General features: G+C 47.5%; 2 protein-coding genes and 1 long non-coding RNA gene across 4 annotated transcripts; 2 read left to right on the forward strand and 1 right to left on the reverse strand.

Moving 5' to 3' along the window:
- The first annotated feature begins 14,288 nt into the window (after positions 1–14,288).
- Positions 14,289–18,788, forward strand: LOC125539601. Of its 2 annotated transcripts, none has more exons than XM_048703094.1 (3): positions 14,289–14,426; positions 14,574–14,992; positions 18,409–18,788. In XM_048703094.1, exons 1-3 carry the CDS (start codon positions 14,382–14,384, stop codon positions 18,443–18,445), a joined length of 501 nt encoding a protein of 166 aa, XP_048559051.1. In that variant the 5' UTR covers positions 14,289–14,381; the 3' UTR covers positions 18,446–18,788. The 2 variants fall into 2 exon arrangements, with proteins under 2 accessions (XP_048559051.1, XP_048559050.1); XM_048703093.1 differs by lacking the exon at positions 18,409–18,788 and adding an exon at positions 18,219–18,273.
- A 3,368-nt stretch (positions 18,789–22,156) lies between these two features.
- LOC125533989 lies at positions 22,157–37,055 on the forward strand. Its single transcript, XR_007294392.1, has 3 exons — positions 22,157–22,820; positions 36,524–36,526; positions 36,849–37,055. It is a non-coding gene; the product is annotated as an uncharacterized LOC125533989 (long non-coding RNA).
- A 1,178-nt stretch (positions 37,056–38,233) lies between these two features.
- On the reverse strand, positions 38,234–48,760 carry LOC125537771 (TPR and ankyrin repeat-containing protein 1-like). The gene is made up of 3 exons (XM_048701087.1): positions 48,403–48,760; positions 38,793–39,091; positions 38,234–38,689 (listed from the first exon to the last, which is right to left on the reverse strand). Exons 1-3 carry the CDS (start codon positions 48,758–48,760, stop codon positions 38,234–38,236), a joined length of 1,113 nt encoding a protein of 370 aa, XP_048557044.1.
- Between the last annotated feature and the right edge of the window lie 23,329 nt (positions 48,761–72,089).

A 72,089-nucleotide genomic window follows, 5' to 3' on the forward strand; every position in this document is an offset into this window, starting at 1 on the left:
CAATATGGCTCCTGCCAGTTGCCGATAACTTGGTTACAAAACATGATCATCTCATACAATAAAATTTAGCATCATGTCTTGACCATATCACATCACAACATGCCCTGCAAAAACGAGTTAGACGTCCTCTACTTTGTTGTTGCAAGTTTTACGTGGCTGCTACGGGCTTAAGCAAGAACCAATCTTACCTACGCATCAAAACCACAATGATAGTTTGTCAAGTTGGTGCTGTTTTAACCTTCGCAAGGACCGGCGTAGCCACACTCGGTTCAACTAAAGTTGGAGAAACTGTCACCCGCAAACCACCTATGTGCAAAGCACGTCGGGAGAACCGGTCTCGCGTAAGCGTACGCGTAATGTCGGTCCGGGCCGCTACGTCCAACAATACCGCCGAACCAAAGTATGACATGCTGGTAAGAAGTATGACTTATATCGCCCACAACTCACTTGTGTTCTACTCGTGCATATAACATCAACATATAAAACCTAGGCTCGGATGCCACTGTTGGGGAACGTAGTAATTTCAAAAAAATTCCTACGCAAACGCAAGATCATGGTGATGCATAGCAACGAGAGGGGAGAGTGTGATCTACGTACCCTTGTAGATCGACAACGGAAGCGTTAGGTTGATGTAGTCGTACGTCTTCACGGCCCGACCGATCAAGCACCGAAACTACGGCACCTCTGAGTTCTAGCACACGTTCAGCTCGATGACGATCCCCGGACTCCGATCCAGCAAAGTGTCGGGGAAGAGTTCCGTCAGCATGACGGCGTGGTGATGATCTTGATGTACTAATGTCGCAGGGCTTCGCCTAAGCACCGCTACAATATTATCGAGGACTATGGTGGAAGGGGGCACCGCACACGGCTAAGAATATGATCACGTGGATCAACTTGTCTCTCAAGGGGTGCCCCTTGCCTCCGTATATAAAGGCTCAAAGGAGGGGGGTGCGGCCGGCCATGATAGGGCGCGCCAGGAGGAGTCCTACTCCCTCCGGGAGTAGGATTCCCCCCTTTCCTAGTTGGAATAGGATTCGTTAAGTGGGAAAGAGGAGAGAGAGAAGGAAGGGGGGCGCCGACCCCCTCTCTCCTTGTCCTATTCAGACTAGGGGGGGAGGGGCGCGCGGCCTAGCCCTGGCCACCTCTCCTCTCTTCCACTAAGGCCCTTTAAGGCCCATATACCTCCCGGGGGTTCCGGTAACCTCCCGGTAATCAGGTAAAATCTCGATTTCACCCGGAACACTTCCGATATCCAAATATAGGCTTCCAGTATATCAATCTTTATGCCTCGACCATTTCGAGACTCCTCGTCATGTCCGTGATCACATCCGGGACTCCGAACAAACTTCGGTACATCAAAATTCATAAACTCATAATATAACTGTCATCAAAACTTTAAGCGTGCGGACCCTACGGGTTCGAGAACAATGTAGACATGACCGAGACACTCCGGTTAATAACCAATAGCGGAACCTGGATGCTCATATTGGCTCCTACATATTCTACGAAGATCTTTTATCGGTCAGACCGCATAACAACATACGTTGTTCCCTTTGTCATCGGTATGTTACTTGCCCGAGATTCGATCGTCGGTATCCAATACCTAGTTCAATCTCGTTACCGGCAAGTCTCTTTACTCGTCCCGTAATACATCATCTCACAACTAACTCATTAGCTGCAATGCTTGCAAGGCTTATGTGATGTGCATTACCGAGAGGGCCCAGATATACCTCTCCGACATCGGAGTGACAAATCCTAATCTCGAAATACGCCAACCCAACATGTACCTTTGGAGACACCTGTAGAGCTCCTTTATAATCACCCAGTTATGTTGTGACGTTTGGTAGCACACAAAGTGTTCCTCCGGCAAACGGGAGTTGCATAATCTCATAGTCATAGGAACATGTATAAGTCATGAAGAAAGCAATAGCAACATACTAAACGATCGGGTGCTAAGCTAATGGAATGGGTCATGTCAATCAGATCATTCACCTAATGATGTGATCCCGTTAATCAAATAACGACTCGTTGTCCATGGTTAGGAAACATAACCATCTTTGATTAACGAGCTAGTCTAGTAGAGGCATACTAGTGACAATCTGTTTGTCTATGTATTCACACATGTATTATGTTTCCGGTTAATACAATTCTAGCATGAATAATAAACATTTATCATGATATAAGGAAATAAATAATAACTTTATTATTGCCTCTAGGGCATATTTCCTTCAACTAGAATAACCAACTGTAAGAAATTGGGTGAAGATATTTTGGTGGAGATTTATCATATTAGGTAAGAAAAACAAAACTAGGCTACAAAAATGTGGGTGGGGGTGGACTCCAAATCGTGGCAACCAAGCTATTGATACCAAATTATGTAGGGCTAATCCTAATTGTTGCCCCTTCGCAATTTGCAGGTGGGTTGAGAGAAACCTCAAATAACACAAGAAACACAAGAGGAAACTCAAAATAACAAGGTTCACACCACAAGTTTTACTCAAATCACAAGCAAGAAGAGATACACATCCAACAAGCAATACAAGTAAAAGTAAATATGTAGGGTTCTCCCCAAATATCTAAGAGAGATGGGGTCTTGAGAGGTATTTCTTCCTCAATCCAAAGGATATGAAGGACTTAATAATCCACAAGGGGATTCTTCTCCTAGAAGGAGGTCTTGATCCTCTAGGAGGAGACAGATGAGCAAAGCCCTCTCAAGATATGTTCTAAATGCTTTTCTAACCCTAAAAAAGAGACGATGTACTAATTATATAGGTGTTGAAGGTAGGTGAGGAAGTCAAGGGTACAAGGGACATTTCCCCATCACTGCTCACATGCATGAACGTGTGCATGGGATCAGGGCGTGTGCATGAGTGGCCATAGAACAGACGAGGGGCCACATGTGCACAAGGGTTGAGGGCCCCGTGTGCACGGGTGTGCAGGGAGTTTTCTAGGTACCCTGTACCCATGGAGGGTCTAGGATACTGTGTGCACGGTGTGTCCAAAGAGCTTTTGTCGATCTTCATTCATGTTGGGGAACGTTGCAGAAAACAAAAAAATTTCCTACGTTTTCACCAAGATCCATCTATGAGTTCATCTAGCAACGAGTGATCGGATGCATCTACATACCTTTGTAGATCGCGAGTGGAAGCGTTCAAGAGAACGGGGATGAGGGAGTCGTACTCGACGTGATCCAAATCACCGGAGATCCTAGCGCTGAACGGACGGCACCTCCGCGTTCAACACACGTACGGTCAGCGTGACGTCTCCTCCTTCTTGATCTAGCAAGGGGGAAGGAGAGGTTGATGAAGATCCAGCAGCACGATGGCGTGGTGGTGGAGGCAGCAGTCACCGCAGGAGGGCTTCGCCGTTCTACTGCGAGAGGGAGAGGTGTAGCAGGGGAGAGGGAGGCGCCAAGACTTCAGGGGTGCGGCTGCTCTCCCTCCCCCCTTTATATAGGCCCCTAGGGGGTGCGCCGGCCCTAGGAGATGGGATCTCATAGGGGGCGGCTGTTGGAAATATGCCCTAGAGGCAATAATAAAAGGATTATTATTGTATTTCCTTGTTCATGATAATTGTCTTTTATTCATGCTATAATTGTGTTATCCAGAAATCGTAATACATGTGTGAATACATAGACACCAACATGTCCCTAGTAAGCCTCTAGTTAACTAGCTCGTTGATCAACAGATAGTCATGGTTTCCTGACTATGGACATTGGATGTCATTGATAACGAGATCACATCATTAGGAGAATGATGTGATGAACAAGACCCAATCCTAAACATAGCACAAGATCATATAGTTCGTTTGCTAGAGTTTTCCAATGTCAATTATCTTTTCCTTAGACCATGAGATCGTGTAACTCCCGGATACTGTAGGAGTGCTTTGGGTGTACCAAATGTCACAACGTCACTGGGTGACTATAAAGGTATACTACGGGTATCTCCGAAAGTATCTGTTGGGTTGACACGGATTAAGACTGGGATTTGTCACTCCGTATGACGGAGAGGTATCTCTGGGCCCACTCGGTAATGCATCATCATAATGAGCTCAAAGTGACCAAGTGTCTGGTCACGGGATCATGCATTACGGTACGAGTAAAGTGACTTGCCGGTAACGAGATTAAACGAGGTATTGGGATACCGACAATCGAATCTCAGGCAAGTAACGTACCGATTGACAAAGGGAATTGCATACGGGTTTGCTTGAATCCTCGACATCGTGGTTCATCCGATGAGATCATCGAGGAGCATGTGGGAGCCAACATGGGTATCCAGATCCCGCTGTTGGTTATTGACCGGAGAGCCATCTCGGTCATGTCTACATGTCTCCCGAACCCGTAGGGTCTACACACTTAAGGTTCGGTGACACTAGGGTTGTAGAGATATGAATATGCAGTAACCCGAAAGTTTTTCGGAGTCCCGGATGAGATCCCGGAAGTCACGAAGAGTTCCAAAATGGTCCGGAGGTAAAGAATTATATATAAGAAGTGAAGTTTCGGCCATCGGGAAAGATTCAGGGGTCACCGGTATTGTACCGGGACCACCGGGTGGGGCCACCCATCCCGGAGGGCCCCATGGGCTGAAGTGGGGAGGGGAACCAGCCCATAGTGGGCTGGTGCGCCCCCCAAGGCCCACCTCTTGCGCCTAGGGTTGAAACCCTAGGGGGGGCTCCCGACTTGCCTTGGGGGGCACTCTACCCCCTTGGCCGCCGCCCCCCTAGGCCCCTATATATAGTGGGGGGAGGAAGGGCTTCACACCCACGCCTTTGGTGCCTCCCTCTCCCTCTCCAACACCTCCTCCTCCTCTATAGAGCTTGGCGAAGCCCTGCCGGAGTACTGCTGCTCCATCACCACCATGCCGCCGTGCTGCTGCTGGAGCCATCTTCCTCAACCTCTCCTTCCCCCTTGCTGGATCAAGGAGGAGACGTCACGCTGACCGTACGTGTTTTGAACGCGGAGGTGCCGTCCGTTCGGCGCTAGGATCTCCGGTGATTTGGATCACGTCGAGTACGACTTCCTCATCCCCGTTCTTTGAACGCTTCCGCGCGTGATCTACAAAGGTATGTAGATGGAATTCGATTACTCGTTGCTAGATGAACTCATAGATGGATCTTGGTGAAACCGTAGGAATTTTTTTGTTTTCTGCAACGTTCTCCAACAGTGGCATCATGAGCTAGGTCTATGCGTAGTTCTCTTTGCACGAGTAGAACACAATTTGTTGTGGGCGTAGATGTTGTCAACTTTCTTGCCGCTACTAGTCTTACCTTGCTTCAATGGTATTGTGGGATGAAGCGGCCCGGACCAACCTTACATGTACGCTTACGTGAGACCGGTTCCACCGACTGACATGCACTAGTTGCATAAGGTGGATGGCGGGTGTCTGTCTCTCCCACTTTAGTTGGAGCGGATTCGATGAAAAGGGTCCTTATGAAGGGTAAATAGAAGTTGACAAATCACGTTGTGGCTTTCACGTAGGTAAGAAAACGTTCTTGCTAGAACCCTATTGCAGCCACGTAAAACTTGCAACAACAATTAGAGGACGTCTAACTTGTTTTTGCAGCAAGTGTTTTGTGATGTGATATGGCCAAAGTTGTGATGAATGATGAATGATATATATGTGATGTATGAGATGTTCATGCTATTGTAATAGGAATCACGACTTGCATGTCGATGAGTATGACAACCGGCAGGAGCCATAGGAGTTGTCTTTATTTTTTGTATGACCTGCGTGTCATTGAGAAACGCCATGTAAATTACTTTACTTTATTGCTAAACGTGTTAGCCATAGTAGTAGAAGTAATAGTTGGCGAGCAACTTCATGGAGACACGATGATGGAGATCATGATGATGGAGATCATGGTGTCATGCCGGTGACAAGATGATCATGGAGCCCCAAGATGGAGATCAAAGGAGCTATGTGATATTGGCCATATCATGTCACTATTATTATTTGATTGCATGTGATGTTTATCATGTTTTTGCATCTTGTTTACTTAGAACGACGGTAGTAAATAAGATGATCCCTCATTATAATTTCAAGAAAGTGTTCCCCCTAACTGTGCACCGTTGCGACCGTTCGTTGTTTCGAAGCACCACGTGATGATCGGGTGTTTGATTCCAACGTTCACATACAACGGGTGTAAGACAGATTTACACATGCAAACACTTAGGTTGACTTGACGAGCCTAGCATGTACAAACATGGCCTCGGAACACAGAAGACCAAAAGGTCGAGCATGAGTCGTATAGAAGATACGATCAACATGAAAATGTTCACCGATGTTGGCTAGTCCGTCTCACGTGATGATCGGACACGGCCTAGTTAACTCAGATCATGTTATACTTAGATGACTGGAGGGATGTCTATCTGAGTGGGAGTTCATTGAATAATTTGATTTAGATGAACTTAATTATCATGAACTTAGTCTAAAATCTTTACAACATGTCTTGTAGATCAAATGGCCAACGTTGTCCTCAACTTCAACGCGTTCCTAGAGAAAACCAAGCTGAAAGGCGATGGCAGCAACTGTACGGACTGGGTCCAGAACCTGAGGATCATCCTCATAGCTGCCAAGAAAGATTATGTCCTACAAGCACCGCTAGGTGACGCACCTCTTCTCCCTGCAGAACAAGACGTTATGAATGCTTGGCAGACACGTACCGATGATTACTCCCTCGTTCAGTGCGGCATGCTTTACAGCTTAGAACCGGGGCTCCAAAAGCGTTTTGAGAGACACGGAGCATATGAGATGTTAGAAGAGCTGAAAATGGTTTTTCAAGCTCATGCCCGGGTCGAGAGATATGAAGTCTCCGACAAATTCTTCAGCTGTAAGATGGAGGAAAACAGTTCTGTCAGTGAGCACATACTCACTATGTCTGGGTCACATAACCGCTTGACTCAGCTGGGAGTTAATCTCCCGGATGACGCGCTCATTGATAGAATCCTTTAGTCGCTTCCACCGAGCTACAAGAGCTTTGTGATGAACTTCAATATGCAGGGGATGGAAAAGACCATTCCTGAAGTATTTGCAATGCTGAAATCAGCAGAGGTAGAAGTCAAAAAGGAACATCAAGTGTTGATGGTGAATAAAACCACTAAGTTCAAGAAAGGCAAGGGTAAGAAGAACTTCAAGAAGGACGGCAAGGGAGTTGCCGCACCCGGCAAGCAAGCTGTTGGGAAGAAGCCAAAGAATGGACCCAAGCCCGAGACTGAGTGCTTTTATTGCAAGGAAAGTGGTCACTGGAAGCGGAACTGCCCCAAATACTTAGCGGACAAGAAGGCTGGCAAAACGAAAGGTATATGTGATATACATGTAATTGATGTGTACCTTACCAGTACTCGCAGTAGCTCCTGGGTATTTGATACCAGTGCGGTTGCTCACATTTGTAACTCAAAACAGGAGCTGCGGAATAAGCGGAGACTGGCAAAGGACGAGGTGACGATGCGCGTCGGGAATGGTTCCATGGTCAATGTGATCGCCGTCGGCACGCTACCTCTACATTTACCTACGGGATTAGTTTTAAACCTCAATAATTGTTATTTAGTGCCAGCTTTGAGCATGAACATTGTATCAGGATCTCGTTTAATTCGAGATGGCTACTCATTTAAATCCGAGAATAATGGTTGTTCTATTTATATGAGAGATATGTTTTATGGTCATGCTCCGATGGTGAATGGTTTATTCTCAATGAATCTCGAGCGTAATGCTACACATATTCATAGTGTGAGTACCAAAAGATGTAAGGTTAATAATGATAGTCCCACATACTTGGGGCACTGCCGCCTTGGTCACATAGGTGTCAAACTCATGAAGAAGCTCCATGCAGATGGACTTTTAGAGTTTCTTGATTACGAATCATTTGACACGTGCGAACCATGCCTCATGGGTAAAATGACCAAGACTCCGTTCTCAGGAACAATGGAGCGAGCAACCAACTTATTGGAAATCATACATACTGATGTGTGCGGTCCAATGAGTGTTCAGGCTCGCGGTGGTTATCGTTATGTTCTCACCCTCACTGATGACTTGAGTAGATATGGGTATGTCTACTTAATGAAACACAATTCTGAGACCTTTGAAAGGTTCAAGGAATTTCAGAGTGAGGTTGAGAATCAACGTGACAGAAAAATCAAGTTCCTGCGATCAGATCGTGGAGGAGAATACTTGAGTCACGAATTTGGCACACACTTAAGAAAATGTGGAATAGTTTCACAACTGACGCCGCCTGGAACACCTCAGCGTAATGGTGTGTCCGAACGTCGTAATCGCACTCTATTAGATATGGTGCGATCTATGATGTCTCTTACTGATTTACCGCTATCATTTTGGGGCTATGCTTTAGAGACTGCCGCATTCACTTTAAATAGGGCTCTGTTAAAATCTGTTGAGACGACACCGTATGAGTTATGGTTTGGGAAGAAACCTAAGCTGTCATTTCTAAAAGTTTGGGGATGCGATGCTTATGTCAAGAAACTTCAACCTGAAAAGCTCGAACCCAAGTCAGAAAAATGCGTCTTCATAGGATACCCTAAAGAAACTATTGGGTATACCTTCTACCTCAGATCCGAAGGCAAGATCTTTGTTGCCAAGAATGGATCCTTTCTAGAGAAGGAGTTTCTCTCGAAAGAAGTAAGTGGGAGGAAAGTACAAATTGATGAAGTATTACCTCTTGAACCAGAAAACGGCGCAACTCAAGAAAATGTTCCTGAGGTGCCTGCACCGACTAGAGAGGAAGTTAATGATGATGATCATGAAACTTCAGATCAAGTTGCTACTGAAATTCGAAGGTCCACAAGGACACGTTCCGCACCAGAATGGTACGGCAACCCTGTCTTGGAAATCATGTTGTTAGACAACGGTGCACCTTCGAACTATGAAGAAGCGATGGCGGGCCCGGATTTCGACAAATGGCTGGAAGCCATGAAATCCGAGATAGGATCCATGTTTGAAAACAAAGTATGGACTTTGACTGACTTGCCCGTTGAGCGGCGAGCCATAGAAAATAAATGGATCTTTAAGAAGAAGACAGACGCGGATGGTAATGTGACCATCTATAAAGCTCGGCTTGTCGCTAAGGGTTATCGACAAGTTCAAGGGGTTGACTACGATGAGACTTTCTCACCAGTAGCGAAGCTGAAGTCCGTCCGAATCAGGTTAGCAATTGCCGCATTCTATGATTATGAGATATGGGAAATGGACGTCAAAACGGCATTCCTTAATGGTTTCCTTAAGGAAGAATTGTATATGATGCAGCCGGAAGGTTTTGTCGATCGAAAAAATGCTGACAAGGTGTGCAAGCTCCAACGCTCGATTTATGGGCTGGTGCAAGCATCTCGGAGTTGGAACATTCGCTTTGATGAGATGATCAAAGCGTGTGGGTTTATGCAGACTTATGGAGAAGCCTGCATTTACAAGAAAGTGAGTGGGAGCTCTGTAGCATTTCTCATATTATATGTAGATGACATATTTTTGATGGGAAATGATATAGAGATTTTGGACAGCGTTAGGGCCTACTTGAATAAAGGTTTTTCAATGAAGGACCTTGGAGAAGCTGCTTATATATTAGGCATCAAGATCTATAGAGATAGATCAAGACGCCTCATAGGTCTTTCACAAAGCACATACCTTGATAAGATATTGAAGAAGTTCAATATGGATCAGTCTAAGAAGGGGTTTTGCCTGTGTTGCAAGGTGTGAAATTGAGCTCAGCTCAATGTCCGACCACGGCAGAAGATATAGAAGAGATGAGTGTCATCCCCTATGCCTCAGCCATAGGTTCTATTATGTATGCCATGCTGTGTACCAGACCTGATGTAAACCTTGCCGTAAGTTTGGTAGGTAGGTACCAAAGTAATCCCGGCAAGGAACACTGGACAGCGGTCAAGAATATCCTGAAGTACCTGAAAAGGACTAAGGAAATGTTTCTCGTTTATGGAGGTGACGAAGAGCTCGTCGTAAAGGGTTACGTCGACGCTAGCTTCGACACAGATCTGGATGACTCTAAGTCACAAACCGGATACGTGTATAATTTGAATGGTGGGGCAGTAAGCTGGTGCAGTTGCAAGCAGAGCGTCGTGGCGGGATCTACATGTGAAGCGGAGTACATGGCAGCCTCGGAGGCAACACATGAAGCAATTTGAGTGAAGCAGTTCATCACCGACCTAGGAGTCATACCCAATGCGTCGGGGCCGATCAAACTCTTCTGTGACAACACTGGAGCTATTGCACTTGCCAAGGAGCCCAGGTTTCACAAGAAGACCAGGCACATCAAGTGTCGCTTCAACTCCATTCGTGAAAATGTTCAAGATGGAGACATAGATATTTGTAAAGTACATACGGACCTGAATGTAGCAGATCCGTTGACTAAACCTCTCCCTAGAGCAAAACATAATCAACACCAGAATTCCATGGGTGTTCGATTCATCACAATGTAAATAGATTATTGACTCTAGTGCAAATGGGAGACTGTTGGAAATATGCCCTAGAGGCAATAATAAAAGGATTATTAATGTATTTCCTTGTTCATGATAATTGTCTTTTATTCATGCTATAATTGTGTTATCCGGAAATCGTAATACATGTGTGAATACATAGACACCAACATGTCCCTAGTAAGCCTCTAGTTAACTAGCTCGTTGATCAACAGATAGTCATGGTTTCCTGACTATGGACATTGGATGTCATCGATAACGAGATCACATCATTGGGAGAATGATGTGATGGACAAGACCCAATCCTAAACATAGCACAAGATCGTATAGTTCATTTGCTAGAGTTTTCCAATGTCAAGTATCTTTTCCTTAGACCATGAGATCGTGTAACTCCCGGATACCGTAGGAGTGCTTTGAGTGTACCAAACGTCACAACGTAACTAGGTGACTATAAAGGTATACTGCGGGTATCTCCGAAAGTATCTGTTGGGTTGACACGGATTAAGACTGGGATTTGTCACTCCGTATGACGGAGAGGTATCTCTGGGCCCACTCGGTAATGCATCATCATAATGAGCTCAAAGTGACCAAGTGTCTGGTCATGGGATCATGCATTACGGTACGAGTAAAGTGACTTGCCGGTAACGAGATTGAACGAGGTATTGGGATACCGATGATCGAATCTCGGGCAAGTAACGTACCGATTGACAAAGGGAATTGCATATGGGGTTGCTTGAATCCTCGACATCGTGGTTCATCCGATGAGACCATCGAGGAGCATGTGGGAGCCAACATGGGTATCTAGATCCCGCTGTTGTTTATTGACCGGAGATCCATCTCGGTCATGTCTACATGTCTCCCGAACCCGTAGGGTCTACACACTTAAGGTTCGGTGACGCTAGGGTTGTAGAGATATGAATATGCAGTAACCCGAAAGTTGTTCGGAGTCCCGGATGAGATCCCGGACGTCACAAAGAGTTTCGGAATGATCCGGAGGTAAATAATTATATATAGGAAGTGAAGTTTCGGCCATCGGGAAAGATTCGGGGGTCACCGGTATTGTACCGAGACCACCGGATGGGTCCCGGGGGTCCACCGGGTGTGGCCACCCATCCCGGAGGGCCCCATGGGCTGAAGTGGGGAGGGGAACCAGCCCATAGTGGGCTGGTGCGCCCCCCAAGGCCCACCCCTTGCGCCTAGGGTTTGAAACCCTAGGGTGGGGGGGGGGGCTCCCCACTTGCCTTGGGGGGCACTCTACCCCCCTTGGCCGCCGCCCCCCCTAGGCCCCCTATATATAGTGGGGGGGGAGGAAGGGCTTCACACCCACACCTTTGGTGCCTCCCTCTCCCTCTGCAACACCTCCTCCTCCTCCATAGAGCTTGGCGAAGCCCTGCCGGAGTACTGCTGCTCCACCACCACCATGCTGTCGTGCTGCTGCTGGAGCCATCTTCCTCAACCTCTCCTTCCCCCTTGCTGGATCAAGAAGGGGGAGACGTCACGCTGACCGTACGTGTGTTGAACGTGGAGGTGCTGTCCGTTCGGCGCTAGGATCTCCGGTGATTTGGATCACGTCGAGTACGACTTCCTCATCCCCGTTCTTTGAACGCTTCCGCGCGTGATCTACAAAGGTATGTAGATGGAATCTGATTACTCGTTGCTAGATGAACTCATAGATGGATCTTGGTGAAACCATAGGAATTTTTTTGTTTTCTGCAACGTTCTCCAACAGCGGCGGCCAAGGGGGAGGAGTGCCCCCCAAGGCAAGTGGAGGCGCCCCCTCCCCTAGGGTTCCCAACCCTAGCCGCATGGGGGGCCCAAAGTGGGGCGCACCAGCCCACTGTGGGCTGGTTCCCTCCCCACTTCAGCCCAAGGGGCCCTCCGGGATGGGTGGCCCCACCCGGTGGACCCCCGGGACCCTTCCGGTGGTCCCGGTACAATACCGGTGACCCCAAAACTTTCCCGATGGCCGAAATAACACTTCCTATATATAATTCTTCACCTCTGGACCATTCCGGAACTTCTCGTGACGTCCAGGATCTCATCCGGGACTCCGAACAACTTTCGGATTACTGCATACTCATATCTATACAACCCTAGTGTCACCGAACCTTAAGTGTGTAGACCCTACGGGTTCAGGAGACATGTAGACATGACCGAGACGACTCTCTGGTCAATAACCAACAGCAGGATCTGGATACTCATGTTGGCTCCCACATGCTCCTCGATGATCTCATCGGATGAACCACGATGTCGAGGATTCAAGCAACCTCGTATACAATTCCCTTTGTCAATCGGTATTTTACTTGCCCGAGATTCGATCGTCGGTATCCCAATACCTCATTCAATCTCGTTACCGGCAAGTCACTTTACTCGTACCGTAATGCATGATCCCGTGACCAGACACTTGGTCACTTTGAGCTCATTATGATGATGCATTACCGAGTGGGCCCAGAGATACCTCTCCGTCATACGGAGTGACAAACCCCAGTCTTGATCCGTGTCAACCCAACAGACACTTTCGGAGATACCCATAGTATACCTTTATAGTCACCCAGTTACGTTGTGACGTTTGGTACACCCAAAGCACTTCTACGGTATCCGGGAGTTACACGATCTCATGGTCTAAGGAAACGATACTTGACATTGGAAAAACTCTAGTAAACGAACTATACGATCTTGTGCTATGTTCAGGATTGGGTCTTGTCCATCACATCGTTCTCCTAATGATGTGATCTCGTTATCAATGACATCCAATGTCCATAGTCAGGAAACCATGACTATCTGTTGATCAACGAGCTAGTCAACTAGAGGCTTACTAGGGACATGTTGGTGTCTATGTATTCACACATGTATTACGATTTCCGGATAACACAATTATAGCATGAATAAAAGACAATTATCATGAACAAGGAAATATAATAATAATCCTTTTATTATTGCCTCTAGGGCATATTTCCAATAATTCATTGGGCACCATCTTCCATGCTCCTGTTCTAATACTTGGAGTTTCTTTCTCGCTTCGTCGTGGTGATCATCATTGTACCTAATCATGCATAGGGTAGTTAAATCTCATCCAAATGTATATGGATCTCAAGCAGGAAAGAATTCACCTCAGTTTTCTATGGCACGTGCACAAGCTCTTGTCAACGGTCCACTTAAAGCTTGTGGGGTTATTGGTGGATCTATGGACTGGTCCGCACCAAGCTGAGGTACTACTAATCTTCCAGTCGTCCAATCCTTGTTCCTTGATCAGTTGTGAAGCAACATTTCGTCTGTTCAAATGAGAACGAGAAGAACATCTATGACTCTACCTATAGTCTCATGTTGTCATTGTCGCCAACACTAGTTACGGTCGTTCTTAAACAAACATCCACGACACAAAACATCGGTACATCCAAGCCAAAGACATCCAGTTCAGCTAGAAGTAACTTGCCTAAAAACCGAATTTGGGTTAGGCGATTTCGTTGGGAAGGAAGGAGGTGCAGCATAACACCAAGGCCGCCGATGGCGACACTTGGGCGAGCGAAGCAAGATCCGGGCACACTGACAAGGCTTTGGCCCAGGAACAAGCCGCAGTCGGCAGCGAGCCGGTGGAGGCGAGTTAGAAGGTTTACCGGTGTCAGTGTGATGGTTCATCGATGCTCGAACTGGAGGTCGGCGGGGCTTAGAGGGAAGGCCTTGGGCGACAAGCACGACAATAGGTGGAGGTTGAGGGGGAGGGCGGGGCAGCGGAGACAGGTGGTTCGCCTGGCTGGATCATCGGTGGTCAAAGAAGAAGGGGAGCAATACGTACAATTCGACCTGGAAGACGATGCGCAGTCCGTCGGATCCTGACCCAACGGTTCAGATAGAACAAGGTAAATCGACCGGCCACATAAACATTTTCGGTCGACCGACGACTAGCCCGCTCGCAAAGAAATTCCCCTTCTCTCGCTCCCCCCGTCCCGTGATGGCGACATCGACGTTCAGCACCGGCGACGGCAAGGTTTCCATGGTATCCCTCTCTCGCTCTCCCTCTCCCTCTCTCAGACCTCGTGGATCGTCAAGTGCTGATCGGCCGGCCTAAGCTTCCGCGATTGCTGATCTATCGGGGTGGTCGAAATCAACTAGGGTTTCACGAATCGGCGTTCGTGTCATGCAGGACGCCAAGGCCAAGGCGCTGGTGGCCGCGAAGATCCAGGAAGGGGAGTACAAGGTGCGGATGATAGGAGAGTACGCGGTGCGGACGGACCGCGCGATCGATGCGCTGGAGAAAAAGGTGCAGGACATCGAGGCGGTGATGGATCTCGAGCTGATGCTCGGCGAGTACTGCGCCGACCTCTCGGACATGCACAAGGCGCGCCACTACTACCGCGCCACCTCGCTCTCGGAGGAGGAGAAGCTGTACCTCCACCAAATCGACGACTTCGCCGCCGCCACCATCGCCGAGTACGAGGCCAGCGTCGGCCCCGTCCCGGCCTTCGACAAGCACCTCAGCCTGTTCAGCCAAGAAATCCCACTGGAGTTCCCCGAACCCTTGGCTCCCCCTCCCCCTTCTTCGGCTTCGGCTTCTCACCACGAGTGAGTTCTCGCTCCTTGCACCAGCATTCATGGTCACTATGCCTTCTGCCGGTTCCTTGTGATTGCAAACTAATTAGTCTACAACCATTTCAGAAATTCAGAGTAGTATGCCTAGAACAAGCCTGTATGTTTGCCCAGTTTCAACTCAAAAGATGGAGTAGTGGTGTAGGCATAATGGGAGATCTTAGAGCATCTCCAGCCGTTTGCCCCCCCAGGAGGCATTTTTTTCGCCCCTTGGGGGGCTGCCGGCGAAAAATTTGACTTGGGGGGCGAAAATGTTCCACTCGTTGCATCCCCACAAGCAGTGTTGGACTCCCACGAACAGAGCGGCATTTCGTCGAGCATCTTGCCTGCGGCGGCGTCCGACTACCTCCTCGTCGCGCAGCTAGAGCAGGTTGCGCCGGTCTTGGCCTTGACATTGACCTTGAGCCCCTTGGCCACGAGCAGGTCGAGGCGCGCGTCGTGGGCGCCGGTCGTCTTCGCCGCTGCCGGAGACGCGCTGCTTGAGCTCGGCGCGCCCGTGCTCCTCGCGTGCGGCCTCGACAGTGCCCCCATGCTCCCGTTCTGCGTGGCCCGCGCCCTCCCTGCCCCGCCGTCGTGTTCGACGCCGCCGAGAAGACCTGGGCGCGGTGCTGTGGCACCCTGGACCATGGTGCCGAGCACGCCCGTCCGGCTGCTGCTGCCTGTGCATGCCCGGCCACGCAGAGGCGGGCGCGGGCCGTCCCGGCCACACCCCGGCGAGCGCGGGCGAGCTCCGCCTCGGCCACGCCCCGGCGGGCGCGGGCGAGTTCCGCCCCGGCCACGCAGAGGCGGGCGCGGGCCGCCCCGGCCACGCCCCGTCGGGCGCGGGCGAGCTCTGCCCCGGCCACACAGAGGCGGGCGCGGGCGCGGGCCGCCCCGGCCACACCCAGGCTGGCGCTGGCGAGCTCCGCCCCGGCCACGCGCAGCCGCGCGCTCCTCCTCCGTGAAGGCAAGAAGACACGATGGGCAGCTTGGCCGGTGCGCGACGAGCAGGGCGGCGACGGCGGCGCGCTGTCAGTAGGGCGGCGTGGCGGAGCTATGTGAGCAGAGGGCGGCGGAGGAGGCAGAGGCCGGCGTGCGGCAAGGAGGCGGCCGGCCGGCCGCGACCAGCAAGGGGGGGGGGGAGGGGGGGGCGAGTATGTGGGCACGTGGGTGGGGACCGGGAGGAAAAGTATGAAGAGGCGAGTGAGAGGCTGACAGTGGGCCATTGACATGCAAAATCTTCTCTCTCCGCCCCCAACAGCCCCCCGGTGGCCTGGGATCGCCGTGGTACCGCCGGCTCTGTTTTTTGTCAAATCCGGCGTTTTTTAAGGTCGTGGGGGTGTGAGTGGAGCGTTTTTCGCCCGCCGGCAATGAAAAAGTGCCTCTGGGGGGCTTCTTGGGGAGCCTAGTGGAGATGCTCTTATCTCCTTGGAACTCTTCTATGTATCCGATTGTAGTAACCAATTAATGGTTGAGATTTTGTATAGTTCATAGATAGATTAATCACAGGCCAGTAGAAATGTGCTAGTACGGTAGTACCTTGATTTATTCCACAAACAGCAGAGCTGTAGAGGTGTGGTTATAGCTCTATTACCATGGCTAATAGTAAACTGGTCATCGTCAGGGGAATAAAAGTAGCAGCTAGGTAAATTATTCAGGGTCAAACCAATCTATAATTCGTTCCTGGCTGCCCTCAAGATCTGCAAAGGGTCTTCACCAATACACCCCCTCTCTGGTTTTGTCTTAGCAGCGAAACGATGTGACTGTCTAGATTGAGTAAGTTAGTACTTGTTTCTTAATCTGGTTGAGTTAATATCAGGTTCGCCATTGATTTGTTTCCTGAATGGCCTTTCATCCCAAACTAAAGTACCAGACTGTAGATTAAAGTGTTAGGTATGGCGTGGCTTGGGCTGTGGACAATGCCTTCAGACTTGCCCGTCCCAGCTCCAATTATGTCTTGTTCTATCTGCCTCGGAGCCTGGCATTAACTATTTCACTGCACACTTGATTAGTCAAACTAGAAATGAATTGCTTTAGGGTTATAGAATAGATATCTTAACGTGTTCCGTTTGGTTGGAGACACTAAGAACTGGAGAACTTTGTGAAAACAGTAAGACCAATCACAACCGGTGAGTAGGATAACAGGATGCAGCTACTGATTTAGCAGCCCTACTAAATAGATGTAGGTGGTATTCCATAGTATAACCCCAGTAACTTGTGCTGAGAAAACAAATATGCCTTTGTGAACAGACATTTGATCGCTTTTGTTCTATTTATATATTAGCTACATAATGTTTGTGCATATATATAGGTGGGAGCCCAGCTCTGGCTTCTGTCTGACCCCCCATGGAAGCAAGTTTAGCCACTTTCAACTCAAAAGATGAAGTAGCATGTAGGCAGAATGGGAGATTCTATCTCCTTGGGACTCTTCTACGTGTCCGATTGTAGTAGTCAATTAACAGTTGAGATTTGGTATAGTACCTACATAGTGGTTGTAGCTCTATTAGCGTGGCTAGTAGTAAATTGTTCAGGGGCACAAAAGTAGCCGCTCAGTAAAGTATTCAGGGTCAAACCAGTTAATCTATAATTTGTTCCTTGCCGCCCTCAAGATCAGCAAAGGTCCTTCACCAATTATTATTCTCTTTCGCCAAACGTTTAGCATTGCATTGCTACACACTGTTTAGAGCCCCTCCAGTTTTGTCTTAGCAGCGAAACAATGTGACCGTCTAGATGAAGTAAGTTAGCACCTGAATTTTGATCTGCTTCAGTTAATGTCAGGTTCACCATCGATTTGTTTCGTGAATGGTCTTTCACCCCAAACCCATGTACCAAACTCTAGATTAAAGTGTTAGATGCGGCGCGGCTAGTGCTTGTGGACAATGTCTTCAGACTTCTCCATCCTAGCTGCAGCTATGTCTCGTTTAAACTATTTCTATACACGCTTGATTTTTCAAACTATAAATGAATTGCTTTGGGGTCATAGATATCTACACGCGTTCCATTTGTTTGGGGACACAAAGAAGTGGAGAACATCGCAAAAATGGTGAGATCAATCACAAACAGTGAGTAGGATAACAGGATAAGTACACTTGGAAAAAAGAGAGGCAGTTACTGATTTAGCAGCCCTACTAAATAGATGTAGGTGGTATACCATAGTATAATGCCATTATATGATAATTCTATTTATACATTATCTACATATAATGTTTGTGCATATATGTAGGTGGGAGCCCAGATGTGGTTTCTGGTTTGACCCCCTGTGAGTTTAGCCACTTCGGTTAAAATTTGTCGGGTTCGGCTCGGGGTCTCCTGTAGCTCCTTAATATAATTCCGCGGGGTTCCTCCCCTATTGGATTATATTTAAAAAAAAATGTTTGTGCACATATTCAGTTGTGTTGTTGACTATCATGTAGGCCTGCTGTGGACAATGGAGGGGATGTTGCATGCTAAGAGATGATCACCTGGAGCACCCCATCCCTTTCATTTCTTCGCCCCGGTCATCCAAGTCGGCTATCATGGTTCTAGGGGCTTTGTACCTATTTTAAGCATGTCTGCAGTTTGACTGACGGTGATTAATTTAAACTTGGAGCTGTGAGAGTATCAGTACGGGTGTAGCTATGAACGTGTTGGTTCTGGAGTGTGATCCATGCTTGCATTACTCTGTGCCTAGGTGAATTACGAATGCTATCATCACATCGTTTCTATTACTGGATCATGGCTGTTGGCGTGTTGAGAATTGGTCGTATGTCTGTTCATATGGATGATTAATTTAAGCTGTCCACGGTTTCACCAATTTCAAGTCTGTTTTAGCAATGCAGTTTTGCTTGTCGACTCGTTTTTCTTTTGAAAAAAAAAGAAAAGGAAAAAAAATCATGCAATATGTGTGGGGATTGAAAAGTGATCACAAGGCAGAGAAAGGGCCTAATACTTTCCGTTAGCTCGTTCCACATAATTAGCTGGAACTTCACATCCGTGGGTGCCGGCAAAACAGGCTAGTGGCAGACGAAGGTAAATACTTAGGATATAATATAATAATACTAGTAAATAGGCAGAAGTACAAGCCCTCACAACCAGTCAAAGCTGAGAGATGCTATCAATCTTGCAGTCATCCGATCCCAAGTTCCCTCCCTGATCTGATGTGAAGCAACACATTTCCTTTTGTCCAAACCGTTGGTCTAGTTTCCGTTTGTCAAGTACTATATGTTTTAAGAACGAATGTAGTACTCCATTTGTTCTAGTAACTAGTTAAGCTTCACAGGGATGAACTGTAACTACTTTTTGGCTTAACTGGGTCTGCAATGAAAAGATGCGGCATAAACACGGCAACAAAAAGGGCACAAACAGGCTCAGCTAGTAGAAGCAGCAGCAGTAAGGATATGCAAGGCAACAACATAAGCCACCAGCACATCCAAGCAGAACACGGCACCTGCTATCCGTTAGGTTCTACAGTGATGGGATTATATAGCACTTGCTCTACTTTGGTTCTACCTTCTACGGTGATGGGATATACAAGTTTTTCTCCAATGTAGGCAAATGTTTCACAACAGGGAAACCGCAGCGCCTACGGGCCACAGCTACAGCAGCTCACTTCTTGCCCCGGCCCTTGGACTTCTTGGATTTCTTCTTGCTCTTCTGCTTCTGCACCGCCTTTCTGGAACTGGAAGTCGAGGCCGCAGCTTCTCCTGTGTCAGGTTCGTCGTCATCTGAGCATACGTCGGCATCAGCCTGAGGCTGGACAGCAGCAGCGCTGCTCCAGTCATTCATGCTTTTCTTTGTCGCTTCAATCCTCCTTAGGCTTGCTTCAGTCAGCACTCGGAAGATCAGCTGCAGTTTGTTCTCGCCTTGGCACAACTTCTCCACAGCAAGAAAAGCTCTTCCCCTCACCCTGTGATGACCAAAACAATTCACACGAAGTGGTAAATTTTCACAAGACATGGGGGTAACCTGGTCATGTCTCTTACACTAGTCTTGAGGGTGCATATCTGCGGCATTTGTACTGCATTTAAGAATTGAGTAAAATGCAAACGCGGTCCTAATTCTTTCCCAAAAGTGTTGATTGAGTCCTAATTCTTTCAAAATGCATAATTGGGTTCTAATTCTTTCTAAGTTGTTCATCCGAGATCCTAAATTCGCCTGACCGCCGCTGACCAGCTCGCGTGGCGCTTTGACCGCCGCCACGTCGACTCGAGGGCCCAGCAGTACAAGATAGCGTGGGCCCTCGAGTCAATGTGGCGGCGGTCAAAGCGCCACACGAGCTGGTTAGCGGAGGTCAGACGAAATTAGGACCTCGGATAAACAACTTAGAAAGAATTAAAACCCGGATGTGCATTTTGAAAGAATTAAAACCCAATCAACACTTTTAAAAAAAATTAGGACCGCGCTTATATTTTACTCTTAAGAATTTTATAGTTGACCCTGAATTAACATTCGCTTACCTGCCAGAACCATTTTCGAATTCACTGCAGATGCACCTGACATCGTCCAACAATCGTTTATCAATCCCTGCTGGAGTGTTAATTTCCAGCCATGGAAGGACACTTACAAGGAGTTTAATGAGAGCAATTTTAATGGGGCGACCCATTTCATTCGCGGCCGTCCGTTTGGATCGGCGCGGACAAGAAAGTCGGCCCAAGCGGACAAGAAAGTCGACCCAACGCGCTGACCCAAACGGACGCGCGTCCGCTTTCGTCCACCTGCCGACCCATTTTCGGTTCATTTTTGAGTCGGATTTGCGTCGGCGTGGACACAAGACGGACGTGCGCGCGCTCGCCCTCTTTCCTCACTGGGCCCGCTGGTCGGTGGCACATTGTATTGGCCTCTCTATATCAAACAGTACACCCTCGCCCGCCTGCTTCGTCGCCGATGCTGTCGGCCATTTTTTCCCCAATAAAATGGATACATAGATAGTTCTAGCGTACACAGATAAAAGAAAAGACCACTACTCGTCGCTTTCTGACTCCGATTCGGTAATGTCCTCCTTCGACGTCTGAATGTAGGCGTCAGCATGCTGCTCGTCATCAAAGTCCCAACCTGACGTTTCTCATAGCTTCAGTTTCAATTGAGCGGCCTGCTTCCGCAAACGCTTGTCCTCCTGATAGGCGGCTCGCTCCGTCCTCCTCGCGTCCCTCTCCAACCTCCTTTGCTTGTAGAACTGGCGCTCGTCGATGATGTCCTACGGGAAGCGTTCGTGCCACATCACCATGGCTTCCACGTCCATCTCGGCGATGGCGAGGCGACGCTGCCGCCTCCGGTGGACACGATGATCCTCGTCGATGAAAAGCCGTGGGAGAGGCGCCAGATCTTGCGCCAGCTGGCTCGACACGTCGGAAAAATTCATATCCCGACGAGGCCTCAGGAGGCGCCATGCCGCCGTATCGTGCGCGCGGGCCGCCTCCTCTGCGGTGTCGAAGGTGCCGAGGATGAGCCGTTTCTCGTGAAACCAGATCTCGGAGGAGAAGGCGCCGCAGCGGCGCTCGCGGACTCCGCGAAAATCCGAAGCGCCCAGGCGGCGGATCGACATGGTGGCGTAGAGGCGAGACGAGTGGGCGGCGGACAACGAGCCGGGCACAGTGTGGAGGGAGCGCCTTCTTATAGCGAGCGCCAGCCGCGGTGCGCGCACGCGAACCTTTCCCGTGCGCTGGAGTGCCAGCTGGCATGATTTAAAGCGCGCACGCGGTCATGAAATGGGTCGGCCCATTGGACGCACTACCGACCCAAAACTAAAAGAGGGTGGACGGCGGGCGGGCGGCCGACCCAAACGGATAAACAGCGGACAAAAACACCATCCGTTTAGGTCGGCCCGTTGAAGTTGCTTTGATGGCCCTTGGATTTTCCTGCACAAATTAACTTTTTTAGAATAACTTGGCAGCTGGGTACATTGGGACCAACTGGATGATAACAAAACAAGCATTATAACATTTGAAACTCACCAGGCCTTCGGCTCGAAGAGTCTCAAGCTTCTCAATGAGTATGTCATCAGCTAAAGCCATTTCACTACTACGCTCCATCTCATTATCTTGTGCAGCCTTAGGAATGTTTTCAGAAATAACATTGCCAGACTTATTACCATTAGATTTTTCACGCAACGGAGTCTCTTGCTTTACAAAACTTGCTTCTTCAGGACACAGAAGAGCCATTATCTTCGAAACAGAAGAGCCATATGGAGCTGGTGAGTCGAGTAGACGCAAGAGGCTCCTTGTTGTCCCATCTCTCCACACAAGAAAACTAACTCAAAGAAGCGACGCTGGCAGAGAACAAAAAAGCTTCTTAACTTCATGGAACTTTTTGGCATACTGAACTGTGGTTCTTCCAGAAACTTTGCTATCTCATTTATGATAAGGATGGTTCTCACCAGGGTATAATAAGATGACGACTTTGGAGAAATTTGAACAATGGACTCCAACTTCTTAAGTACACTGAAACCAACAGAAGACAGCTCATTCATCCAGAAACACTGAGCACATGAATAACACTGAGGGGCACCCAAGAAACATCTGTTGCCATCTTGCTGCAAAGAATTTCTGCCAGCGGTAGAAAGCCAACTTGCATTCACATTAAGCACCACATATTTGTCAGCTTCACCATCTCTTCTCAATCCAAAGTACTTGGCACAAAGATCTTCGTACATAACTGCATAATCATTTAATTCTGGACCATTGGCGTGGCAAAGTTGAGATAGTACTTTGATTATGATTGACTTCCAGTTATTCCAAACATAAAACAGAGTTTGGGGTGACATTTGGTTAGAGGCCAACATATCATTACAACTATTTTCATCCTCAGATCCTGGCCCTAATTCTATATTGTATCCAGAGGCTCGAGACTGGTGTTGAACGTGACATATTTGTATAGCTTATCCTATCTTCTCTAGCCTTGTATAGTTGATTTCTAGAGATATGGTAGGATTAGTTTCCTTGTCACGCAAGACATCCTATGTATATATTGTGACCGACTCCCTGGAATACAATTGAGTTGCACCAAATATTCTCTCTACATGGTATCAGTTTTACCGCGATCTTTTCTCGCTTCCGCAACCCGCAGCCGCCGCGCCTTCCTTTAGTCGCCGCCGCCGCGCCAACTCCAAACCCTACTGCCGCCGCCGTCGCTGCTTTTCCCGTAGCCACCGCCGCCGCCCACTCCTCCCCAAACCCCTCACGTTGCTGCCGCCGCTGCCACCTCTCCCGTAGCCGCCGCCGCCGCTTCCCTTCTTCTCCCTACCGCCGCCACACTCCTCCCCAAACCCTAACAGTCGCCGCTGCTCCCATCTATCTTCTGTAGCCGCCGCCGCACCCAAACCCAAACTACCCGACGCCACCATGGCCAAGGCTGACGCATCCAACGCCGGTTCCTTCTCCGGTGCCATGTTCACCTCCGACCGCCTCAACGAACTTCACATCAAAGACCACGTACCGGTCATCCTCGACCTCGACTCGCCGTCCTACAACCGCATGGCGCACCTACTTCGTGTTGTTGTTCCGCTCTTACCGTCTCATCGAGCATGTTGATGGGAGCGTCGACTTCCGCGACATGAAGGACGACGACGAGTGGCTTGCTGTGGACGCCTGCAACGTCAAGTGGCTCTTCCTCACCATCTCCGGCGGCCTCTTCAACATGAGCGCCCGCGATCCGTCCGCGCATGCTATGTGGACGCGCCTTTGTGATCTCTTCCTCGACAATCAACTCCAGCGCCGCGTCTTTCTTCAAGGGGAGTTCTTCACTATGCAGCAAAACGGTCTTTCGATCGATGAGTACTACACGCGGCTGAAGGTCCTCGCCGATGAACTACGCGACGTCGGCATGACCATCGACGACTCCTTCCTCCTCACCAACCTCCTCCGTGGCCTCCACCCCGACCTTGGCCAGTCCGCCGCCAACCTCTCCCTTGTCACGCCGACATACGCGAAGGTGGTCACTTATCTTCGCATGGAGGAAAAGCGTCTCCGTCACACCGCTCGGCAGGCGACCCACGCCGCCCTCCACGTCGGTCTCGCCGCTGGCCACGGCGCTCCGCCAACTCCACCAGCACCACGCGTGCCTCCTCCGACCCCGCCACCCGCGCCCGCGCCCGCCGGTGGACGCAAGCAGAAGGGCCGCGGGGGTCGCGACCGCAACACCAACTCGGCGCCGCGTCCTCCCGCTGCAACTGCGGCCGCCCCTCCTCCGCCATGGCTGTCGGGGTATAATCCCTGGACGGGGGTTGTGCATGCTTACTCCATGCCGATCCCCCGCCCTCCCGCTCCAAGCATCCTCGGGCCGCGGTCGTCTTCTCATCAGACGCTGCTGACCACGCCGGCTCCTGCGGCATACGGCACCGCCCGGCCTACAGTGGCCACTCGGCCTCCGGCGGTTACCCAAGCTACGGCGCATATGGCGGCGCCCCGCCGGTCTACGACCCGACGCTCCTCTCCGCCCTTCATGCTGCACCCTCGCCAAGCACCTACAACGGAGGCGGCGATTGGTGTTGGAAATATGCCCTAGAGGCAATAATAAAAGCATTATTATTATATTTCCTTGTTCATGATAATTGTCTTTATTCATGCTATAATTGTGTTATCCGGAAATCGTAATACATGTGTGAATAACAGACACCAATATGTCCCTAGTGAGCCTCTAGTTGACTAGCTCGTTGATCAACAGATAGTCATGGTTTCCTGACTATGGACATTGGATGTCATTGATAATGAGATCACATCATTAGGAGAATGATGTGATGGACAAGACCCAAACCTAAATATAGCACAAGATCGTATAGTTCGTTTGCTAGAGTTTTCCAATGTCAAAGTATCTTTTCCTTAGACCATGAGATCGTGTAACTCCCGGATACCGTAGGAGTGCTTTGGGTATACCAAACGTCACAACGTAACTGGGTGACTATAAAGGTAGACTACGGGTATCTCCGAAAGTGTCTGTTGGGTTGACATGGATCGAGACTGGGATTTGTCACTCCGTATGACGGAGAGGTATCGCTGGGCCCACTCGGTAATGCATCATCATAATGAGCTCAAAGTGACCAAGTGTTTGGTCACGGGATCATGCATTACGGTACGAGTGAAGTGACTTTCCGGTAACGAGATTGAACGAGGTATTGGGATACTGACGATCGAATCTCGGGCAAGTAACATATCGATTGACAAAGGGAATTGCATACGGGGTTGATTGAATCCTCGACATCGTGGTTCATCCAATGAGATCATCGTGGAGCATGTGGGAGCCAACATGGGTATCCAGATCCCGCTGTTGGTTATTGACTGGAGAGTCGTCTCGGTCATGTCTGCTTGTCTCCCGAACCCGTAGGGTCTACACACTTAAGGTTCGGTGACGCTAGGGTTGTGAAGATATGTATATGCAGTAACCCGAATGTTGTTCGGAGTCCCGGATGAGATCCCGGACGTCACGAGGAGTTCCGGAATGGTTCGGAGGTAAAGAATTATATATAGGAAGTGCTGTTTCAGGCATCGGGACAAGTTTCGGGGTTATCGGTATTGTACCGGGACCACCGGAAGGGTCCCGGGGGTCCACCGGGTGGGGCCACCTATCCCGGAGGGCCCCATGGGCTGAAATAGAAGGGAACCCAGCCCATAGTGGGCTGGGGCGCCAGCCCCTATAGGCCCATGCGCCTAGGGTTTCCACCATGGAAGAGTCCATGTGGTGGAAGGCACCCCTAGGTGCCTTGGGGGGGAGGGAAACCTCCCCTTGGCCGCCGCCCCCCTAGTAGATCTCATCTACTAGGGCCGGCGCCCCCTCCATGGAACCCCTATATATAGTGGGGGGGAGAGGAGGGATTTGAGATCAGCCCCTGGCGCCTCCCTCTCTCCCCGTTACGTCTCTCCCTCGCAGACTTGGCGAAGCCCTGCTTCTGTGACGCCCTGCATCCACCACCACGCCGTCGTGCTGCTGGATCTTCATCAACCTCTCCTTCCCCCTTGCTGGATCAAGAAGGAGGAGACGTCTCCCGTCCCGTATGTGTGTTGAATGCGGAGGTGCCGTCCGTTCGGCGCTGGTCATCGGTGATTTGGATCACGTCGAGTACGACTACATCATCACCGTTCTTTTGAACGCTTCCGTGCGCAATCTACAAAGGTATGTAGATGCATTAGATGACTCATTGCTAGATTAACTCCTAGATGATCTTGGTGAAACGAGTAGGAAAATTTTTGTTTTCTGCAACGTTCCCCGACAGTGGCATCATGAGCTAGGTCTATGCGTAGTTCTTCTTGCGCGAGTAGAACACAATTAGTTGTGGGCGTAGATTTGTCAACTTTCTTGCCGTTACTAGTCTTTTCTTGCTTCAGCGGTATTGTGGGATGAAGCGGCCCGGACCAACCTTACACGTACGCTTACGTGAGACCGGTTCCACCGACTAACATGCACTAGTTGCATAAGGTGGCTGGCGGGTGTCTGTCTCTCCCACTTTAGTTGGAGCGGATTCGATGAACAGGGTCCTTATGAAGGGTAAATAGAAGTTGACAAATCACGTTGTGGCTTTAACGTAGGTAAGAAGACGTTCTTTCTAGAACCCTAATTCAGCCACGTAAAACTTGCAACAACAATTAGAGGACGTCTAACTTGTTTTTGCAGCAAGTGGGTTGTGATATGATATGGCCAAAGTTGTGATGAATGATGAATGATCTATATGTGATGTATGAGATGTTCATGCTATTGTAATAGGAATCACGACTTGCATGTCGATGAGTATGACAACCGGCGGGAGCCATAGGAGTTGTCTTTATTCTTTTATATGACCTGCGTGTCATCGAGAATCGCCATGTAAATTACTTTACTTTATTGCTAAACGCGTTAGCCATAGTAGTAGAAGTAATAGTTGGCGAGCAACTTCATGGAGACACGATGATGGAGATCATGATGATGGAGATCATGGTGTCAAGCCGGTGACAAGATAATCATGGAGCCCCAAGATGGAGATCAAAGGAGCTATGTGATATTGGCCATATCATGTCACGTTTATTAATTGATTGCATGTGATGTTTATCATGTTTTGCATCTTGTTTACTTAGAACGACGGTAGTAAATAAGATGATCCCTCATAATAATTTCAAGAAGTGTTCCCCCTAACTGTGCACCGTTGCGACAGTTCGCTGTTTCAAAACACCACGTGATGATCGGGTGTTTTATTCAGACGTTCACATACAACGGGTGTAAGACAGATTTACACATGCAAACACTTAGGTTGACTTGACGAGCCTAGCATGTACAGACATGGCCTCGGAACACAGAAGACCGAAAGGTCGAGCATGAGTCGTATAGAAGATACGATCAACATGAAGATGTTCACCGATGTTGACTAGTCCGTCTCACGTGATGATCGGACACGGTCTAGTTAACTCGGATCATGTAATACTTAGATGACTAGAGGGATGTCTAATCTAAGTGGGAGTTCATTAATAATTTGATTAGATGAACTTAATTATCATGAACTTAGTCTAAAATCTTTGCAATATGTCTTGTAGATCAAATGGCCAACGTAGTCCTCAACTTCAACGCGTTCCTAGAGAAAACCAAGCTGAAAGATGATGGCAGCAACTATACGGACTGGGTCCGGAACCTGAGGATCATCCTCATAGCTGCCAAGAAAGATTATGTCCTACAAGCACCGCTAGGTGATCCACCCGTCCCACAGAACAAAGACGTTATGAACGCTTGGCAGACACGTGTTGACGACTACTCCCTCGTTCAGTGCGGCATGCTTTACAGCTTAGAGCCGGGGCTCCAAAAACGTTTTGAGAGACATGGAGCATACGAGATGTTCGAAGAGCTGAAAATGGTTTTTCAAGCTCATGCCCGGATCGAGAGATATGAAGTCTCCGATAAGTTCTTCAGCTGTAAGATGGAGGAAAATAGTTCTGTCAGTGAGCACATACTCACTATGTCTGGGTTGCATAACCGCTTGTCTCAGCTGGGAGTTAATCTCCCGGATGATGCGGTCATTGACAGAATCCTCCAGTCGCTTCCACCAAGCTACAAGAGCTTCGTGATGAACTTCAACATGCAGGGGATGCAAAAGACCATTCCTGAGTTGTTCTCAATGCTGAAATCAGTGGAGGTAGAAGTCAAGAAGGAACATCAAGTGTTGATGGTCAATAAAACCACTAAGTTCAAGAAAGGCAAGGGTAAAAAGAACTTCAAGAAGGACGGCAAGGAGGTTGCCGCGCCCGGCAAGCAAGCTGCCGGGAAGAAGCCAAAGAATGGACCCAAGCCCGAGACTGAGTGCTTTTATTGCAAGGGAAGCGGTCACTGGAAACGGAACTGCCCTAAGTACTTAGCGGATAAGAAGGCCGGCAAAACAAAAGGTATATGTGATATACATGTAATTGATGTGTACCTTACTAGTGCTCGTAGTAGCTCCTGGGTATTTGATACCGGTGCAGTTGCTCACATTTGTAACTCAAAGCAGGGGCTGCGGAATAAGTGGAAACTGGCAAAGGACGAGGTGACGATGCGCGTCGGGAATGGTTCCAAGGTCAATGTGATCGCCGTCGGCACGCTGCCTCTGCATCTCCCTTCGGGATTAGTTTTAAACCTTAATAATTGTTATTTAGTGCCAGCTTTGAGCATGAACATTGTATCGGGATCTCGTTTAATTCGAGATGGCTACTCTTTTAAATCTGAGAATAATGGTTGTTCCATTTTTATGAGAGATATGTTTTATGGTCATGCTCCTATGGTGAATGGTTTATTCTTTATGAATCTCGAACGTGATGCTACACATGTTCATAATGTGAGTACCAAAAGAAGTAAGGTTGATAATGATAGTCCCACATACTTGTGGCACTGCCGCCTTGGTCACATAGGTGTCAAACGCATGAAGAAGCTCCATGCTGATGGACTTTTAGAGTCTCTTGATTATGAATCATTTGACACGTGCGAAGCATGCCTTATGGGTAAAATGACCAAGACTCCGTTCTCAGGAACAATGGAGCGAGCAACCGACTTATTGGAAATCATACATACTGATGTGTGCGGTCCAATGAGTGTTGAGGCTCGCGGTGGCTATCGTTATGTTCTCACCCTCACTGATGATTTAAGTAGGTATGGGTATATCTACTTAATGAAACACAAGTCTGAAACCTTTGAAAAGTTCAAGGAATTTCAGAGTGAGGTTGAAAATCAACGTGACAGGAAAATCAAGTTTCTACGATCAGATCGTGGAGGAGAATACTTGAGTCACGAGTTTGGCACACACTTAAGAAAATGTGGAATAGTTTCGCAACTCACGCCGCCTGGAACACCTCAGCGTAACGGTGTGTCCGAACGTCGTAATCGCACTCTATTGGATATGGTGTGATCTATGATGTCTCTTACCGATTTACCGCTATCTTTTTGGGGCTATGCTTTAGAGACTGCCGCATTCACTTTAAATAGGGCTCCGTCGAAATCCGTTGAGACGACACCGTATGAATTATGATTTGGGAAGAAACCTAAGCTGTCGTTTCTAAAAGTTTGGGGATGCGATGCTTATGTCAAGAAACTTCAACCTGAAAAGCTCGAACCCAAGTCGGAAAAATGCGTCTTCATAGGATACCCAAAAGAAACTATTGGGTACACCTTCTACCTCAGATCCGAAGGCAAGATCTTTGTTGCCAAGAATGGGTCCTTTCTAGAGAAAGAGTTTCTTTCGAAAGAAGTAAGTGGGAGGAAAGTAGAGCTTGATGAAGTATTACCTCTTGAACCGGCAAATGGTGCAACTCAAGAAAATGTTCCTGAGGTGCCTGCACCGACTAGAGAGGAAGTTAATGATAATGATCAAGATACTTCTGATCAAGCTCCCACTGAGATTCGAAGGTCCACAAGGACACGTTCCGCACCAGAGTGGTACGGCAACCCTGTCTTGGAAATCATGTTGTTAGACAACGGTGAACCTTCGAACTATGAAGAAGCGATGGCGGGCCCGGATTCTGACAAATGGCTAGAAGCCATGAAATCCGAGATAGGATCCATGTATGAAAATGAAGTATGGACTTTGACTGACTTTCCCGTTGAACGGCGAGCCATAGAAAATAAATGGATCTTTAAGAAGAAGACAGACGCGGATGGTAATGTGACCATCAATAAAGCTCGGCTTGTCGCTAAGGGTTATCGACAAGTTCAAGGGGTTGACTACGATGAGACTTTCTCACCGGTAGCGAAGCTGAAGTCCGTCCGAATCATGTTAGCGATTGCCGCATTCTATGATTATGAGATATGGCAAATGGACGTCAAAACGGCATTCCTTAATGGTTTCCTTAAGGAAGAATTGTATATGATGCAGCCGGAAGGTTTTGTCGATCCTAAGAATGCTGACAAGGTGTGCAAGCTCTAACGCTCGATTTATGGGCTGGTGCAAGCATCTCGGAGTTGGAACATTCGCTTTGATGAGATGATCAAAGCGTTTGGGTTCACGCAGACTTATGGAGAAGCCTGCGTTTACAAGAATGTGAGTGGGAGCTCTGTAGCATTTCTCATATTATATGTGGATGACATACTTTTGATGGGAAATGATATAGAACACTTGGACAGCATCAAGGCTTACTTGAATAAAAGTTTTTCAATGAAGGACCTTGGAGAAGCTGCTTATATATTAGGCATCAAGATCTATAGAGATAGATCGAGACGCCTCATAGGTCTTTCACAAAGCACATACCTTGATAAGATATTGAAGAAGTTCAATATGGATCAGTCTAAGAAGGGGTTCTTGCCTGTGTTGCAAGGTATGAAATTGAGCTCAGCTCAATGTCCGACCACGGCAGAAGAAATAGAAGAGATGAGTGTCATCCCCTATGCCTCAGCCATAGGTTCTATTATGTATGCCATGCTGTGTACCAGACCTGATGTAAACCTTGCCGTAAGTTTGGTAGGAAGGTACCAAAGTAATCCCGGCAAGGAACACTGGACAGCGGTCAAGAATATCCTGAAGTACCTGAAAAGGACCAAGGAAATGTTTCTCGTTTATGGAGGTGACGAAGAGCTCGTCGTAAAGGGTTACGTCGACGCTAGCTTTGACACAGATCTGGATGACTCTAAGTCACAAACCGGATACGTGTATATGTTGAATGGTGGAGCAGTGAGCTGGTGCAGCTGCAAGCAGAGCGTCGTGGCGGGATCTACATGTGAAGCGGAGTACATGGCAGCCTCGGAGGCAGCACATGAAGCAATATGGGTGAAGGAGTTCATCACCGACCTAGGAGTCATACCCAATGCGTCGGGGCCAATCAAACTCTTTTGTGACAACACTGGAGCTATTGCACTTGCCAAGGAGCCCAGGTTTCACAAGAAGACAAGGCACATCAAGCGTCGCTTCAACTCCATTCGTGAAAATGTTCAAAATGGAGACATAGAGATTTGTAAAGTACATACGGACCTGAATGTAGCAGATCGGTTGACTAAACCTCTCCCTAGGGCAAAACATGATCAACACCAGAATTCCATGGGTGTTCGATTCATCACAATGTAACTAGATTATTGACTCTAGTGCAAGTGGGAGACTGTTGGAAATATGCCCTAGAGGCAATAATAAAAGCATTATTATTATATTTCCTTGTTCATGATAATTGTCTTTATTCATGCTATAATTGTGTTATCCGGAAATCGTAATACATGTGTGAATAACAGACACCAATATGTCCCTAGTGAGCCTCTAGTTGACTAGCTCGTTGATCAACAGATAGTCATGGTTTCCTGACTATGGATATTGGATGTCATTGATAACGAGATCACATCATTAGGAGAATGATGTGATGGACAAGACCCAAACCTAAACATAGCACAAGATCGTATAGTTCGTTTGCTAGAGTTTTCCAATGTCAAAGTATCTTTTCCTTAGACCATGAGATCGTGTAACTCCCGGATACCGTAGGAGTGCTTTGGGTATACCAAACGTCACAACGTAACTGGGTGACTATAAAGGTAGACTACGGGTATCTCCAAAAGTGTCTGTTGGGTTGACATGGATCGAGACTGGGATTTGTCACTCCGTATGACGGAGAGGTATCGCTGGGCCCACTCGGTAATGGCATCATCATAATGAGCTCAAAGTGACCAAGTGTTTGGTCACGGGATCATGCATTACGGTACGAGTGAAGTGACTTTCCGGTAACGAGATTGAACGAGGTATTGGGATACCGACGATCGAATCTCGGGCAAGTAACATATCGATTGACAAAGGGAATTGCATACGGGGTTGATTGAATCCTCGACATCGTGGTTCATCCGATGAGATCATCGTGGAGCATGTGGGAGCCAACATGGGTATCCAGATCCCGCTGTTGGTTATTGACTGGAGAGTCGTCTCGGTCATGTCTGCTTGTCTCCCGAACCCGTAGGGTCTACACACTTAAGGTTCGGTGACGCTAGGGTTGTGAAGATATGTATATGCAGTAACCCGAATGTTGTTCGGAGTCCCGGATGAGATCTCGGACGTCACGAGGAGTTCCGGAATGGTCCGGAGGTAAAGAATTATATATAGGAAGTGCTGTTTCGGGCATCGGGACAAGTTTCGGGGTTATCGGTATTGTACCGGGACCACCGGAAGGGTCCCGGCGGTCCACCGGGTGGGGCCACCTATCCCGGAGGGCCCCATGGGCTGAAATAGAAGGGAACCCAGCCCATAGTGGGCTGGGACGCCAGCCCCTATAGGCCCATGCGCCTAGGGTTTCCACCATGGAAGAGTCCATGTGGTGGAAGGCACCCCTAGGTGCCTTGGGGGGGAGGGAAACCTCCCCTTGGCCGCCGCCCCCCCTAGTAGATCTCATCTACTAGGGCCGGCGCCCCCTCCATGGCACCCCTATATATAGTGGGGGGAGAGGAGGGATTTGAGACCTGCCCCTGGCGCCTCCCTCTCTCCCCGTTACGTCTCTCCCTCGCAGACTTGGCGAAGCCCTGCTTCTGTGACGCCCTGCATCCACCACCACGCCGTCGTGCTGCTGGATCTTCATCAACCTCTCCTTCCCCCTTGCTGGATCAAGAAGGAGACGTCTCCCGTCCCGTACGTGTGTTGAATGCGGAGGTGCCGTCCGTTCGGCGCTGGTCATCGGTGATTTGGATCACGTCGAGTACGACTACATCATCACTGTTCTTTTGAACGCTTCCGTGCGCAATGTACAAAGGTATGTAGATGCATTAGATGACTCGTTGCTAGATGAACTCCTAGATGATCTTGGTGAAACGAGTAGGAAAATTTTTGTTTTCTGCAACGTTCCCCGACAATTGGTACATGGACACTGGCGCCGCAGCTCACATGGCCTCCAACCCCGGTATCCTCTCCCGTGCCTCTCCCTATCCCTTCAAATCCCGCATCGTGGTGGGTGATGGCTCCTCTCTTCCCATCACTCATCACGGTTCATCCTCTCTTCCGTTTCCCTCTTCGCCTCTTACTCTTAGTAATGTGCTAGTTTCACCGTCCTTGATCAAAAACCTATGTTCTGTTAAAACTCTTACTCGTGAAAATCCTGTCACCGTTGAGTTTGACGCTCTTGGTTTCTCTGTCAAGGATGCTCGCACCCGGAGGGTTCTGCACCGATGTGATTCACCCGATGATCTCTACCCATGTGGTCCTACGACGAGTGGTGGTCCGGTTTCTCTTCATGCCGACGTCTTGCTTTGGCACGCTCGACTTGGTCATCCCGGCGCCGACGCTCTTCACAAAGTTTTGAGCACCTTTTCTTTTTCTTGTAATAAATCGGCGGCTCACACATGTCATTCTTGCCGCATAGGAAAACACGTTCGCTTGCCGTTTCCTTCGTCTACATCCATCGCCACTTTTCCTTTTGATGTTATTCATTATGATGTTTGGACATCTCCCGTGCCTAGTAATTCGGGCTTATCATATTATCTTGTGATTTTAGATGATTTTTCTCACTTCACTTAGACTTTTCCGTTACGCCGTAAATCTGACGTCGCCTCCACTCTCCACATCTTTTATGCCTACGTCCACACCCACTTCCATCGCACCATTGCTCATCTTCAAACGGATAACGGAAAAGAATTTGATAACCTCGCCATTCGACATCTTCTCTCCACTCATGGCACTGTTTTCCGCCTTACATGTCCATACACCTCCCAACAAAACGGTCGCGCCGAACGTGTTCTTCGCACCCTCAATGAGAGTGTTTGTGCGCTGCTTTTCCATGCACACATGCCCGCCCGGTTTTGGCCCGATGCTCTTGCCACCGCCACTCTCCTTCTTAACATCTGGCCATGCAAACCGCGATGGAGCTATACACCTCATCATCTTCTGTTCGGGTCTCCCCCTTCCTATGACGATCTTCATGTTTTTGGTTGCTTGTGTTACCCCAACATCACTGCCACCGCCCCCCACAAGCTTGCGCCTCGGTCTCTCGCTTGTGTATTTCTCAGCTATCAACCAAACACCAAAGGATTTCGCTGCTATGACCCGGTCTCTCATCGCGTGTTTGTCTCACGGCATGTATACTTTGATGAGGTTGTCTTTCCCTTTGAGCAGGCTACACCGACAACAAGTCCGTCTTCGGATGATCTCCCTCGACGGCCTCGTGGAGCGCTTGCGCTTCCTCCGCCACGACCACGTGCACCTCCAACGGGTCCTTCGGCGGGGCCTTCTTTGCCGGCTCAGGCGGAGCCGGCCTCGCCCCTCCAGGCTTCGGGTCCCTCTGGTCCGGTCGGCTCAGGTGGAGCTGACCTCACCCCTCCGGGCTTCGGCACCCGCCCTCGCTGGCTTGGTGCAGGAGGCGTCTCGGCCGGGTCCTCTCCCGCTTCGCCCGCATCCACGTTGGAGGCGGCCTTGCCCGCCCCCACGTCGCCTGCGGCCTCGTCTGCCGCCTCGTCCGTCTTGGCCATGGCGTCATCTTCGCCACCCACGGCCTTGCCCGCGGTCCCATCGCCGTCACCCACGGTCGTCCCCGCGGATTCCTCTTCGCCACCCGCGGCCTCGCCCGCGGTCTTGACGCTACCGTCTGCGGTCTTTGTTGAGGCCTTGACGGCCGCCTCACCAGCGGCTTCTCCCATGGCCACGCCTTCGTCCTCTTCCGCGGTTGTGCCTCCGCCTCGACGCCGGGCTCGGCCCCCGCCTCGACCGCCTCATCATTCCATGGTGACGCGTGCTAAAGCCGGGATCCATCAACCGAACCCTCGCTACCACAATCTCAGCGTCATGGTTCTCTCTCCAGTACCGCGCTCGGTGCATTCTGCACTGAGTGATCCGCATTGGCTAGCGGCTATGCGTGCTAAGTATGATGCTCTCGTCGCCAACCGGACCTGGACGTTGGTTCCTCACCCCCTGGTGCTAACATTATCACTGGCAAGTGGGTTTTTCGGCATAAGCTTCTTCCCGATGGCTCTCTGGACAGGTACAAGGCCCGCTGGGTTGTTCGCGGTTTTGCACAACGTGCCGGTGTTGACTTCTCGGAGACCTTCTCCCCGGTTGTCAAACCCGCCACGATTCGTGTTGTTCTTCAACTTGCCGCCTCTCGTCACTGTCCTGTTCATCAGCTCGACATCAACAACGCTTTCCTCTATGGTCATCTTCAGGAGCGTGTTCTCTGTCAGCAGCCTACTGGTTTTGTCGATCCCTCTCGGCCTGATGATGTTTGCCTGCTCTCACGGTCTCTCTATGGTCTGAAGCAGGTGCCCCGTGCGTGGTATCAACGCATTGCATCATTCCTCACTGCTCTTGGTTTTCGCAGCACCACCTCCGACACGTCGCTGTTTGTGCTTCATCGAGCTGATCATGTCGCCATGCTCCTTCTATATGTTGACGATATTGTCATCACCGCCTCTCAAGCGGACTTACTTCGCGACATCATCGGTCGTCTTGGTTCGGAGTTTCGGCTTAAGGACTTGGGAGCTCTACACTTCTTCCTCGGCATCAATGTGCGACGTGACACTTCCGGGTTCTTTCTTCATCAAGGACAATATGCTCTTGATCTCCTGGATCGTGCTGGTATGACTGATTGCAAACCTGCTACTACTCCTGCTGAGGCCAAGCCGAAGCTCTCTGCCACTGCTGGCCAACCTGCCACGGATGCCGCCCTCTACCGCAGTATTGTTGGTGCTCTTCAGTACCTCACGCTCACCCGACCAGACATTTAGTTCGCAGTGCAGCAGGTTTGCCTGCACATGCACTGGCCTCGTGATGTTCACTGGTCTTTGGTCAAGCGCATTCTTCGGTACATTCGTGGCACACCGACGTTCGGTCTTCGTCTTCGCGCCTCCGCCTCCACTGAGCTCTTTGCTTACACTGATGCGGATTGGGCCGAATGCCCCGACACTCGACGATCTACGTCCGGATATTGTGTCTTCTTCGGTGACTCTCTCATCTCATGGTCCTCTAAGCGGCAGCCCACCGTCTTCTGCTCGAGTGCTGAGGCCGAGTACCGCGCCATTGCCAACGTTGTTGCCGAGACATGTTGGTTACGACAACTACTTGGCGAACTTCGGGTCTCCATCCCGAAAGCTACGGTGGTTTTTTGTGATAATGTTTCGGCCACCTATCTCGCGGCGAATCCGGTGCAGCATAAGCGCACCAAGCACATTGAGCTTGATGTTCACTTCATTCGAGAGAAGGTTCAGTTGGGTCAGCTTCGTGTTCTTCATGTACCGACCACCCAACAGTTTGCCGACATTATGACCAAGGGGCTTCCAACCGCTGCATTCCAGGAGTTCCGTTCCAGTCTTTGCATCGCCGACGCGGGGGGGGGGGGGGGGGGGGGGTGTTGAACGTGACATATTTGTATAGCTTATCCTATATTCTCTAGCCTTGTATAGTTGATTCCTAGAGATATGGTAGGATTAGTTTCCTTGTCACGCAAGACATCCTGTGTATATATTGTGACCGACTCCCTGGAATACAATTGAGTTGCACCAAATATTCTCTCTACAACTGGAGATGAACATCAAGAATCGAACGGGAAGCAACGAGTTCAACTTACAAGTTTGCACATTTTCTGCCCTCAACCAAAGTGCAATTTAAACTGGGAAGAGACTTATTCACATCTGACAGTGCATCAGCTTCCACGCAAACAAAGCAGTAGAAGCACTCAGAGACCTTTTCTGCCATCTCTTTTGCTTTTGAAAGCAATTGTTCCTTATCTACATATCTCAGGCCACCCTCTACTATTTGAAGACCACAAGGAATCCACAATGATATGGAGGAGGAGAAGCCATGTCGTATCCTCAAACAAGCCTGCCTTCTCGAGCATGTCTACCTCCAGTAAGACATCTCCATTATGCTTTGCTATTCCCGTAGCTTCTAGGAAATTACCCATCTCCATCTCTAAACTCAACAATTCATCAACAAGATTCCGAGAATTTAGGAATTCCCGTACATGATCCATAGAGCTGAAGGCTTTAACAAAAGGCATCATATGCTTTATGTCACCATGCTCAAAATAATGTTGAGCACAATTATCCAGATACTTTGTTCTAATTGCAGAAACCTCCAAGGATTTTTAATTCTCAAGCGAATGTTCCTCCTCTAACTGCTGCAGAAACTATAGGCCCAGATTGAATAATTTCTTTCCTTTCAAGCACATGGAGAAACACTTTGTGTAACATTTAGCTTACAAGAACACTTCAGCTGCCTCCGACCATCATTCAACCATAGCAAACCAATCACCAGCATCCTCAAGTTTAGAGGTACCACATTTTTGCATATAGACCATACCTATGGCAAGGAACACAATGTTTAGTCACACAGAGCTTCATGGAGTGTGAGGTAAAACTATCCATATGAAAGCTAAAATTTAGCATGTCCGTAATTTATGTAGGGATATCATTTCGAAAAAACTTTTCAAAATTTGATGACATTTACTTATATGGCAGCTCTTTAAGGACAACGTAAAATGTTATGGAATGATGAAATCTCAAAGTATGGATACATCTTGGAAATTATGGAGAGTTGGCACACCTGCTTTTTTGTAGTCACCTAATTTGATATAGCAAGTAGCAGCTTTCTCATGCATGCCTATGGACTCATAAATCTCTGATGCTGTTTGCAATGAAGCCTTGCCCAACTCCGAATTTGTTGAGATGACACGCTTAGCAGTCGCTATAAGTCCAGCAGCTCTTGCCAACTTCTCTCTGTGTGCACCACCGGCCTTTTCAAAGCACATAGTAGCCATCTCGAATTACCCCTCATTGAATAACTATAAAAAAGAGAGAGAACTTGTGACATGGAATAACAATGGTAAAACTGTAAGTAGGTACACGCCATGACCCTCCTAACAAAGAATTTGTGTGCATAGAACAATTGTGAGACAAAAAACATGAATTTCACAAGACTAAGAACACACAGAAATTACTCAATAGGCAACATAATGCATAGCATGGTAAATTAAAATTGGCCTTCCAGACTAAATAAGTAAGATCACCAACCTTGGTTCCCCATAGCATCCAATCATCACTGCTGCTCCCCGTCTGCATTGCTTGAATGAGGGAAGAATCTAGTAATCTAACTTCTACTAGACACAACTTCTTCCAGTAGTCAAACATTGGTCGATAGTAATCCTCCGTATTTTCACATATCCAGAGTCTTTGCCTAGTGCGTGTGATTGCAACATATAGTTGCTTCAGGTCTGAACAGAGAAGATAATGCTTGCTTCTGTCGAAACTCGGATGAGAGATCTCCTTAGAGTGTGATATAATATCTTTATCTTTCATGTAGCCATAGAGAACTCTCCATTTGTTTCTTAAAGGCGACGAACCAAAAAAGTTGTACAATAGCACATCCTACACAATATATATGAAGTAAGTACACATTTTGAAACAGTGTTCTACAACTAAAATATTTTGCAAAATGAACAGAGGTGAAACTAAATTTATAGGCCCATACCTGAAACTCAAGGCCCTTACATTCAACAATGGTCAAAACAAGAGCTTGTTTACCAACATGATCAATAATTTGTTTTTTGGAAGCATCATCATGAACCAGTATGACTTGCTCAGCACCAAACCCGTGCAGGTTACCATGTTTGGTTTTGCTTTCTCCAAAAATGGTCATAATTACATTTTCATCGTTATCAGACTCCAGCAGCACATGAGCTTCTCCATATACAAGTCCAGTCTCTAGATTAAGCTTGTCAACACTTGACGGGAAAAAGAAGTACAGAAGGCTCATGATACTTTGTGCCACTGAAATTTCTTTGCAAATGGCCGATAAATCAACTGCTATACCCATCGGTATTTGTGAGGATGTGCCTGTTGTGGTTGCGAACGTTACTATCTTAACGGACTTTGTTATTCTTGATATCCCCGAGGACGACAGTATGTCGATCATCCTTGGTAGAACCTTTTTGAATAATGCAGGGGCTGTTATTGATTGCAACAAAGGCAATGTCACTTTTCATGTTAATGGTAATGAGCATATGGTACACTTTCCGAAGAGACAACCTCAAGTTCATAGTATCAATTCTATCGGAAAAATTTCAACTATTACAATTGGAGGTTTTGAATTTCCTCTTCCCACTGTTAAAAAGAAATATGATATTCTTATTGTTGGGGACATGCATATCCCCGTTGAGGTAACCTACTGTTATTCGAAAATTCTCCGGTTTCATGTCATTTAGAAGAAGTTTGTTAATAAGACTTGATCAACCTTGTTAATGGATTCCTTTTGATGGGCATGAGATGGATGAATTTAGAAAGCACAACTTTCTGTACCCATCTTTTACTTTCTGTTATTTATAATAAATAAAGAAAAATTAGTTTTTTGTCTGTTTTCTGAATTATCTATGCAATAAAAAATGCCCCGATAATAAAAATTCTCCAAATGCCCTGAAAATTTGATATGATTTTTTATATAATATTTTAGAATTTTTGGTGCTAAGAACACACCAGGGGCCTCACCAGCTGGCCACAAGGGTGGAGGGCACGCCCACCCCCTGGGGTGCGCCCCTGTCCTTGAAGGCCCCACGTGGCCCCCTCCACTTATTTCAGCACCCATCCTCTTCCTCAAGAAAAAATCACTCCATAGCTCAAACTCGCGTTCTTGCTCATTTTGCTGCCATTTTCGATCTCCTTGCTCAAAGCTCCATTCATAAAACTGTTTTGGGGGATTGTTCTTCGGTAGGTGACTCCTCCAATGGTTCAATTAGTGTTTGTTCTAGTGCTTTATTTATTGCAAATTTTGGCTGCCTTGGTGACCCTGTTCTTGAGCTTGCATGTCAAATTTATATGGTCCAAAGTATTTTTTATGCATGATATGGCCTCTAGGCACCTGTTGGGAGTAGTTGCTATCAATCTTGTTGAGTTTGGTTCACTTTTATTTTGAGTCACTAAAAATTTCAGAAATTTTCAGAGGAAGAAAATGATGAGGAGATTGTTGAGAGGCTCCTCAAGCCGGGGTTCAAAGGAAAAAGAAAATGAGGAGAAAGAGAAGCCCAAGTATAATCTTCCTCGTGCCGCGGAGATTCGGCCGTGTGAATGGCCATGTGATGCATTCTTGCAGGCGGCCGGAATTTATGATGGTCTCTATTATTTGGCTGAGAATGCAGGCATCACCGACTTCCTCCTCGACCAGTGTGATCAGTATCTCCTACTCACTAATAATTTCATGCAAAATTATCATTTTCATGCTATGAGATCACCACCCATGGTAGACTTTTACTTATATGATGAGTACAAGGAAATGACGCTTTATGACTTTTGTGAGGTTTGTAAATTACCTTATGAGGGTAGCGTTGAGGAACCATGTCCTGGTGATGTGGAAGATTTTATTTATGAGGTCACTGTAGGGGAAAGGAGAAGGGTGTCGGAAGCGAGAGTGGCTAGTTTACATTTTCCTGTTTTGCGCTACTACTCATTATTTGCTGGGAGATGTTTAATTGGTCATGGAGAGAGCAGAGGCCTTACTACTCCTGACCTTGCCATTTTGCGCCATGCTTTACTTCGTGATAGAACCTTCAGTTTAGGCGCTATGGTTGCTAAACGATTGAATCTCAACCGTACAAAGGGTCCTATTTTCGGAGGTATCTTCGCCTCCCGCCTTGCTAGACGCTTCGAGATACCCATTAGGCATTATGAAAAAGAGGAGAAACTGCTACCCACTATATATTTAGATTATGACAGCATGGTAGCACATAAGTTTATTCGCCATGATGAGGAAAAGAGACTCATTTATAATTTGATATTTAGTGAGGATTCTATTCAGATTATTACCTTGCCTGCACCTACTTTGTTCGATATTCATTCAGGCAGGTACTTCATTTTGCCCGCGGACATTCATGCATACTAGGAGGGGACACGATCCCCACCCCTTGATCCAGAGCCATCACCTAATCCATATCAAGAGTCTATTTATCAGTGGGATCCAGAGGAGCTCGCTAACCAATGGAACCCTCAGGATCCTCCTCAGTACACTGGAGAGGGCTACTTTGATCCATGGGCGTAGACCAACTTAGGCCAAAATCCTAAGCTTGGGGGAGTACGTATTTCTCACCGACATTACATTCATGTTCACACACTCATTTCAGTTGTCAGTGTTCATACTTTTTCATTGTATTATCCATGTTAGTTTATTTCTTTTTCCCGCTTTCTTCTTGTGTGTTTGATAAACCTTAAGAAAAACCAAAAAAATTAGTTGTAGTTAGTTTACTTTCCATGCATGCTTAGTTGTAGTATTAAAATAAAACCCAAAAAGATTTCTCGTTCTTCTTTTGCTTGTTGGGAGCTTTCTCGTGTAAATAGTTTTTCTCGTTCTTGTTTTACTTCCTTTAGAAAAAAACAAAAACTCCAAAAATATTTCAGTGTGTTTCTTTGAAATTCTTTTCTTTTCTTTGGGGGTCGAGAGGAGAAGACCACGATGAAAATGTTGAGTGGCTCTAATATGCATTGTTGTTGATCTAACAAAGAGCCTATATTACCTTTTCCTCTCCTTTGAATAAATGTTTACATATTCCAGCTTAGTCCAATGCACGTGCACTATTATTACTATCCACACCGTTTGGTCGTGCAAGTGAAAGACAATAATGATGATATATGATGAGATGATTAAGATGAGGAAAAGCTGGTATGAACTCGACCTATCTTGTTTTTGTAAATATGATTAGTTCATCGTTCCTGATTCAGCCTAGTATGAATGAAACATGTTTGCAATGACAATTAGAGATTATAGTTAGTCATGCCATTCTTAATTAGCTAGGAGTTTATAATGGTTTACCTTGCGTGCCAACATGGGAATTAAAATGGTTATGATGTAGTATGATAGGATGGTCTCATCCTTTGAATGATTCGAGTGGCTTGACTTGGCACATGTTCACACATGTAGTTGAAAAAAAATCAACATAGCCTCCAAGATATTTATGTTCATGGTGATTTATATCCTACTCATGCTTGCATTCAATGTTGGTTAATCTCAATGCACGTTTATGACTGTTGTCGCTCTCTAGTTAGTCGCTTCCCAGTCTTTTTCTAGCATTCACTTGTACTAAGCGGGAATACTGCTTGTGCATCCACTTCCATAAACCCCAAAGTTGTTCCATATGAGTCCACCATACCTTCCTATAAATTTACCCGCCGTTCCAAGTAAATTTGCATGTGCCAAACTCTAAACCTTCAAATGATAATCTGTTTTGTATGCCCGAATCGTGGTCATTTGATTCATAGGATAGAATGCTATAGGATTCTTTCCCTATGTAATCATGTTTTAATTGGCAATCTAGCATCCACTCCAACTTTGTTTCACTTCCTTTGTTCCTATGAAGAGAGTACTTGCTCTAAATGATGTGCCGCTGCAAGAGCCGCCTACATTAATTAACCATGCTCTAAAAAGGTGGACCAGCTTTGGCTATAGTAGTACTATACTAGGTTAGTAGGTGACCTTGCACTTGGCTCTTATCCTCTTCCGGAAGTCGAAAAATAATGATGGTACTACAGTAGTACTTCTGGCAATCTGACACCAAATGAGCTACTGCACCTCCACCGCTTGTAAGCAAAAGTTTCTCCTCGTGCTATGAGCCACCGCGCACGCGTTGGCGAGGGAGAAGGCGTAGTAAGAAAGCTTCTCGTCGTTCTGCGAGGTGACGGGACACATCAAAGTTATTTATTAGTACTCTCTTCAAAAAGGGCCGACCATGTCCATGGCTACCATCCCGTGCTCTGTCATTGAGTACATGCACTATTCACGTGGCATCGATGAGAAAAAAATATTGCGTAGTAGTACTAGGTGCCATCGAAGTGCACGACTCACTTACGCACTGCATATATCCATTTTCTTGCATGACACACCACCTTGATGCTAGATGTCCCGCGTGTCATGGAGGCATATAGTAAGATTTTGTAAAATGGAGGCATATAGATGTCCCGCGTGTCGGCAAAAGGATGAACAAAGCTCATGTCTTAGACGAAAGAGTGGAAGAACATAGATTCCCGACGACCGAGAAGGAGCAACAAACCTCGGGGTGGAGCGTCTGCACTCACAATATTTTATATTATTCAGCGATATAAAATCAACCAAATCTCTCCACGTTCCTATACCATTCTATAGTATGAGAATAACTTTGAACGTAAGCCATTGATTCACTCTATCCAATGGTCATAGTTGGAAAATCCAAACAAAACCAAGCATTGGATCAACTCTTTTTCGAGATCAACTCTTTTAGCACTTAGATTGTTGCCGCCTGCCCACCTAGCCCACCTATATATCCGCTCACGTGTGATGACCATGGGAGCTATCCACTCAGATTATATGTTAAAAAAATAAAGGTCGATAACTAATGCGGCACCTCGGGCCAACGCGGCCAGATCGCATTTTGCATGAGAAATTACACACCATGTTTCGTTGACATGTGGTCCCGTTCCAACATGTCAGTGAGACGATGGCGAGTCCTTTTGTACAATTTCTGAAAGGACGTGTAGGCCGGGGCGCCTCTTCATGTACCGTGGCAAACTGGCAACCGTCCACCGACTCTTCGCATTTCCCTCTCGATTTGGAACTGCTGTCGCACGCTCTTCCTCCCTCCTCCATTTGCCTTCACCCTTCCTTCCGCCATTGTTCAATCGTCTTCTCCATGGAGGGAACAAGCTGGAAACGTCCCTGTTATTCTTGCCCCGATCTGAAAGATGACGTGGTGGGGGAACTCATTGATCGGTGCGACGGCATCACCTCGGCTAGCATGGCAGGTTCGTTCAAGCCCATTCTCGACTCAACTAATAACATCATTACAAGGAACTGAAGGGTCCAGGAGTGGTTTGATCTCCCTTATCTTCTTTGCTATAAGCCTATTTGCATGGGCGCGGACGACGGAGGCCTCGCCTTGTGCAAGTTGATGCCGCTTGATAACGATATGTGTGATGTCAAGATGCCATCGCTTCAGGGTAAGGCCTGGGCTGGCGCAAATGGAGATTGGGTTGTTTATATTGGGTACAATTGCGAGTGGGAACTTGTGAATGTGTACACTCGTCAGCGGATTCCACTTCCAAAAATCTTCGAGTTCCCCGAGGTTGAGCACACAGATGATCTACGTACGTTCAAATACGATCATGGTGACTGTCGTCTACGGAAGATAGCAATTTTTCGAGTTCCCAACCGCTCTTGGAATTACAAGAACTATCAAGTTGTTGCTATCTTCGACAAGCTTGTTGTCGTCCTTCGTGGTTCGACTGGATGTATATTGTTCAACAATCACTTTCTATACACGGATGTGTACTGTGATGCAATTCAATACGAGGGTCTTGTGTTTGCTGCCACCACTCGTGGCACTGTTTTGCATGGGATCCTCGTAGTTTCGGTACGTTTGTCTTCCATCGTAATTATAATTGTTTCATCCACATGCATGCGAGTTAGCAAGTTTCCCTTCTTTACTAATTAACCTTCTTCTTGTGTTTCCAAGGTCCTGTGAACATTCCACCACCTATACTTGAAAAATTTTATAACCAAGGGGGAGACGACGAAGGTGATGATCACGAGCATGAGGACGAGCAGGGCCCATATGCTCTCTGGCGGATGGCAACTAATTCTGATGGATCACCCCTTCTTGTCTGTATACAGCCCACTGCTGATGTTACTACTGAGGGAGCAGGTGTTGTCTCCCATGGTCGCACTCTCCGGACCTATTCCAACACCAGTTGCATGGTATTCGGGATGGATACTAGTGTGCTAGCGCCAACACCTTCTCCCTGGTATAGTATTGATAGTCTTGGAGAAAACTCGCTCTTCCTTGGACAAAACTATCCAACGATGGTGAAAGGCGATCCAACTGCTGTTGACACAACGTTACTACCATTTATGAGAAGCAACTGTATCTATACGTCGGACATTACGGTGGTTCCCTACCCTGGTCCTGATATAGTAGGCCACTTCAGCCTGGATGATCAGTCCTGCGTTGGTCTCGAGATTAACAGTAGCTGGCTCTTCCCAGAGAATCGCTTGTGGTTCAAAGCAAGCGTTTCCAACGCCGAGGATTGGTTGAGTTGAAGTTCATTTCATTGCTTGTTATTTATTGTGTGATGAAAACTTTAGTATTTATAATGTATCCTCGTTGTCGCTGTGGGTTGATGACCTGTTGTATGTAATAAAATGATATGCCTGTGATAAAATTACTAAATTTATGAATGGCTTTTGAGTCGCTTCTCTGAGTGGGTGCTGCGACGAGGCAAAAAAATATTTTCCGAATACATAATTGTACGTGCATTGCAACAGGTTATCGGATGAGGCCAATCAACAATAGTACACTATTTGTACTAGCTTCACATGTTGCACTATCTCTACGTCTACGTACATAATACAACAAGTTTTAAACTTGAGACCAGCCACCCATCCTCACAAAGAACACTTTTTAACCTAGCACAGACTCCAGGAAATTTGGCCACAGTGTGAGGTGGGCCATATGTTAATGTGTTCGTTGTATGTAACCAGCACTTTGAATCCTTGATACTACTACTACTACTATAAGTACAGTAGTAGGAGTAGTATGGTGGCATGGGCCAGAACAAGCATTCACGTCCAGGAGTACGGCACACGCCACCAGCACGACTTCCATCTGACACCATATTTCTTGGAGTCTGTGCTACAACAATCTCTTCAACCTCGTGATTCTCTAACTCAGCCATCGCGCGACGGACAAGGTGGTGGTTTGCCGATAGTCAGTTTCCTCAACTGTGGTCCCACTTGTAAGGCCAACTCCAACGCACGACCCCAAATGGACCTCCGTTTTGCCTGGATTCTGTCCGTTTGGGTAGGGCAATGGGGTCGTGTCTGGGCCATTTCTCGGATGCGGTGGCCATGCGCCGAACGCGCCGACGCATCCCGGCCGTGTACATTTTTCTTTGCAAACACATATCTTTTTTTCATCATTGATTTTTTGGTACATGGAAATACATCACCAAAATTTTGACTAGAAAAGCAAGACCAAAGAAAACAAGAACCAAAAGAATACATTTTAGAAGATATCCAACTTCCATAATTGTTCCTCTAAGTTGGATTAGTGCCTTCTCGATGCATTCATTGTTGATCTCTAGAGGCTCGATCTTGTGTGCTTCTTTCTTCTTTGAGTGTAAAGAAGTAGACGTGTCTAGCCTCTATTCTATCAACAAGTGCACTAGTCTCATCTCTAGCCTCCATGCTAGCTAAAAGTGCTAGAACATCTACTAAATTGCGCTCTATCAATATATCGTTGTACTCTTCTTCCCAATACCAAAGCTTGGACCCATTATACACAATAAAATTTTAAGCTAGCACAACTAGTCTAATCCGAGAGCACAACCGAAGATTTGGTCGAGTTCTTCCTCCTTTTGCCGACACGTGGGACATCCAGCATCCAGGTCGTGTCATGCAAGAAAATAAGTGGTAGTTGAAGCCACGTGATGTGCATCTTGGGTTAAACTATAAATAGAATCTTACTACTCTTGAGTAACTCCAAAAGCGGCCACCTAAGATCTTTATTGGATTTGTTTTTTATCAACAACACGTCGAGGTGAAAGATGTGCAGGTTCAGTGGGTCCTCTTGCGTTTTCACTAACATGTGGGACTGCATATGAGCAAACAGACGATAGGCTCCGCGCGTCTGCTGGTTGGCTGAGAAGAGAGATAGAGGAGGGCTAAGCACGGACTCCAGGAAATTTGTTCTCCGTAACCAGCACCTCGATATAGTGGGGTGGCATGGGCCATAACTAGCATTCATGTCTTGCAGTACGGCACACGCCACCCACACGAGTCCCATCCGACACTAATTTTCTTGGACTCCGTGCTACAACCATCTCTTCTCCCTCCTGTTTTCTCAGCCATCGCGCGGTGGGCGGGGTGGGGGTTTGCCGATAGTCGGTTTGCTCAAATGCGGTCCCAATTGTAAGTGAAAATGTAACACAGCACGCATTCCCCTTGAGCGGCGTGCCAGACCAACCATGTGGGAGTGCGACGCGAACACGGCAGGCTTTTCCTTTTGAACTTGTAACTTGTAAAATTTGGTTCTGCTCCATGGCGTGACCGATAGATAGAAATAATGATTTTCCCTAGAGTAATGAGAAGTTTGGTTCTGGCGCGGTTCATGCATGGAGTACGTACGAAAATTATGAAGTTGATGCGAAAGGTAAGATAATTACTAGCAGTACCATATACTACTTGTGACGCCTGGATAATTAGGCTTTAGTGAACCTTTGCTAATGATGCCACGTCACCTCGATTACTATTGCTAATCTTGCGTTAGTTTGAAACCGATTCAAATTCAAATTCAAGATAAAGCAAACAATAAAAGTTTCAAACATTTAAAACTAAAGTGTTCAAAATGTGGCAAATAATTCATAGTCAATATTGGTCGAGGAGCCAACTTTTTGCAAAAGTATTTAAGGGTCCTAAAATCAGTAAAATAGTGGTAAAATAATTAATTAAATGCCTTTTTAAGAATTGTAAAAACGTAAACTATTTTGATTGTGTACCAAACACTTTGTGTCAGTAGGGTAAACTAAAGCATTAATTTAGGGACTAGGCTTATGTTTTATAAAACTAAAAATAAAACAGAAAATAAAAAAAATAAGAAAAGTAAAAGAAAACAGAACACAAAAAAAGGGAAAGAGGAGACCCCCCGGGCCAACTGGGCCGAACGGCCCAGCTGGCCGCCGAACCAACCGGCCCAGGCCGCCCCCCCTCACTCCCTTAACTCCCTGTACCCCGTGACCTAACCGAACCCCTCCCCCACGATCCCCACAATCCCCCCGTATGGATCGGGATCGCGCCTCGGCGCGCTCGGACCCCGCCGCCTCGTCACAGCGTCCCGTCGCCGGTGTCGCCTCCTCGTCTCCTCCCCACGCGGGACCTCCTCGACCTCCTCCCTGACAGCCTCCCCAAGCCAAGCCGCGCCCCGTTGCCGCTCGCCGTCTCTGGTGCCACCTCGCCGACGCCGCCCCACCGCCTCTTCCTCGCCGGACCTCCTTGAGCCCCGCTGCCAGCCCCCTACACCGCTGGTGTGGCCACAACCTCCTCTTCTCCTCCCTCCCTGTTGCACGCCGCCGACCCGTGTTGCCGCCGCTCGCCTCGCCGCCGCGCGCATGCACCCCGGCCACTACCGTGGTCGCCCGCCGTGGCCAGCTCTTGCTGCTGCCGCGCACTGACCTCGCCCCGCTCCGGCGTCGTCCTTGCGCTGCCCCGCGCCCGCCGTTCCCGCACGCGCCCTCGTCCACGCGCTGCCCGACCACCGCGCTCCGCAGCCGCTCTCGCGCCCGGCTGCACCACTGCATGCGCACGCACACCCGCAGCCGCACGCCTCTGCGCTGCCCCTGCATCCCGCTACGCGTGCTCGCCCACCCGGCCGCGCCTCCAGCTGCGCCGCTCCCACCGCCGCACCGCCCCTGGCCTTCTCCCCGCTCACCCATGCGCCTCCTTGGCCCTAGTTCGCCGGCGCCGTTCGCCAAGCCCCGCCCCGCAGCTAGCCTGGGCAGGCGCCCAAACGGCCTCTGCCCCGTTAACCCGCGCCGTTAACCCGTTTTGGCCCAGTGCCAATGACACATGGGGCCCAGCCCCAAAATGTTAAAAAAGGAATTAAAAAGTTAATAATTAATTAATTAATTAACTTAATTAAACATAATTAGATTAACCTAATCGCTAATTAACCTAATTAAATTACAGTTAGCTAAACAGTCCTTGACAGGTGGGACCCACCTATCAGGTTGACCGGTCAACGGTCAGAGTTGACCGCTGACATCATGCTGACATCATGCTAGCGTCATAATTGTATTTCCTAAATTAATTAATTCTGTTAGTCCTAAAAATGATTTAAATCTTTAATAATTAATATAAAATAAACCGTAGCTCGGATGGAAAAACTTTCTACATGAAAGTTGCTCAGAACGACGAGACAAACCCGGATACGCAACCCGTTCGTCCTCCACGCATCCCTAGAATAGTGAACATGCAACTTTCCCCCCTCCGGTTCATCTGTCCAAAAATGCAAAACACCGAGGATACTTTCCCGGATGTTTCCCCCCTTCACTGGTACCACCTCGTACCGCGTTAGGGCACACCTAGCATCACGCCTTGCTTTGTCATGCATCGTTACGCATCTGTTTGCATTGTATTCATTGTTTCTTCCCCCTCTTCTCTCGCTAGACACCGAGACCGACGCCGCTGCTACCCAGTACGACTACGGTGTTGACGACCCCTCTCTCTTGCCAGAGCAACCAGGCAAGCCCCCCCTTGATCACCAGATATCGCCTACTCTACTCTCTATACTGCTTGCATTAGAGTAGTGTAGCATGTTACTGCTTTCCGTTAGTCCTATCCTAATGCATAGCCTGTCCTTGCTACTACTGTTGTTACCTTTACCTGCAATCCTAATGGTTAGTATAGGATGCTACTTTACCATCAGTGGCCCTACATTCTTGTCTGTCTGCCATGCTATACTATTGGGCCGTCATCACTCGGAAGGTGATCACGGGTGTATACTATATACTTTATACATGATACATGTGATGACTAAAAGCCGGGTCGGTTCGGTGGAGTACCCGCGAGTGGATCTTTGTGGCGAAGTGACAGGGCAGGTTGAGACCACCTAGGAGAGAGGTGGGCCTGGCCCTGGTCGGCGTTCACAGTTATTTCAAGATAACACGTTTAACGAGATCTTGGTATTTGATCTGAGTCTGGCCACTGGCCTATACACACTAACCATCTACGCGGGGACAGTTATGGGCACTCGACGTCGTGGTATCAGCCGAAGCCTTCGTGAAGTCAGCGACTGAGCGGCACGCACCGGATTGGAACGTAAGCCTGCTCTTGTATTAAGGGGGCTAGTTCTGCTTCCGGCCGCCCTCACAACGTGCAGGTGTGCAATGGGCGATGGGCCCAGACCCCTACGCCATAGGATTTAGATTGGCGTGCTGACCTCTCTGTTGTGCCTAGGTAGGGCTGCGACGTGTTGATCTTCCGAGGACGGGCATGACCTAGGAAAGTGTGTCCGGCCAAATGGGATCGAGCGTGTTGGGTTATGTGGTGCACCCCTGCAGGGAAGTTAATCTATTCGAATAGCCGCGATCTTCGATAACAAGACGACTTGGAGTTGTACCTTGACCTCATGACAACTAGAACAAGATACTTAATAAAACACACCCTTCCAAGTGCCAGATACAACCGGTGATCGCTCTCTCACAGGGCGACGAGGGGAGGATCGTCGGTTAGGATTATGCTATGTGATGCTACTTGGTGAACTTAACATCTACTCTCTTCTCCTGCCGCAAGATGGAGGTTACCAGAAGCGTAGTCTTCGATAGGACTAGCCACCCCCCTCTTATTCCGGTATTTTGCAGTTCAGTCCACATATGATACTCTTAATCCTTTTGATACCAATGCATACATATGTAGTGTAGCTCCTTGCTTGCAAGTACTTTGGATGAGTACTCACGGTTGCTTTGCTCCCTCTTTCCCCCCTTTCTATACCCGATTGCTGCGACCAGACGTTGGAGCCCAGGAGCCAGACGCCACCGTCGACGACGACTACTACTACTCGGGAGGTGCCTACTACTACATGCAGCCCACTGACGACGACCAGGAGTAGTTTAGGAGGATCCCAGGCAGGAGGCATGCGCCTCTTTTGATCTGTATCCCAGTTTGTGCTAGCCTTCTTAAGGCAATCTTGTTTAACTTATGTCTGTACTCAGATATTGTTGCTTCCGCTGACTCGTCTATGATCGAGCACTTGTATTCAAGCCCTCGAGGCCCCTGGCTTGTATTATGATGCTTGTATGACTTATTTATGTTTTAGAGTTGTGTTGTGATATCTTCCCGTGAGTCCCTGATCTTGATCGTACACATTTGCGTGCATGATTAGTGTACGATTGAATCGGGGGCGTCACAAGTTGGTATCAGAGCCGACTGCCTATAGGAATCCCCCTTCCACACTCCTTGGCCGAAGTTGAGTCTATACATTTCAAAAACTTTTACTAACATGGCTGTGTGCCTTACGGGCCCACGTCGCCATCTGGGTGGTATTAGGATCTTTTACTCCTCGATCCTTACTCTGGGACTCTGAACTCTCTTTTATTCGGGTTAAATGAATTTTGCTAAATCTAACATTTGGATCTCGTTATCACTTTCACTCAGAGAGCCCCTTATTACTGATGATCGTCTGCTGCACGTGAAGACCCTGAAGATACTCTCCGCTGTTAACCCGAGAACTTGTGTTCATCGCGTTTGCAATTCCCCTTCCATCGTCAACCCTTATGGATAACTACTTGCAGTTGTTATTCTTACGTTCATCCCCAGTTGTTTATGTGTTTCACAAAATTCTTAGAAATGCTATTCGATCTTCTGAAATCCTCGGTAGCCTATTGCTCCTCATCTTCCTTACGTGCTTGCAATATGGTTAATTCCATATGACTAGCGATATTCATTAGCATCCTTTGACATCGTCATAATGAGCATTTGATTCGATATGTTGTGAATGCCCACAATCATCGTTGATCCTTATAAATTACCTTTGCGGCTGAGTTGCCATTCTTTTAACTGGAATTGGTCCTCGACCAATCAAATTGCCGTCAATTGTACCCTTAGGTCTATTGAATTTATCCATCCTTGATCAGAGCGTTTGCTTCTGATCCCTTGATTTGGAAATGATAATTTCTTTGCATTTGAGCTTTGAGTTAGTCAGTTGTTTCTATACTCCAATGCCTTTGCATTGTTTTCTTCTTCTGATTGTGTGTCGATGCTCACATCAGCTCCGTTGTGGACCGCCATACCCATTGTCGGGTTATTATTTGAAAATGTCCCTCACAACCAAAATTCTTGTGATTTCTTTACATGATACATAATGCCTTTGGTAAATTGTATCCTCTACTTTTGTCAACCATGCTCTACTTTTGAGCTTGTGGTATTTACTATTGAAGCTTGTGGTATATGTTTCCACGATACCCTGACGGGTTGAACCTATGCCTTCCTTATTAAGTGTGAACCCAAAAGTTTTCACAAGTCATACTCTTTCGGTGTTCTACCAGATAAAATTCCAACACTACAGTTATATCAAAGTGAGAGGTGAATGAAATGATCTACATTAAAGAAGTGGGAGTCGACCTTGAACTTTGTGTTCATGCCCATGAAAATGACATAGACCATCTCGGAAGCTTCTTGCAAAATGATTATCCAGCTTTGATTCATTCGGTATTCTTGAAATTGATTCCTTACATTTATGGTTCCGACCAGGCTGTCCTAATCTGATATATCTTATGGGAATTCATTCGAGTGCCTCGTCTATTTTTGGCAAGGTTGAAGTATCTACTGTCATAGGTCAATGAACCGGTTCTACATTTATCATGTTCTACCTTTGAGTATTACCTCCTGGTATCTCGGAGATGTCTTGCCATTGCACCACATCTTACTAACTTTGTTGAAGTAATGTCTTTCCTTGTCGTAATCACTATATGGGTTCTGGGTTGTTATCAACCGAGGACACCGACTAGTGAAATTATTCCGCACTACAAATCAAATACCCCTAGTATGTTTACTAGGAAATTCTGAACTCAATCTTGTCATTCCTAGACTATCGGCTGCATCCTGGTCTTGCTACCTTTGACGATGCTACCTTGTCCTTCTCTGGTGCACGTATTCTTCAGTGTGTGAGCACGACTTACATCCAGCTTTCAACATCTTGTTGCTTGCCTTGAAAGGCAACTTTGGTTCCGAGCTTGCCTCTTATATTTTGATCCTATAACTTGCCACTTTGTCATTTCCTTGCTTGTTGCCGTTGTTATTTGATTGCATCCTCTTGAAACCTCCCGGCAAATGTGTCGGATTACCTTCAACACTTTGACTTCTTCCGAGATGTCAACTGTGTTCATGATGAGAAATACCCTCCTTGCCCTCGATGATTTTTATTATCATCAACAACACCCTTGACTTCCTTTCATCGTGAACTTGTCCACATAATGAATGCTACTTGCTCTCCAGCTAGTGTTGTGTTCTACCTTGAAGTATTACTGTCTATTATGTCAAGAATGTTGCTGGGATTGCTCCACCTCTTACAAATTCTCGGCATGATGATACTTCTGACCATCACCATTCTTCCTTGGTCCCCTTGTTGTTTTTAACCAGGATACCAATATGCTAACGATGTTGTTTGAGTTCTGTACTTCTAGCAACCCTATTGGTTTGAAGTTAATGATCAACAATTCGTTCTTAGACTATTGGTTATTGAGTCGTCACTCTAACATTGATCTTGCTGCCTAAGGTCATACTTCGGGCACGCCTTTCAACTAATGATTGATGGTGTATGTTTTCCTAGAGCATACAACATTATATCATTTAAATTGACAAGTGTCATCTTCTTGTTCACATTATTGTGGAAAGCCATCCGTTTGGATTTCTCGATGAATTGTCGCTGCGCCCATTAGCCACCTTCTCATCCCCTCCTTGGTTTAATGATGAACTATTGTTTCAGGAACCCGCTCCCATAGTTCATTTCCCGAGAATCTTGCAATGTCATTTCGTCTATTTGTGTTGCACCTTTTCTTCTCGGACATCCCGAGTCTGAGGTATCATGACACCTATCAGATCTGAATCTCGGTCAGATATGATGGTTGGGACATTTCCAAGAGTTATAACATTGGTCTTTATATGACCCGGTAAGGTGATGTCATGCCTAGCACACCTGGGCGGAGGACCTATTCTTATAGTTTCCTTTTTGGCAAGGTTAGTTATTCTTCCTTGAGGAAATTGTAAGACTTATTCTATAAGTTGTTCCTGATGGATCCTTTTTGTTTCCAAAGTCTAATCTTCACCGGATGACCATGTCAATGCTATCTCGAAGCATGTCCATGGTACTCCGATTTTGAACAGGAACAATTGAAGCCCAATGTTAAATGTTTCCTGCTCAATTATCCAAACACCGCTGTATGGATAATGTCATGAAAATTCTCTCCCGTACCTAAAGAGTTCTCTACATTATATCCTGTCATGGATATCATGATCTGCTTGTCCTTGGGAAGGATATACCCTTGAAATATGTGTTTAAACACATTTTCCTTTCCATTGTTCTTTTTAATCTGATAATCGTATTTTCCCTTCCATTGGTTGGTTTAACATTTCTTGTGATCTATATGATCTAAGCAGTAATATTCTCCTGCTTATGTAAACACCTCGATGTACCACTCTATCAGTAAGTCCCTGTTACTATTGTTGATGACATTCCGGTAACCGCCGATGGAGGAGAACCTTGCCTATTGGTCTGCCTCATTCAACGAGCAGGAAAATGGTTCTCTTCATCCCTCGCCCTTGGTACCGATGTTGTTGCGACATAACTGACAGACTATCCTCTGACGTGCCATGCTTACATGGTCATACAAGACGTCACCGCCCTTCCTACCGTTAACTCACATGGTGGGCCCATAACCCACAGTTCCACAGGATCGAAACCTAACTATCCTGTACACCCTGTTTTCCAAGTTAATTATTTCTTATGCCTGACTTCGTATGTAATTCATGGGTCACCTTCCTAGTGATCTATTCTAGAATCAGACACAATACTTATTCCCGTTGCTTTGAACCCCTTTCATGCCCTGTTTCAGGCATCGGACGATTGCCTGCCCGCTCAAAATTTCTCATGATACCTTCTTCCTTTGCTCTCGATATTTTCTTAAGTTTCAAATTCGAGAGTTACTTTCCACCACCTTCCCCGATGTTATTGACCAGATAGTTAACCTTGTCGAGGTCCGTTCTCCCGGAATACCCACCTTATTCTGTCGTAAGTACGATGGAGATCCTGAAGAAAGGATGACAACATCGTCATGATGACCTGAAGCAGAGGACTAAAGACATCAATGTAATGGATCGACCTCTTCGAGAAGAGCAACTATGACCGAGAAGAATCGTTAGAATTTCGTAACCAGATCCCTTACCCTTATAACCGCTCCTAAATCTCGGGACGAGATTTCTTGTAGTGGAGGAGAATTGTGACGCCCAGATAATTAGGCTACAGTGAACCTTTGCTAATGATGCCACATCACCTCGATTACTATTGCTAATCTTGCGTTAGTTCGAAACCGATTCAAATTCAAATTCAAGATAAAGCAAACAATAAAAGTTTCAAACATTTAAAACTAAAGTGTTCAAAATGTGGCAAATAATTCATAGTCAATATTGGTCGAGGAGCCAACTTTTTGCAAAAGTATTTAAGGGTCCTAAAATAAGCAAAACAGTGGTAAAATAATTAATTAAATGCCTTTTTAAGAATTGTAAAAATGTAAACTATTTTGATTGTGTACCAAACACTTTGTGTCAGTAGGGTAAACTAAAGCGTTAATTTAGGGACTAGGCTTATGTTTTATAAAACTAAAAATAAAACAGAAAAGAAAAAAAATAAGAAAAGTAAAAGAAAACAAAACACAAAAAAAGGGAAAGAGGAGACCCCCTGGCCAACTGGGCCGAACTGCCCAGCTGGCCGCCGAACCAACCGGCCCAGGCCGGCCCCCCTCACTCCCTTAACTCCCTGTACCCCATGACCTAACCGAACCCCTCCCCCCACGATCCCCACAATCCCCCCCGCCTGGATCGGGATCGCGCCCCAGCGCGCCCGGAACCTGCCGCCTCGTCACAGCGTCTCGTCGCCGGCGTCGCCTCCTCGTCTCCTCCCCACGCCGGACCTCCTCGACCTCCTCCCCGACAGCCTCCCCAAGCCACGCTGCGCCCCGTCGCCGCTCGTCGTCTCTGGTGCCACCTCGCCGACGCCGCCCCACTGCCTCTTCCTCGCCGGACCTCCCCGAGCCACGCTGCCATCCCCCTACACCGCTAGTGAGGCCACGTCCTCCTCTTCTCCTCCCTTCCCGTTGCACGCCGCCGACCCGCGTTGCCGCCGCTCGCCTCGCCACCGCGCGCACGCCCCCCGGCCACTACCGTGGTCGCCCGCCGTGGCCAGCTCTTGCTGCTGCCGCGCGCTGGCCTCGCCCTGCTCCGACGTCGTCCTTGCGTTGCCCCGCGCCCGCCGTTCCCGCACGCGCCCTCGTCCACGCGCTGCCCGACCACCGCGCTCCGCAGCCACTCTCGTGCCCGGCTGCACCACTGCGTGCGCACGCACACCCAAAGCCGCATGCCTCTGCGCCGCCCCGTGCTAATTAACCTAACTAAATTACAGTTAGCTAAACAGTCCTTGACAGGTGGGAACCACGTGTCAGGTTGACCGGTCAACGGTCAGAGTTAACCGCTGACATCATGCTGGCGTCATAATTGTATTTCCTAAATTAATTAATTCTGTTAGTCCTAAAAATGATTTAAATCTTTAATAATTAATATAAAATAAACCGTAGCTCGGATGGAAAAACTTTCTACATGAAAGTTGCTCAGAACGACGAGACGAACCCAGATACGCAGCCCGTTCGTCCTCCACGCATCCCTAGCATAGTGAACACGCAACTTTCCCCTCCGGTTCATCTGTCCGGAAACGCAAAACACCGGGGATACTTTCCCGGAAGTTTCCCCCTTCACCGGTACCACCTCGTACCGCGTTAGGGCACACCTAGCATCACGCCTTGCTTTGTCATGCATCGTTACGCATCTGTTTGCATTGTATTCATTGTTTCTTCCCCCTCTTCTCTCGCTAGACACCGAGACCGACGCCGCTGCTACCTAGTACGACTACGGTGTTGACGACCCCTCTCTCTTGCCAGAGCAACCAGGCAAGCCCCCCCTTGATCACCAGATATCGCCTACTGTACTCTCTATACTGCTTGCATTAGAGTAGTGTAGCATGTTACTGCTTTCCATTAGTCCTATCCTGATGCATAGCCTGTCCTTGCTACTACTATTGTTACCTTTACCTGCAATCCTAATGGTTAGTATAGGATGCTAGTTTACCATCAGTGGCCCTACATTCTTGTCCGTCTGCCATGCAATACTATCGGGTCGTGATTACTCGGGAGTGATCACGGGTATATACTATATACTTTATACATGATACATGTGATGACGAAAAGACGGGTCGGCTCGTAGGAGTACCCGCGAGTGGATCTTTATGGCGAAGCGACAGGGCAGGTTGAGACCACCTAGGAGAGAGGTGGGCATGGCCTTGGTCGGCGTTCGTGGTTATTTCAAGATAACACGTTTAACGAGATCTTGGTATTTGATCTGAGTCTGGCCACTCGCCTATACGCACTAACCATCTACGCGGGGACAGTTATGGGCACTAGACATCGTGGTATCAGCCGAAGCCTTCGTGACGTCAGCGACTAAGCGACACGCGCTGGATTGGAACGTAAGCCAGCTCTTGTATTAAGGGGGCTAGTTCTGCTTCCGGCCGCCCTCGCAACGTGCAGGTGTGCAATGGGCGATGGGCCCAGACCCCTCCGCCATAGGATTTAGACTGGCGTGCTGACCTCTTTGTTGTGCCTAGGTAGGGCTGCGGCGTGTTGATCTTCCGAGGCCGGGCATGACCCAGGAAAGTGTGTCCGGCCAAATGGGATCGAGCATGTTGGGTTATGTGGTGCACCCCTGTAGGGAAGTTAATCTATTCGAATAGCCGTGATCTTCGGTAACAGGACGACTTGGAGTTGTACCTTGACCTCATGACAACTAGAACATGATACTTAATAAAACACACCCTTCCAAGTGCCAGATACAACCGGTGATCGCTCTCTCACAGGGCGACGAGGGGAGGATCATCGGTTAGGATTATGCTATGCGATGCTACTTGGTGAACTTACCATCTACTCTCTTCTCCTGCTGCAAGATGGAGGTTACCCAAAGCGTAGTCTTCGATAGGACTAGCTATCCCCCTCTTATTCCGGCATTCTGCAATTCAGTCCACATATGATACTCTTAATCCTTTTGATACCAATGCATACATATGTAGTGTAGCTCCTTGCTTGCGAGTACTTTGGATGAGTACTCATGGTTGCTTTGCTCCCTCTTTTCCCCCTTTCTGTACCCGATTGCTGCGACCAGACGTTGGAGCCCAGGAGCCAGACGCCACCGTCGACGACGACTACTACTACTCGGGAGGTGCCTACTACTATGTGCAGCCCACTGACGACGACCAGGAGTAGTTTAGGAGGATCCCAGGTAGGAGGCCTGCGCCTCTTTCGATCTGTATCCCAGTTTGTGCTAGCCTTCTTAAGGCACTCTTGTTTAACTTATGTCTGTACTCAGATATTGTTGTTTCCACTGACTCGTCTATGATCGAGCACTTGTATTCGAGCCCTCGAGGCCCCTGGCTTGTATTATGATGCTTGTATGACTTATTTATGTTTTAGAGTTGTGTTGTGATATCTTCCCGTGAGTCCCTGATCTTGATCGTACACATTTGCGTGCATGATTAGTGTACGATTGAATCAGGGGCATCACAAGTTGGTATCAGAGCCGACTGCCTGTAGGAATCCCCCTTCCACACTCCTTGGCCGAAGTTGAGTCTATACATTTCAAAAACTTTTACTAACATGGCTGTGTGCCTTACGGGTCCACGTCGCCATCTGGGTGGTATTAGGATCTTTTACTCCTCGATCCTTACTGATCTGGGACTCTGAACTCTCTTCTATTCTAGATCCTTACTCTGGGACTCTAAACTCTTTGTGGTGAAGCGATAGGGCAGGTTGAGACCACCTAGGAGAGAGGTGGGCCTGGCCCTGGTCGGTGTTCGCGGTTATTTCAAGATAACACGTTTAACGAGATCTTGGTATTTGATCTGAGTCTGGCCACTGGCCTATACGCACTAACCATCTACGCGGGGACAGTTATGGGCACTCGATGTCGTGGTATCAGCCAAAGCCTTCGTGACGTCAGTGACTGAGCTGCGCGCGCTGGATTGGAACGTAAGCCTGCTCTTGTATTAAGGGGGCTAGTTCAGCTTCCGGCCGCCCTCGCAACATGAAGGTGTGCAATGGGCGATGGGCCCAGACCCCTGCGCCATAGGATTTAGACCGGCGTGCTGACCTCTCTGTTGTGCCTAGGTAGGGCTGTGACGTGTTGATCTTCCGAGGCCGGGCATGACCTAGGAAAGTGTGTCCAGCCAACACTACAAGAATCTTGTTAGTCCATGACGGATTGAATCTGTCATGGAACAGTGCAAAGCTGTCATGGAGAGAGGTCCATGACGGATCTAGAATCTGTCATGTATATCGCGTCATTATTTGACAACTGTACTACCATGACAGTTCCTGGCCGTCACAATTTGTCCTCAGGCCCGCCCCAGGCCCGGTCCTCAGTGACAGACTAGTCCGTCATGGATTGGCATGAGATTGAACCAGTATGGACCAAACGTGGTGTCTACATGGTTGTAGAATCTGGAACCTCTCTCACTGTTGTTGTGGCTCCACCAACTGCTAATGGGCAGCCTGCCAGGTGGGCGAGAGCTACGGCCCCCATCTCCACTACTGAAGTTAGGCGCAGCTTGCGATCCAGCAAGTACGATGGCTTCAGGACACATGCTCCCAGGGACACGCGTGTTGCCTCCTCCAAGGTTAGGCCTCGCCTTATGCCCTCGATTGGCTCTTCCAGTAATGTTCCTAGTCCCGATGATGAAGTCCCTCCTCCTACCCCAATTTCCACTTTAATGGAGATTGGTGTCAACAGATGTGCCATTCCTGAAGAAGAAATTACGCCTGAGGCTCTGCTTGCTACTCAGATGTTGGCTGACCCCTCTGGTGAGCTGGGGCAGCCGGCCTCCTCTTCCCAGGAGTAAATTAATCTTCCATGGCACCCCTGCGCTGCTGAAACGTCCTATCTTGGAACATCAGGGGTCTCAACTCTGAGAAGAAACAGCTAGCCCTCTCCAATGCCATCATCTCAAGTGGTTGTGCGGTAGTTTGCTTGCAGGAGACTAAAATGCCTGAAGTATCTTTTGCGTTCCAGAAAACTTGTTTCCCCAAACAATTTGATCGCTTTGCTTATGTTCCCTCCCATGGATCCTCTGGTGGTATTCTCACTGTTTGGAAAAGCGCTTTATTTACGGGCACGATTATGTTCTCTGATGTTTTTGCGCTAGTGGTCAGTTTCGTCAGTACTCAGTCCTCGCAGATCTGGTCGCTTGCGAATATCTATGGTCCCTGTGAGGGCGATGATCGTTTGGCGTTTACTTCTTGGTTATACGATGTCCACATTCACAATGACCATGATTGGTTACTCTTAGGGGACTTCAACTATATACGTGCGCCTGATAACCGTAATAAACCGGGAGGGAATATGAATGACATGCTTACTTGTAATGATATTATTCGCAAGCAACAAATGATTGAGCTCCCGATCCAAGGTCGATCCTTTACATGGAGTAACATGCAATCTGATCCACTGCTTGAACAATTAGATTAGTTCTTCACCTCTTTACATTGGACCCACTCGTACCCCAAAACTTTTTTGAAACCTCTTGGTAAGCCTGTTTTGGATCACATTCCATGCGTGGTTTCCATTGAAACCAACATCCCTCGGAGTAAGCTCTTTCGCTTTGAATCATATTGGATTTTGCACCCGGGGTTTATGGATGTGGTGCAACAAGCTTGGGACAAACCAGTGTTCAAAAAAAATGTTGCAGCCGCTCTTTCTCATAAATTCAAAACCCTCCGTCATGCGCTCAAGGCTTGGAGTAAGAACATCTCACAACTCTCTGTTGCTATCGCTAACTGTAATGAGGTGCTTGCTGATATTGATGAACTGGAAAACAAGCGTAGCCTCACAATTCCAGAAGCAAACTTTAGGAAAATTCTTAAAGCTCACCTACTCAGGCTACTCAAATATCAGAAACTTTACTGGAAAAAGCGATGCACCATTCGTTGGATCAAATTTGGTGACGAAAACACAAAGTTTTTTCAAGCGATTGCAACTGAACGATATCGTAAGAACAATATTGCCTCATTCCGATCTGATGATGATCGTGTGATCGAAGACCACCCTGGGAAGGAATCTCTTTTGCACTCCACATACAAGTCCAGACTTGGAACCACGACTCAATGTGAAATGAAATTTGACTTGCCTGCTATCATCCAACGAGCACACAATCTGGATCTCCTTACTGAGCCTTTCACTCCAGAAGAAATCGATGGAGTAGTCAAGGAAATGCCACCCGACTGCGCTCTGGGGCCGGATGGATTTAGTGGTGCATTTCTAAAGGCTTGTTGGCCAATCATCAAACAAGACTTCTTCTTGCTCTGTTCTCAGTTCTATGAAGGAAATCTTGACATCACTAGCATCAATGATGGCCACATCACACTGATCCCCAAGGTGAATGCACCCATGACAGTTAATGATTACAGGCCGATCACTTTGCTCAACTGTTGCCTCAAGCTACTGACGAAGCTGCTAGCTAATCGATTGCAACGCATTATCCTTCAGCTAGTCCATCGAAACCAATATGGCTTCCTCAAGGGGAGAACCATACAAGATTGCCTTGCTTGGGATTATCAATACATCTATCAATGCCAAGCATCTAGGTGGGCGACCATCCTGCTTAAACTTGATTTCGCCAAAGCTTTCGATACAGTGGCACATGCTCCCATGATTAACATAATGAGACATATGGGTTTCAACGAGCGCTGGATATCCTGGATTAACTGTCTCTTCTCCTCCGATCGATCTTCGATCCTCTTGAATGGCGTTCCCGGTCATCAATTCCCTTGCAAGTGTGGGGTCAGACAGGGTGACCCTCTGTCACCTTTAATCTTTGTCCTAGCTGCAGAGTTGCTTCAGGCAGCTATTAATGATGCTTTCCATCAAGGCCGTCTTGATCTTCCGATTCCTTGTGCTGGGCAAACTGACTACCCGGTCCTTCAGTACGCCGATGATACGCTTATTGTTCTCCCTGCATGCATGCATCAAGCCACTCCAGTTAAGCAAATTTTGACTGATTATGCCTCCTCGATTGGCCTCAAGATCAACTTCCACAAATCCACGTTGATCCCGATTAATTTGGATGCCACTGCTACGACCAATCTTGCTGGCATTTTTGGGTGTGCTGTGGGGACGATGCCATTTACTTATCTAGGACTCCCAATGTGTACCACTAGACCTACACTCCAAGAGTTTATGCCCCTGGTCTGCAGGTTAGAGCGACAATTGACACCCACTATTGCGTTGATGTCGTATGGAGGCAAGCTTTCTTGGTTAAATGCTTCGGTCACGTCCCTCCTAGTCTTTGCCATGTGTACCCTTAAATTTCCCCTGAAGCTCATTGAGATCCTTGACAAAATCAGATGCAGATGCCTCTAGACTAAAAAAATAGAACAAGGCGATAAGTGTAACTCGCTGGCTGCCTGGGACCTGGTCTGTCGGCCAAAGAAGATAGGGGGATTAGGTGTGATCAATCTGAGAGTTCATAATGAGGCGCTACTTCTAAAATATCTCCACAAGTTTTACAACAAGCTCGATGTGCCCTGGGTCAACCTAACCTGGGATAACCATTACAATGACAAAATTCCGCATGCGGCTGATCCTGTTGGTTCATTCTGGTGGAAGGACATTCTCAAACTGACTCACATCTTTCGGGGTGTCTCTCGCGTTCAAATTGTTGATGGCCTGTCCGCATTATTTTGGAAAGATCTCTGGAGGGAAGAAGTGCTTCAAACCTCACATCCTCGTGCTTTCTCATTTGCCTTACATGAGGATCTTTCCGTGGCTGCCATGGTGAATCCTATGGACATGCATGCAACCTTTCATCTTCCTCTATCGCCCCTGGCTCTTAATGAGGTCCAAGACATTCAGCAACAAATAACATGGACATCTCCTTCGATATCTCTGCATGACGTTTGGCACTACTCTTGGGGGGCTACGGTATACAAGCCAAAGGACTACTACAACAATTACTTCAGAGATGGAGTTTCTCACCAAGCATTTCACCACCTTTGGAAGTCAAGGTGCACTATGAAAATCAAAGTTTTTGGTTGGCTTATGTTTCATGATAGACTCAACACTCGCAATATGCTGAAGAGGAGACATTACTACATTGGTGACAACTTTAATTGCGGCCTTTGCAATCACCTGGTTGAAGAGATAGTGGATCACATGATCTTCTCTTGCCCTTTTAGCCAAAGTTGCTAGACGAGACTCAACATTACTTGGCCAACTTTCTCTTGCCGCCTTGACCTTCTTCGACACACCAAAGAAAGCTGGCCTAACCCATTCTTCTATGAAATGTTTCTTACCGCAGCGTGGATCATTTGGAAAGAAAGGAACAATCAACACTTCAGAGGCTTGGCCCCCAGTATTGGATCCTGGCTCACAAGGTTTAAAGCAGACCTCTTTCTTCTGCAACATAGAGTTAAAGCAGCCCATAGGGCTGCGTTCATCACCTTTTGTACTTCTATTGTGTAACATACTCTTTCCCTTCTGTTGGAGCAACCATACTCCTGGTTATGCTGACTCCTTGTGTGGTGTGTTGTAAGCTGATATGTCTATGTAAACATCCCATTTATATAGATATATGATTATACAGTAGGGGTTTTCCCCCTACTGTCTTTCCTAAAAAAACGTACTGTAGTGTGAGCACAGTAGTGACTTCCATTATTGATGAAGGTCCTGAAGAATTGACACACCAAGTTCTTCTGTTTACAGAATAGTAATTCGGCTCTCTTTAATTATGTCAGTGGACTGATTCAATCGTTCAGTTGTTATCATAAACCTTCCTCACTGATCAGTGGGCACCTGAGCTAGGAAATAATACCCATGTACAGCATGAGTACTAGAAAGTGCTAGAACTTAAAGCGACATCCAGTAATACATAAAGTGGATAACCCCTTTACCAGATATATCAAGCAACATTCTGGAAGTGACTGAACCGGTACTACATTCCCTTTTATTAGGCAGTGAGAAGAGGTGCAATTCTTTGTTTCTCTTTTGGTTCTGGAAACATACAAAAAGCACAGCAGATACGATTTTGCACTCTGGAGCTTACTTTCACAGGATACAGATAAAAAGTATCTTGAGGACACATCTATACATTTCAATACTAATTTCTTAGTAAAAAATGGCATCTTTATAGGAAGTACCAATGAGTTACTATTTTCATCACTTCTTCCTCTGTCACTTTATATTATTGTAAGGTACAAGCCGAATCAAAACACATGAACACTAGGAGATGGCTGAATCAAAAGACATAAGCAAATAGACCCATTATATTCAGCATAGCAGTTTTTATGCAAACACCAGGACACATGCTAAGATAAGTATGATAACAAAATAATTTATCATACTTTTCCAGTTTGATGATCAACCTTTTGCACCAATTATTGTTGAACATAAAACATGGAGATACACATTCAGTGATTATGAGAATCAGTTAATAATACAATAAAAGAGAAACACACAGAACATGCAGCATAGAAGAATTATGCATCGATCATCCTTTAGGGGTACAAGATCATGTTATTGGTTCTCCAAAAAATTCAGAATGGTTGCCACAAGAGACTCATCAATACCAACAACAATCTACATCTAACTGATTGCCACTGTCATTTTCATCAAACCAAGAAACCATCAGCACTTGACTGACTATGAACCTAATTTGCTACTACACTTCAAATGCTACAATGGAGAGATTAATATTGGGAAAGATTACATCATCAATTCTTGACAGTAAAGATACAAAATCCAGCCAAATCAAATAGAGGAAGGACGCAGATGTACAAGTGCTCACTAGACAAGTTTGTAGGCAATGCAGTGGTCACAGTGCAGGTGAGGCACTGTTGTCGCGCGACAGAGGAAGTCTCCACAGGTTGCCCGACCTCGTCGGTGACACGGCAGAGGGGGTCGCTGTCGCTGTCGCCGCCGCGCAGCCCAACGCGCGAGCGCACAGATCTAGGGGGCGGCATCCAGGAGGCAGAGAGGGCGTGAGGGGCGCGATGTACGATGGAGAGGAGCTGCCGGAGATACGCCGGCGACGGATGCGATGCCGCAGCCGAAACCCTAGATAAGCTAGGGGTCGCTGGCGATCGCCGGAGGCCAGCAACAGCATATCTAGCCGGACTGGAGGACGGAGGGGTTGGAGACGAGCTCGTGAACATGCTGCAAGGTGGCTGACATCGCCGGAATTGGCGGTCGTTGGTGGCGGCGCGAGGGTTCGCAGGAGAGGGAGAGATGGGCCGCGAGATGGATGGATGGTTGGGTGGGGGATGCGTGGATCTGGTAGCTGCCGGAGGTACAAGGTGAGAGGAGAGGAGGGAGAGGGCCGGCAGGGAGCAGTGGGAGGAGGGAGGCGAGAATGTGGTGGGTGATGGCGGCGGGGAATTGGGAGGGGGTCGGGGAGGAGGGTTAGGGTTAGCTTTTTATACCGGGCAATGTTAGGCGGGCTTTAGCGGGCTTTGGCGGGCTTGCGGGGCTGTACCATGCTGTTCATGACAGTTTTCAAAAATGTCATGGGAAATCCGTCATGGATTAACAGATTTCTTGTAGTGAAAATGGGATCGAGCATGTTGGGTTATGTGGTGCACCCCTGCAGGGAAGTTAATCTATTCGAATAGCCGTGATCTTCGGTAACAAGACGACTTGGAGTTGTACCTTGACCTCATGACAACTAGAACAAGATACTTAATAAAATACACCCTTTCAAGTGCCAGATACAACCGGTGATCGCTCTCTCACAGGGCGACGAGGGGAGGATCATCGGTTAGGATTATGCTATGCGATGCTACTTGGTGAACTTACCATCTACTCTCTTCTCCTGCTGCAAGATGGAGGTTAACAGAAGCGTAGTCTTCGATAGGACTAGCTATCCCCCTCTTATTCCGGCATTCTGCAGTTCAGTCCACATATGATACTCTTAATCCTTTTGATACCAATACATACATATGTAGTGTAGCTCCTTGCTTGCGAGTACTTTGGATGAGTACTCACGGTTGCTTTGCTCCCTCTTTTCCCCATTTCTATACCCGATTGCTGCGACCATACGTTGGAGCCCAGGAGCCAGACGCCACCGTCGACGACGACTACTACTACCCGGGAGGTGCCTACTACTACGTGCAGCCCGCTGACGACGACCAGGAGTAGTTTAGGAGGATCCCAGGCAGGAGGCCTGCGCCTCTTTTGATCTGTATCCCAGTTTGTGCTAGCCTTCTTAAGGCAATCTTGTTTAACTTATGTCTGTACTCAGATATTGTTGCTTCCGCTGACTCGTCTATGATCGAGCACTTGTATTTGAGCCCTCGAGGCCCCTGACTTGTATTATGATGCTTGTATGACTTATTTAGGTTTTAGAGTTGTGTTGTGATAGCTTCCCGTGAGTCCATGATCTTGATCGTACACATTTGCGTGCATGATTAGTGTACGATTGAATCGGGGGCGTCACACTACTACATGGATTTGACGGAAAGATAAAGATACATACGGATCCATCAACGACATCCTCACGCGCTAGTGCACCGGGTCACCAACCGACGTGTGAGGAGCAGCGGCGTTGGCGGCAAGCTCAACGTGCTTCTGAACAATGCCGTCCAAGGTTGCCCTGTGGTCCAAGAAGGCCAACGTCCTATCGTCCTCCTCTTGCATGTAGTAGTCCTTGTGGACGATTTGCACGTAGACGTGGGTGATTATGTCGATGGTGTCTTGTTGCACCAGGCGCTGCGTGGCGAGCGCGACCTTGAGGTGGACATTCTCCGGCGCGACGTCGGGCAGTCGCAGGGCCACCAGTGCATCGAAGAGGTTGTCACCATAGAGGTCGTTGAGGGTGGCAGTCATCGCAGAGCCTGGGCGCGTGGGCTGGAGGCGTACGTCAAGGTCATCTGCGAGCTTCGTGATGACGGTGAACTTGTCGAGGAAGCCGACGAGGACCTCATCGAACAAGGAGACGAAGCTATCGTCCAAGCGGCCCCTCGCCCTGGCAGCCTCAAGCACTACCTGGAGACGTTCCTCGGTGCCGGGCCATAGGCCGGCGTCGTGGACCATCTGGCACAGCCGGCTGATGCTCGCACTCATCCCCTCCATTGGTCTAGCTTCTAGTCAACTGGTCTTGCGATTGGAGTGATCACTCTTGCCCTTGGGTGCGTAGGTGCATAGGATTTCGTAGATTGGACTAGCGGGAGCCTTTATATGAGAAGTGCAGATTGCGTTGAATTCACGTGCGTGTTGGCCATCTAATCCTCGCCCCTCTATTGCACCTGCCTTTGGCTGTATGACAGGTTGGCCATCCACCCGTTGGGCCCACATGTCATACACCCAAAGGCAGGTGCAGTAAGTCAATGAAGCTGCGTCCCCCTTCGTGCCGGTGCAGTATAGTCATCTCACCGGACCTCTAGTTGGGGCCAAACGAGAGAACTTTGATGTTTACTGGTTTATTGGTCCCCTTTGCATTTTGTGCCAAGTTTTAACCTTTGATTTAACTAATAAAATGTTAATGCATGTAACCAGAAATGTTGTGTAAGTCACCTTACGAAAAACAAATAATCCCAGAACACTTAGGCACGGTACATTAACTCCCTCCTCGTTTCTTATTTCGTGACATATCAACCAATGAGAGATGTGGGCCGTGCATGCTTTCAGTGACTTGAGACTACCAAACATCACATGCGGTGGTTAGTTCATTGCATGTAATCCTATTAAGTAGCAAAAAGACATTAAGTTATCTCGCCGATAGGAATAAAACAATACACCATGTATTTATTTACAGAGGCAGTAGTACATTTTTTGTGACATGCATTACTAGATATTGCTTGTCAAATACTAAATCCAGATGGACGTGGTAGTACTACTAAATCCAGACGATGGTGCTAGTACTAGTAGTAGTACTACCAATGTAGTAGCACTGTACAACCCGTTGGTCAAATAATTACGTGATTCTCCTCACAGTGAAGTGAGAAGACCCAACGTCGGAGATGACACATGAGTATAGGCGCCGTGTTCGGCATACCATAGTCAGCCTCACCGTCTGTAGTCACTATCATCATGGCTGTAGACCTAGACTGCTTACAACTAGCCGTGTTCGACATAATTTCCCGTGCGTAATTGCCTGTGTATTACACGGAACACCAAGATTGGGGGGTGGATAGCGCCGGCAGCGGCCATCGCACCAGATTTTTCCATGGCCTTCTAGATGTGGTGGGGAGGAGATAAGGCTGATTGTGAGAAACAAGGAGTTGTTTGTAAATAGGGAACAAGTGCGGGCATCTTTTTGCAAAACTGGAGAAGTTTGGTTTGTATGCGTCAGATCTAGATACGACGGCTATTGGTGGAAGATGGCAGGCACAACATCATCACCAACTCATGACCTGTTTGATTCGCAGGATTTTGAAAACGCAGGAATAGGACATGGCAATATTACAAGTTTCAAACTGATATTACAAATGTTAGGAGTAATGCTGCACCTACGAAGAGGGAATTACTAGGAAGGTTATGTAAGAACTTTCGTTACTTTAGCTGGATGCAACATTATCGTACAAACTAAAATCCACCGCCTTGACACGTCACTAATGGGCAAATAAGTTTTCGAGTCTCTGGCCACTTGATGTTTCAAAAACAAATTCAGCTTCTGCGGAGACTTTGTCATTTAGGCTTAGACGCTTGCGGTGATCAGCACGCCATTCATTGTTTCGCCAGAGAATGCCAAACCTCATTATCTTGAGCACACTTGCCTCTAGAACAAAGAACCTGGGCAATTTAATCTCTGATGTGCTACCTCGGTAGTCGATCAAATCAATTTTTGTAAGATGGAGATCAAGGCATTCGATGAGATTGTTATAGTGCAGCACATTTTTCACTTTCCTGTCTTTTTTTATCTGCAAAAGAAGAGAACATATTAGAGTAGATGGCTGTATAAGATTGCCGTGTCATCAAGAGGTACCAATATCATTCACTCATACGATAGGGTTGGCTGGCTAGTGATATTTTTTCACTCACTCACTCTCTCTCTCCTGTCATTTACCTAGGAGTACGTGAAGAGCTTGGGTGTAACACCCACTATGCTGGTATGAAGGAAGGCCGAGGACGAGCATCGGCGAGCGGATCCAGGCGGGATCCGCCGGATCCGACGAGGAAAATGGCCTGGGCAGGCAGATCCGAGAGGGCAACCTCGTTCTCGACGCGGACCGGCGATGGACAATGGCAACGGGAGGAGCTCCGAGCTCGGCACGCCATGGAGACTCACTGTGAGGAAGACCGAGAGGGCGTGAGGGAGAGAGCGGGGAAAGGAAGGAGGCAAGGGCACACTGGCCTGCTGGAGGACTCCGGCGATAGGTGGCTTGTTGGGTTTCGTAGTAATTTCAAAAAATTTCCTACGCACGCGCAAGATCATGTGATGCATAGCAACGAGGGGGAGAGTGTTGTCTACGTACCCAACGCAGACCGACTGCGGAAGCGATGACACGACGTAGAGGAAGTAGTCGTACGTCTTCACGATCCAACCGATCAAGTACCGAAACTACGGCACCTCCGAGTTCGAGCACACGTTCAGCTCGATGACGATCCCCGGACTCCGATCCAGCAAAGTGTCGGGGAAGAGTTTCATCAGCACAACGGCGTGGTGACGATCTTGATGTACCACTGCAGCAAGGCTTCGCCTAAACTCCGCTACAGTATTATCAAGGTATATGGTGGCAGGGGGCACCGCACACGGCTAAGGAATAGATCACGTTGATCAACTTGTGTGTCTAGAGGTGTCCCCTGCCTCCGTATATAAAGGAGTAGAGGGGGGAGGCTGGCCGGCCAAGGAGGGAGGCGCAGGAGGAGTCCTACTCCTTCCGGGAGTAGGACTCCCCTCCAATCCTATTCCAACTACGATTCCCCAAAGGGGAAAAGAGGGAGAGGGGGGCCGGCCACCTTCTCCTAGTCCTAATAGGACTAGGGGAGGGGGAAGTGGCGCGGCCACCTTGGGCTGCCCCTTTCTCCTTTCCACTAAGGCCCATGAAGGCCCATATGGCTCCCGGGGGGTTCCGGCAACCTCCCGGTAACCCGGTAAAATCCCGATTTCACCCGGAACACTTCCGATGTCCAAACATAGGCTTCCAATATATCAATCTTTACGTCTCGACCATTTCGAGACTCCTCGTCATGTCCGTGATCACATCCGGGACTCCGAACAACCTTTGGTACATCAAAATGCATAAACTCATAATATAACTGTCATCGTAACCTTAAGCGTGCGGACCCTACGGGTTCGAGAACAATGTAGACATGACCGAGACATGTCTCCGGTCAATAACCAATAGCGGGACCTGGATGCCCATATTGGCTCCTACATATTCTACGAAGATCTTTATCGGTCAGACCGCATAACAACATACGTTGTTCCCTTTGTCATCGGTATGTTACTTGCCCGAGATTCGATCGTCGGTATCCAATACCTAGTTCAATCTCGTTACCGGCAAGTCTCTTTACTCGTTCCGTAATACATCATCTCACAACTAACATATTAGTTGTAATGCTTGCAAGGCTTATGTGATGTGTATTACCGAGAGGGCCCAGAGATACCTCTCCGACAATCGGAGTGACAAATCCTAATCTCGAAATACGCCAACCCAACATCTACCTTTGGAGACACCTGTAATGCTCCTTTATAATCACCCAGTTACATTGTGACGTTTGGTAGCACCCAAAGTGTTCCTCCGGCAAACGGGAGTTGCATAATCTCATAGTCATAGGAACATGTATAAGTCATGAAGAAAAGCAATAGCAACATACTAAACGATCGGGTGCTAAGATAATGGAATGGGTCATGTCAATCAGATCATTCAACTAATGATGTGACCTCGTTAATCAAATAACAACTCATTGTTCATGGTTAGGAAACATAACCATCTTTGATTAACGAGCTAGTCAAGTAGAGGCATACTAGTGACACTTTGTTTGTCTATGTATTCAAACATGTATTATGTTTCCGGTTAATACAATTCTAGCATGAATAATAAACATTTATCATGATTATAAGGAAATAAATAATAACTTTATTATTGCCTCTAGGGCATATTTCCTTCAGTCTCCCACTTGCACTAGAGTCAATAATCTAGATTACACTGTAATGATTCTAACACCCATGGAGTCTTGGTGCTGATCATGTTTTGCTCGTGGAAGAGGCTTAGTCAACGGGTCTGCAACATTCAGATCCGTATGTATCTTGCAAATCTCTATGTCTCACACCTGGATTAGATCCCGGATGGAATTGAAGCGTCTCTTGATGTGTTTGGTCCTTTTGTGAAATCTGGATTCCTTTGCCAAGGCAATTGCACCAGTATTGTCACAAAAGATTTTCATTGGACCCGATGCACTAGGTATGACACCTAGATCGGATATGAACTCCTTCATCCAGACTCCTTCGTTCGCTGCTTCCGAAGCAGCTATGTACTCCGCTTCACATGTAGATCCCACTACGACGCTTTGTTTAGAACTACACCAACTGACAGCTCCACCGTTTAATGTAAACACGTATCCGGTTTGCGATTTAGAATCGTCCGGATCAGTGTCAAAGCTTGCATCAACGTAACCTTTTACAGTGAGCTCTTTGTCACCTCCATATACGAGAAACATATCCTTAGTCCTTTTCAGGTATTTCAGGATGTTCTTGACCGCTGTCTAGTGATCCACTCCTGGATTACTTTGGTACCTCCCTGCTAAACTTATAGCAAGGCACACATCAGGTCTGGTACACAGCATTGCATACATGATAGAGCCTATGGCTGATGCATAGGGAACATCTTTCATATTCTCTCTATCTTCTGAAGTGGTCGGGCATTGAGTCTTACTCAACTTCACACCTTGTAACACAGGCAAGAATCCTTTCTTTGCTTGATCCATTTTGAATTTCTTCAAAATCTTGTCAAGGTATGTGCTTTG

The sequence above is a fragment of the Triticum urartu genome, chromosome 2, assembly GCF_003073215.2.
Source record: "Triticum urartu cultivar G1812 chromosome 2, Tu2.1, whole genome shotgun sequence".
Lineage (NCBI taxonomy): Eukaryota > Viridiplantae > Streptophyta > Magnoliopsida > Poales > Poaceae > Triticum > Triticum urartu.

Excerpts from the sequence above, each read along its gene's own strand:
- LOC125539601 (XM_048703093.1), top strand. The coding sequence starts at position 14,382 with ATGGCGACATCGACGTTCAGCACCGGCGACGGCAAGGTTTCCATG. Across the intron at positions 14,427-14,573 it reads GCGACGGCAAGGTTTCCATG|GACGCCAAGGCCAAGGCGCT; the intron begins GTATCCCTCTCT and ends CGTGTCATGCAG. Across the intron at positions 14,993-18,218 it reads GCTTCGGCTTCTCACCACGA|GTGGGAGCCCAGATGTGGTT; the intron begins GTGAGTTCTCGC and ends GCATATATGTAG.
- LOC125537771 (XM_048701087.1), bottom strand. The coding sequence starts at position 48,760 with ATGGGTGAGCGGGGAGAAGGCCAGGGGCGGTGCGGCGGTGGGAGCGGC. Across the intron at positions 39,092-48,402 it reads GGCGAGCGGCGGCAACACGG|TGGCACAAAGTATCATGAGC; the intron begins GTCGGCGGCGTG and ends AAGAAATTTCAG. Across the intron at positions 38,690-38,792 it reads GTAAGGGCCTTGAGTTTCAG|GATGTGCTATTGTACAACTT; the intron begins GTATGGGCCTAT and ends TATATTGTGTAG.